The 62,312-nt window shown below is 40.4% G+C and overlaps 1 protein-coding gene and 1 pseudogene across 5 annotated transcripts; both read right to left on the bottom strand.

Moving 5' to 3' along the window:
* Positions 1-2,185: 2,185 nt before the first annotated feature.
* On the bottom strand, positions 2,186-61,930 carry Yaf2 (YY1 associated factor 2). Of its 5 annotated transcripts, none has more exons than XM_060388777.1 (4): positions 61,772-61,930; positions 61,371-61,496; positions 4,094-4,246; positions 2,186-3,130 (listed from the first exon to the last, which is right to left on the bottom strand). In XM_060388777.1, exons 1-4 carry the CDS (start codon positions 61,795-61,797, stop codon positions 2,893-2,895), a joined length of 543 nt encoding a protein of 180 aa, XP_060244760.1. In that variant the 5' UTR covers positions 61,798-61,930; the 3' UTR covers positions 2,186-2,892. The 5 variants fall into 5 exon arrangements, with proteins under 5 accessions (XP_060244760.1, XP_060244764.1, XP_060244761.1 ...); XM_060388781.1 differs by lacking the exon at positions 61,371-61,496 and adding an exon at positions 39,090-39,158 and having other exon boundaries at positions 61,772-61,858; XM_060388778.1 differs by lacking the exon at positions 61,772-61,930 and adding an exon at positions 39,090-39,158.
* LOC132656116 (U2 spliceosomal RNA) lies at positions 45,111-45,204 on the bottom strand (annotated as a pseudogene).
* Positions 61,931-62,312: the final 382 nt, after the last annotated feature.

Here is a 62,312-nt window from a genome sequence, read left to right as displayed (position 1 = left end):
CTATCACTATACTTTTAGGAAAGCATTTAGTGAAATCTTTAATTAAAACCTTTAAGTCATTAAGTCATCCATTGCTGCTGTGTAATACAAAGGGTTTTAAGAGTATATATTCTTAGGTGTTTCAGAGTACATCTTCATTTTTGCTTGTCTTATCTTTACTTTTACTCTAAAAAAAAAAAAAAAAAAAACAAACAGAAGATCCAAATTCTTTTAGTGTGGAATGTGGTTAAAAGAACCCACTGCCGATGGGGCTGGAGAGATGACTCAGTGCTTAAAAGCACCTGCTGCTCTTGCAGAGGACCAGACTTCGATTAACAGCACCCACACAGGAGCACACAATGGTCTGTAACTACAGATACAGGGACTCCAAACCCTCTTTTGACCTCTGCAGCACCAGGCATGCACATGGTGCACACACACGCACAATGACTCATGCAAACAAGATACTCACACACATAAAATAATAATAATAAAAAAAACCTGAAGGAGTCCACCACTAATACTATATTACAGATTTACAAAACAGCTACAAATATACCCTAAGCCCTGGCTCTGCATAGTCTTTTGCATATTTTAACATTAAGTGCATGTACTAATGGAACTTGCATGTCTTCCTGATATGAAAGTTATTTGAGGTAGAGTGAAATAAAGGGAGATGAAAGGAAAACAAAATACCATGCTAGATAGCATAGTTCGTTACTCCCAGTCTCATGGTATATGGGATTAGGTTCTCCAGTCTTAGAAAGGTGGTCTTTCTGGGACGAGAGCAAACACTGACAACACTGTTCTCTTAGGTTACATGAAAGGAGTAAAATAATTTGGTTATAAAAACATAATTTTAATATTTTACCTACGATTGTAAAAGCTCCCATTTACTAAAAAAAAGAGTGTGCTAGAGAAATGTTAAGATTTACATGGGCTAACATTTAATCCTCCCAAGAACCATATGCGTCAGATATGTCATCATGGCCTGTTTTACAGATGGGAAATAAGCTTGAGTGTACTCAAGTGTACACTCTATAGCAGAGACTCAAGCATCAGCATCACACTCTGAATCTCCATGCTACTGTGCCTTCCACCAGCACACAGATATGACTATAGCCTATTCAGGTAAAAATCTCACCTTCCCTCATGCTTTCCTTGTAGAAAAATTTAAAATATATTATGAAAATATATGATTGTTGTAACACATATTGCCTTTACTTATTTTGTCTTAGGAACTAGAGGATTTCCTCATTACAAGTATTTAAAATCAAATACACTGAACATTTATACATGAAAAACAATGTAAAAATAATACGTTTGAAAAGAAGATGGCCAGTTAGTATTCCATTAGAGTATCCTAGAATAAAACAAATGTTACGCCTTCATTTAACAACACTCAGGTGTCTGTTTCCGTCGCAGACTTTTACTATCTGCAGTCAAGGGCACTCATAACTAGCATGTTACAGGAGCACCACTGTGCTCGTGAAAGTACTGCACCAAACAGAACCCCACCCTGAGAAACCAGTGTCAGGGGTGTCAGGGGCCACAGTTCTTCCTTCAAATGCTGTCATGATGTCTTCTATGTGGTAAATTATATTCAAGTTAGGTCTTGTCTTGAGGCTAATTTACATTTCAGAAGCCCCCTATAGGTAGGTATCTATCAGGCGAATGGCTAGAGAAAACAAGAGGCCTGAGGAGAATTTAAGATATGGCATGTGGTCTCTAAGGTGGGTTTTCAAATACAACATAACACACTTCATTTAGTTGTAAACAAAAATGCAAAATCTTAAGTCATAAAAAATATTTTATTGGTAATTGTACATAAGTGAGTGGGGCTGTAAATACTTTTTATTTCAAGATACTGATAAATGCATAAATTGAAGGCTGTATCTGGAAATAGAGTACTATGATTTTCATACGAATTATTATATTTAGTAAAGGCCAATTGAACTGACTTAGGATTAACTTCCCAGCTCTGCATAATAGTTACCATGCTTATATTAACTAGATTCACGTCTATGACCCTGGATAGGTTTGGAACAAGGAAACAGTGATAAAACTATCATTAAAGCTAAAGTTAAAGCTTTTCCAAGTACAGCAAGTTCTTTTCTGCTCCTGCCAGAGCTTCTATTTCTTTAACTTTAATGTCTTAGAGAGGACAGGAAATACCAGTGTTCAATGACAACAGCACTGACCTGAATTAGAAAGCTAAACAGTCCATGTTTTATTGTTCACTATTCAGCTAGTAAATAGTACAATAAAATGATGCTTTGAAAAGTAAGCAAACTAACAAACATAAACTGCAAAAAATGGATAAAACATAACTCAGAAACAATAATTTAGTAAAAACATGTCAAAACCTTGGCAAAGGTCAATACAAATTCTTTATTTAATAACAACTTCCTGTTTAACCACACCAAGTACCAGCAGGTGCATTAAGAGGATACCCATTAAGAAGATCCTGTTGCAGCAATAGTTGATTAAGTTGATCTTTGACTTGCATACATATAACTATTTGTTTCACAATTCTCAAATAATACATATTTAGGCAGCTTGCACTATGTAATAAAAAATTTAAACTCATTACATGCCAATAGTAGAGAATTCAATAATTATGTGTTAGAATTCACTAAACTATAAGTGAAAATAGACTTACCAATAACACTGCATAATGAATAATTCAACCACATTTTCATGGCATTTAACAGCAGAGACCAAAATGTTAAGTCTGGAAATGTTCAGTAGCTTACACTCCAGTAAAATCTAATAAATTCTGGAAAATTTGTATTTCATGAAAAACTCAAATTTTAGGTTAGGCATGGATGCGTCTGTCATGAAAATGTGGTAGTTCTTGGCATAATCTGTGTTTCCATGGAGGACAGGCATGACTACGTGGAGCAAGAATGTTCAGTGAGACTCTCCATTCAGGGACGAGGCTTCTCCGTGGGGCGAGGAGGACCCGGACACGGCCCGCTCTGCGTTGTCAGAGCTGCAGCTGCTCTGGCTGTGCTGATCCCCAGCAGCAGCACTGGACGCAGGCGCTGACTTTGCTTTCTCCTTAAAGTCTGTAATAATGACTGTTAGATCTCCAACAGTGACTTCCAAATGCTGAGCACTACTCCGATCCACATTTTTTAATCTTGGTCTAAACACACACAAAAAAAGAGTTTTTTAAGCTAGCTTTTCTCACTACAAAATTTCTGAGTACATACTAAATAACCAAGCAAAAGTAATGGAATCAATGTATTTCTGTTTAAACCACCAAAGTATCATGAAATATTTCAACTCATTAACATAAAACAAACAAAATAATCCGTGAACCTTCAACATGAAAGAAGACTGGCAGCCTGTGTGTAGTGCTTTAAAGTCACACTGAAGTTTGCAGGCAGCTTAGTAATTTTATTCCAGTAGACGTTTTAGGGTAACAAGGACATGACTGCACCACAAAGGCAACTGATAAAAGCTAAGGATGCGGACTGGAAAGACGGCTCAACGGGTAAGAGCACTGGCTGTTCTACAGCAGACCCAGGTTTTATTTCCTCCCGCCCACACGGCAGCTCACCACATCCTTAAGTCCAGTCCCAGCAGATGTGACACCCTCCTCGGACTTTTGCAGGCACCACTGCAGTGCACATACATACATGCAGGCATAACACTTGTGCACACGCACGCGCACACACGCACGCGCACACACACACAACAAAATAAATAAATAAATAAATCTTTTAAATAAATAAATAAAGCAAAGGCTAAACTCTCGCCCCACTGCTGCACAATTGACTTATGACAATATCCAGAACCATGATCACTGGTCAAAGCTCACAACTTTGAATGCCCATCTCCTGTATTTCAAGTGTCTATTTTTATTAATGAAGTAAAAAGAACAGACATACATGTCTTCTAAATATCTACTAAGAAAGAAAAGCCTCTTTACATTTAAGCTTTTGACCTTTTCTGATTTCAAACATAGCTTTCAAGCTCAGAAAACCTGTGATATTTTATATTGAGATAGAAGTTTACTTCCAGTTTGCTTATAGAGTATGATCAAAGTTAAAACAGAATACTGAGTGGTTATTTTTATTATTTCAACCACAAAACACTTTTTTACCTGGTTTTCTTATGACAGTTCTTTTTGCTAGTTGTTTCCTTTTCACTTTTTTCTTTTTCTGCTTTATCTTTCCTCTCTTTCTTTGACTGGGGAGGGGGCACAAACTGCTGAGGGACCTGCTGTGCGACAAGCTGTGAGACGGGGCGAGGTTTCCTGTATGCACAATAAAGAGAAGGCTTATTATAACTCAAAGATACACCCTGTTATGAAAGAACAGTGCATGTTATGAGAATGTATTTATGATGATTTCAAGAATAAAGTTTCTCAAGTAAAATATAAATTGTCATTCATGCTCAACAAAATAGAACAATCCTTAACAGTTAAAATGTAAGTCCAAGATACATGATCAAATCATTAGAATGTAACTGTACATAAAGAAATATGTGACATTATTTAAAATGTATATCCAAGAAATAAGAAGGCACACATTATCAAAGCAGATTCTGAGACTCATAGCCAAACCTTCGGCACAGTGCAGGGAATCATATGAGAGAAGGGGGGAGTTAGTATGACCTAGAGGGGACAGGAGCTCCACAAGGACCAAATATATCAGGACACAGGGGTCTTCTATGAGACTGTTTCTCCAACCAAGGACCATGGATGGATATAACCTAAAACCCCTGCTCAGATGTAGCCCATGGTAGCTCAGTATCCAAGTAGGTTCCCTAGTAAGGGGGACAAGAACTATTTCTGACTTGAACTCAATGACTGGCTCATTGAGCTTCCCCCCTCCCCCGAGAGAGGAGCAGCCTTGCTAGGCCACAGATAAGGACATTGCAGCCAGTCCTGAAGATACCTGATAAGCTAAGATCAGATGGAAGGGGAGGAAGACCTCCCCTATCAATGGACTTGGAAGGGGGCAGGAAGGAGATAAGGGAGGAAGGGTGGGGTTTGGAGGGAAAGAGGGAAGGGCTACGGCTGGGATACAAGTGAATGACCTGTGATTAAAATAAAAAAAAAAACTAAAAATTAAAAAGGCACACATGATAATAAAAATGACTTTTAAGGATTTAACACAACCTTTACACTAAGTTGTTTGTACTGTATCAGTGCTGTGGGTGAAGAACACCGCCTCGCACGTGCAAAGAATAAGCTAAGGCACACTCCAGGCCGAGGAATGTTAACGCCTCCCTCCCTCCTCCTGAGTTAAAGAGCTAAATATCTGCAGTAACATCAACTTGTATTCACTCACTGATTGTTTACTGTCAAAACTTAGTCACTGAAATCATTGAGACTCCTTCTGTCCCTGACTATAATCTTGCAATGCATTTATTTCTGATACTGGAGTACACTCAATTCTCTGAGATTTTCCAACTTCCACATTTTAATAGTATTTATTTAAAACCTACTACAAGACTTATTTCAGGTACCTGCCTGCTTTCGCCTTTGGTTGTTAGCATGAGCAAGTACCCTATCACCCCAGATCAAGGACTCCTCCAGCTTTGAGAGAGCTTGGGCAATTGGGGCAAGCTTCAGATAAAACAATCTCTAAGTTCCAAAGAGAGAAAGGAAAGTAAAAGAGGAGGAGGGCAAGAGCGCAGAAAGAAGGGTATTTAACCCATGTTTTATAAACGATGATTTTATTGCCTAGAAAATCCTATTGTGAAAAAAAAAAATCAAAAGGAAGAACTTAGAATGTATAGTATCAGACAAGATCACACAACCTCAGAAAGAAAAAAAACAAACATACATGTTTTCCTTCATCTGTAGATCCTAGCCCATAGCGTGCGTGCATGTGTGTGTGTGTGTGTGTGTGTGTGTGTGTGTGTGTGTTTGCGTGCGCGCGCACGGGCACGGGCACGGGACATAACATGTAGAAAGGATAATAAAAAACACAGGGAAGGCGCATTTGAGTAATGAAAGAAGATATAAAGCTAATGGTTATCCTAGTTTCAACTCTGTCAAGGACCCCCACCTTGGTGGAGGATAAGTGAATACAAATATATTTGTTAATAAAGTGTAAAATATGATGTAAAGTTTTACAGCTTCAGAATGGCTATTCTTACTGTACAGAAATTCAATGAGATGTTCAGACCTAATTTCAGTGTGTAAATTTTATTTGAGTGTTTTTCCGCCTTTAGTTTTTTCAGACAGGATTTCACTTTGATACTTGAGCTGGCCTGGAACTAATTACACAGACCACACTAGCCTCAAACTCACAGATCTGTAACTGTTTCTGCCTCCCAAGTGCCGGGATTAATGTGTAAATTTTGTCTTTTTTTAATCGTAATTTAATTTAATTAAAAAAATTAAATCGTAGTTTAGAAATCCTATCCTATTTTGGATACAGCATTTTAAAAATCTTTTTTTTTTTTTATTACAGCAGGATACAAGCAGGAAATAATATTGCACAATCAAACATTCAAAGTTTGAAGGCTAGCAGGCAGGGTACAAGGAAGCAGCCTACTTAGTGCGAAATACTGGAAAGTTGCCAAAGATAGACCTACACTAATTTTAAAAACAGGACTGACAGAAACCAGGCCTAGCAGTCCACACCAACAGTTACGTTAATGTGCTTGAGGAGATAGCTCCGGGAGTCAAATGCTTGCTGAACACCTGAGTTTGGATCGCCAGCACTCAGGTAAAAAGCTGGGCAGGTCTCCTGACACACCTGTAAACAAGGAGGGATATGGGTAACAGCTAGGGTTGTTGAACACCAGGCAAGCAAGTTCCAGGTTCAGTGAGAGATCCTGATTCAAGGGCTGTAAGGCTGGAGGTAAGGGGAGAGGAATGTTAAAGGATACTAGACATCCTCTTGTGATCTCCATGGGCAGACCTGTATGTGCCTTCACACACACATGCACATCCATACACACAATACATGCAAAAAAAAAAAAAAAAAAAAAAAAACCTACACATATGAAAGCGGTCTGAAGGCAATGGTTGCTCTATTAAGGATAAGAACACACCAGCAACAACAAGAGTTGGGGCATTGGTTCATGTATCCAAGCAGCATCAGAACTGCCCTGAGGCTTCTTTGGCCAATTCCTACCTCCGCAGTTTCTAATCCAGTGACTTCAGGGTGAAGACCAAGAATTTGTATTTCTGGCTAATTTTCAAGTAACGCTAACCACTCTGACATAGGAATGCTCTGTGAGATAACTTTTCCTGGGGAAATTCAACACACACATCTACTCACTCAAATAGGGAACTCACAACAGAACAATGTATGGATATGACCAGAGTCCAATTTAGTGAACCAATGAGTTTCATTGAAGTTACTTATTCCTGTAAGGGTAAGGAGTGAGGGGTTACTTACAGGAGCAAAAATTACTTAAAAGACAACTCTATCACCAAAGCCACCCCAGCATGGTTAACAGTTCACAAAGCTAGGAATCAGAAGCACACTGCAATCTGCAGACAACTCAACAGGTTGGAGAGCATCCTTTAAAGCTGCCTCAGTTGCTTCAAAAACTCTCCCAGGCAGCTCCACTGACTTCTCCTCCTTTTGGGAAGCTGGTCTGGCTTCAGAGTCTTCTTTGCAGAGTTTCTAGACTAGACTCATAGGTTTTATTGCTTATTCTGGCAGGGAGGGGCCTAGTGAATCTAGTCAGTTTCAGGGATTTCCTGAAGCTCAACCTTCTTGTTTAAGGAACTTCCCTGCAGACAGAATATTTCAATCTCAGAGGAAACCGTTACACAACAAGAGATCTTTCTGAAAAGCAGCTTCAAGAAATATAAGACATTTTATGAATACTGTGACTACTGCAGCAGAAAGCTCCAGACAATGCAAAGCAGCAGAGGGATGAAAAACGCTGCACAGACAGCATCAGGAAGTCTTTAAGGAATAGGAGTTTCCTGTGAGTAACAGAGTCTCTGAAGAAACTCAAACAAACCTAACCAAGAGTATGGACATCAGTATGAAGCAAAAGTTGTGTAAGAAAAGGAAGTTGTTTGGAAGGTTTTTAATAGACCAGGAAAAGAAAAAAATTTTTTTAATGCCACAGAAAAATAAGCAGAAAAAGAGAAAAAAAAAAAAAAGTAAAAATGCCTAAAATAAAGAAGCAGCAATAGACTTCAGACTACTTGGAGAATAAAGTCAAGGGTGAGCAGTAATTGGTTAGCTGTGCCCTCATCATTTTTAATAGATACTCCTTAAGCAAGAAATAAAAATCCTTGACTTTAACATAGCCAACATTCTGTCTGAATGTTCATGTCCCCTCAAATTTTTATACTGAGACATAATCCCAAATAAGATTATAATCAGGAAGTTAGGTGGTTAGGCCCTAAAAACAGAACCCTTGATAAGAATTAATGCCCTGACAAAGGTTCCAGAGAGCCATTATGGCCCTTCTACAACCACATAAAGATACCCCTCATCAGATACCCCTCACTACCAGCTAAGTCTCTTGGCTTGTGACTCTCAAACCTTAAAAGGTGGGAGAAACAAATCTGTTATTCATAAAGTACCCACCCTATGGCATTCCTATGGTATATTGTTATAGCAACAAAAGTAGACTAAAAGAGTGAAATCAAAGATAAAACAAAAACAAAAAAATAGACTCTTAAATACTAGCAAGTACTATGCGCAACATTTAGGAACCACGCTTTGTTAGGAAGAGTGCAACGTCAATGCTATGTGCACTCATCTACACAGGAAACCCAGCACTAAGAAAGCTAAGGGTGTTGACAGGCACTTTGTACTGCATCGCCCAGTTCACCCTGGACACCAAGAGCTAACGCTGGGGAATGAATAAGAGTTCAGTTTTATTTTCTTACTAACACATAATAGTATACCTGCGGTGCAGCATAACATATAACTATCTAGAAGTAATGAATACTACCAGATCAGTATAGCCTGCATATCCTTTTCTGAGAAACATCCTTAAGGAACAGGGTACTGGCTCTAAGCTTACTGGCCAGGATCAACTACCTGCTACACACGCGTAAAGACACAGTGTGTAAGTCAGAGTAACCAGTAGTTCATTTCTTTTCTCAGTTATACCACATTATGGAAAAAGGAAGCTGAAAGGTCTGGCATGGTTAAGAATATATTTAATCAGGCTAATGCTTAGTAAATAGTGAGTCATTTAAAACTAAGTCTTCTAAAACAGAAACTGTAGCTATGAAACTGTCACTGCAAAACATAAATCACTGGGTCTTTCCATTAAATTTTAGCTTTGTCACATTCATATACTATGCCTTGATTGTCAGTCCTTTTACCTCAAAATTCTATAAAATATTACTGACATAAAATTTATAAAAGAAGTGGAAATCCTAGAGCTGGGGAAATGGCTCATCAGTTAAGAGTATTGCTCTTGCAGAGGACCTAGATTCAGTTCTGAGCACACACTTGGCAGCTCAAAATCATCTCTAATCCTAGGTTCCAATGTCCTCTTCTGGCCTTCTCAGGTACTGTACACACACACACAACAAATACACATGAAATAAAAATAGATAAATCTTTAAAAAGTGGAAATACTGAAGTGCCTTATTATTGTCACTATAGTGTATAGCACTAATGTTCACTGTGTTTAGTTACCTTTAGAGAAAAAGTTGCCTAGCTTTCCCACGTTCGTCTAAGATCACAGTACATGCATGAACATTTAACCATGATGCTGCACTGAGACGCTTGAGTATTTGTAAGATGCTCCTCACCCTCCATGCACAGTCCTCACCCTCCATGCACAGGAGTCTCCAAGCTAGCACCATCAGCTAGATGGTACTGTTTCACTGTATCACAGTCCCACGTTCATGAAAGAAAACAATCCTTACTTTCCAACTCATAAATCATACAATATAGTTGCTACTCTGTCCTTATTCTTTTAATTATTATTTATTCTTAACATGTATTCTCTCCCTAGAACAATGACTCCTTGTGGAGGCAGGGATGACAGGCAGGCTAACTACTGTAAAAGTAAACATCTATTACTAAGAAATAATTTACAGCATAAGGTCCATAAAGCTGAATTAGATCTTTTATTTTAAATGGATTATCAATCTAGAATATTTCTAAAGTGCTATACTCTCAATGGTAAAAATAAAACACCTGAGAATATTATAGTCCAGGAGGCAAAACTAACAGAACTAGCTGAATTTATCAGAGAAGAAACAGAATATATCAGGCTACAAACGAGTAATGCTAGGTCTATACTACAGTCCTGGAGGATAGAGTGGAGGTGAAACAATGCACTCTAATGTATACCTAGACATACAGGGATAAGGAGCCTCCAATCATATAAGGAATAGAAATGGTAGACTTAAGGACAACAACGGCCTTCTCTAAGTAAGAGAACCAATAATCTCTATATGAGGCATGCAAAGTGTTATGTCTCTCATTGTTTCGTCACCTGTTTGAACAGTTGATCTCCAGCTGGCAGTGTTGTTTTGGGAGACTATGATACCTTTAAAAGAAGCAGACTGAACCACTGGGGAAGGCCTTCAAGGTGACATCGTTTCCGGTTCTAACAGGATTTCTGCTCCCTTGTCTGCCAGATGTGAAGACCAGACTATAGGACGTGCTTTCCCTATGGTGATGGATTGGACTATAAAGCCATGGTCAAAGAAGCCTCTTCTGCCTTAAGTTGCTCTATCAGCTGTTGTGTCGGTGGAAACGCTAACAAATACACTGAGTCTGCAGGTTTGTGAACTGTGACTGAACTGCAGCAAGCAGAACTATAGAACTAGCACTCTGGTAAGCAATCACAAATCATCTCTGCACCTTGTATCCTTTATTGAATTTTCTATAGTGTTCCTTGCCTTTAAAAAATGTTATTCCTTAAAGATACAGCTTTCAAAGTGCTGGTAAAAAAGCGACACTTGACTGCCTGGCCCTAATCAGACATTGATATCATCATCCAACGGAAGGCTCAGGGAGAACCTCAGAAGAGCCAGAGGGCAGAGAGAAAGCTGAGTTATACTGTTTTGTAGGCATGAAACGGCCACTGCAATCATGATCCCAAAGCAGCTGAGCGTACCTACACTACACCTGTATCAGAATGGGCCTCCACGTCAGTCATGGATGGTAAAGGGGCTATTGGAACCCTATCCATCATTGCAGAACTACTGGTTATCAGTGGCTCCTGTGGGAGGGAGAGTCATTGCCTTCAGTTGTTTACCCATTAGAGAGCCTACCGGCTCCAATAGACAGTACAAACACAGAAGGCCCTGGTTAAGCTCACTGTGTCAAAAAAGAAAAAGACAAGAATGTAGAAAAGAGGTTTTCAGGAAGAAGGGTTAAACAGGATAAGAGGGACCTAAGAGAGGATACAGGGTAACAGTAACCAGAATGCATTAACATCTATCAAATGGTCATAAAATAAAATTATTTTTAGAAAGATTCGGAATAATTGAACCTATTTTTATTGTAGGCTTTTCTAAACGTGTATTATATAATACTCCATTGTTTTATTGTTGTTCAAATAAAAAGGATTACATTTCATGTGAAAATTGTAACTGTACTCACAATTATAGGATTATTTAATCTGATTCAACTTTGAGTGAAAAGGATAAAGTGAAATTGAATTCTCCACTGCTCTTTAGGGGCTCAATAAGCTTTTAAAATCCTTCACTGACAGCAGCAGGGACACAGTTATCACAGTCCTTTACACTGTCTAGAGGGCTCAGGGATCAAAACGAAGTGTGGCCTTTGTTCCACCTGAGAGCAACCTGCTGAATGGGAGAGTAGGGTCCTTTAGTGGTAGAAGCAGATGATTCCAGTGAAAGGTGGGCATTAAGAAGTAAACTTTTTCTTTTCTTTCCATGCACTCCAGGATGGCCTCAAACTTACTATGTAGTCAAGGATAACCTAGAACATCTCATCCTCCGGAGTACTGGCATCATAGGCATATGCCATCATGCCAAGTCTATGTGGTACTGGGGATCAAACTAGGGCTTTGTGCATACTACACACTTTCCCATGAGATACATCCCTAGACTTAAATACATTTTTACAAATCCGTATGTTCAGGTGTATGAACACAACATGTAAGATAGGGATGCAGGTCTGCTGGTTTACCATAATATAATGAAGGGAATTATGCTGGTCTGTACATGTTCAGTATACAAGCAACTTTTTCTCTTGGAAACTGACTATGATTGGTTTTAATCCATGCATGTGGAAACTTTGAATGGAGGCCAAACAGATTTTAAATCGCCAAAGGTTTTATTTATTTTGTTTGGTCTATTGGTACTAGAGATCAAATGCAGAACTAGCTCATATATGCTAAATGCTCTTCTGAGCTACATCCCCCAGTTCAAGATCCTCTCCCCACCACCTAGGAAGGCATTCCAACACTGAGCTATAGCTCTATCCCTCTTTGCACTTTTATTTTGAAACACAGTCTCACAAAATGGCCTAGGCAGACCTTAAACTCACTCTGTGGCCCATATGGGCCTTGAGTTTGGATTACAGTGTAGCCAGGATTAACAGGACTATGCAGTCAGGCAAGATTTCTTTCGTTCTTTCCCTTCTTTTATATAACTAGCAAATTATAATCTACAAGAAATATACTCATCTTGTAAAGGCTGATGTTTTTATTTTAAATACATTTATTATAAATTTCTAACTTATCTTTACTTCTAATCCTTCCTACACTTATATCACCAAATGCTTTCTTTTCAAAATTCTTTTTAAATTTTAAAAACAGAACAGCCATTCTCTGTGCTTCAAAATAACCAAACACTGTTTTGTTGTTGTTGTTCTTCATTTTTATTATAGGTGTAGCAATGCCAGAATATGATTTTAAATATTTTTTTTAAATTTTGTGCGAAACAAAAACACTCCCTATTACTCTCCATCTCCCATGGCCCTCCCCCAAGATCCTCCTCCCTGCCTCAGGCTTCCCTTCTGCCCAGAGTGTAATTTGTGCTACCTATATGCATGTGGTATGAAGCGAGGCTCCACAGGTAATCAACTCTGGAGTCAGGAAAGAAGCTAGAAAGATAACTGCCTTTTTACTTTTAACCTTGACATAGATTTTCATTTTTTGGTTGTAAATGAGACATAAAAATACATTTGAGCCAGGTATGATGGTGCATGACTGTAATTCTAGCACTGCGAAGGCAGAGGCAGGTGGATCTCGGAGTTCGAGGCCAGCCTGGTCTATAAAATGAGTCCAGGAAAGCCAGGGCTACACAGAGAAACCCTGTCTCAAAAAACAAAACAACAATCAAAACAACAAGCTACATTTGAAGTGAAAATGTAAAAACAATGTGAAGTCCCAGCCCCTCAGAATGACTGCTCCAATTATATAGAAGTTCACTGAGATGCACATACTATGCAGCTGATGTCTGATATTTTTTTTCTGACAGTTTCAATAAAAATTTAAAAAGAAACATTGTTCACTTAGAAATTCATGAGTTTGAGCAAAATAGTCTAGGATACTGTCATTTAAAGACTTGCAGTCTGAGAGCTCCCACCACGGTTTATTATAGCATCATTAACATTGCAGGCCTAAATCTCTGCATCTACCTCTAGACTCAAGGAGTAACTATGAAATGCCTTTATTTGTCCATTTTTCTCTTTATCTCTATGGAAAGATAATATTCTAACTTTCATCATACTCAAGAAACCTAAAGGGTAGAGAGAACAAAGACTACAAAAATGACTCTAGCCAGTCATGGTGTCACACCTCTCTACTCCCAGGGGCAAGTAGATCTCTTTGAATTCAAGGCCATCTGGTCTATACAATTAGAACAGCCAGCCTAAAAAAGTCTCTGTCTCTCCCCAATCCCCTGCCAAAAAAGATTACTCTTCTTTATTCCTCTTTTCTATTCCCTTGAAATTGATATAATAGCTTTGATTTGTACATTGCCTTGCGTTTTTAAAATATAGTTGGGAAAATTGATAAGCAAAGATGGTATTATTCCTAGGAAAATAAAATAGCAAACCATTCAAGATATAAGTGAAACCAAAAGCCCACATGTTTTATATACTAGACAGTAAGAATCCAAAAAGACATATGATGATGTTTTAAAAGTAAGTACTCTTGTTTGGAAACCTTAAGGAACGCACAAAACATAAAACGTCATTCTTACAAATGGAGCTGTTGAAAAGACTCAAAACACTACAACCGAATCCAACGTATGGACAAAACAATCATTAGCACACCTGTGTGCTACAAGGACACTAACTAAAGGAACATCAGCATTCCAGGGAGATCATTTTTACTCAGCTCAGTGATGAAGATTCACAAATGACACAGAGCAGATGTCTGGTGAATACTTACTGGAAATTTCTAGCTTCTCTTCTTGTTGTCATCATTTTATCCAGTAATTTAAAATTTTCTGATATAAGAAAACTACTCAGTAAGAAAGAAAAAAGTCTCCAGAACTACCAAGAAAACTATCTTGACTAAGAATTCATTCCTGGGCTGGAGAGATAGCTTAAGAGCACTGGCTGCTCTTCCAGAGGACCTGAGTTTGATTCCCAGCAACCCCATGGTGGCTCACAACCATCTATAATGAGATCTGGTGCCCTCTTCTGGTATGCAGGTTTACATGGAGACAGAACATTGAATAAGTAAATAAATAAATATTTAAAAAAAATTTTTCATTCCTGGGGGGTGGGGATTTCATGCTCAGTGCAAGATTTAGTATCATTTCAGCTACTCACAGAAGAGTGTGTGAAGAAATTATTATTGAGGCATGTGACATCAAACAGGACAAACTAAAATGGACTCCTGTAACTTACCTACAGGAGAGAAAGTAGTTCTCCCACAAGTGTCCTTTGACTTGCACATGCTTGCATTTCTTGTGCATGCAAGCACACAAAGACACAAATATAAAAATTTGTTTCCAACTTTTTTTTTTTTCCTAAAAATTGAACCCAGGGGCTTTGTGCATGATGGGAAACACTGCACTGAGCTACACCCAGACACTGTTAGTATTTCCAAGGTTATAAGGCAATTATCTCTCATTGTAACTCTCATATTTCAACCTTTATGTGCCTGTTACTTATTTTAGCGGCCCCCAAGACTCAACCTACAGCCTACATACCCTAGCCAAATGCTAGACCCCAACAATACATTTCAGCTGCTCAGTTAACTGCATGTTTTTAGATTTTAATTCTATCACAAAAAATTATACATACTAAGGTCATCAATCATGCCAAAAGAAAATCACATCTTTTAACCTTTTACATATTAGTTTTCTGTGATTCTTGACGCTATAGTAGTCCCTCATAGTCCATGGTTAAATTTAAGCAAAGCTCTAAAAAGTTACATAAAAAATTCCAAAACTGGGCTGGAGAATGGCTCAGAGGTTAAGAGCACTGGCTGTTCTTGTAGAGGTCCAAGTTCGATTCCCAGCAACCACATGGTGGCTGGCTCACAACTATCTATGAGATCTGTTGCCCTCTTCTGACGTGGCTGTACATGCACACAGAACATTATATACATAATAAATAAATTTTTTTAATTCCAGAAACAAAGTATTTTTGAGACCATATTCATATTACTTTTATTTTACCACATAAAAACTGATCTATTTTATTATTACTGTTAACCTCTTATTGTGCTTAATTATAAATTAAACTTTATCATAATCTCTCTCATTCTGTGTGTGTATGTGTGTGAGAACATACGTGCGCGCACACACTTATAGGAAACAGTACAAAGTTTGGTACTATCCAGAATTTTAGGCATCCAGTAGGAGGGAATCTTGGGATGTATATGTTATAGACAAAGAGTATGAATGCAGTCATTAACACTCTTTTACCATTACTACAGTGACCCATATTCTTTTAAAAAGTAGATTGATTTTATGTGTGTGAATGTTTAGTGTGCATGCATGTACATGAACCAAGTACACACCTGCTGAATTCCCTGGAAATGGAGTTACAAAATGAAATGTCACACACATAAAAGTAATGTGTTAAATTTTATATAGTTCCATCTAATAAGACAAGCATGCTAGCACATGCCAATAATCCTAGTACACAATGTGCTGAAGTGAGCTACATAATAAATCAGACACCTATCTAGTTTACACAGGAGAAACCCCACTGTTATGATGCTAAAGAAACATAGCAACAAAATGATTCTTAATGACACACAGCTACAGCCATAGATCAGGCCTCACCCAATCCACATCAGAGAAGCTTCTTCCTGCAGCAGATGAAGATGAACACAGAGACCCACAACTGGACAATGTCCAGGGTAAGAGACTTTGTAGCACTCAGTCCTAAATGGAATGGCTATATCAATACTCCTCCTCTCAAGGCTCAGAGATCAGGAGGGAAACAGAGGGCTGAAAGACTGTAAGAGTCAGAGGTGATGGATGACCCCAAGGACGAAGTCTTGCAGACACAATGGAACTGATGCCCAAGTGAGCTCACAGAGACTGACTGCATGACCTACCCAGACCTAAATAGGTTCAAGCCAGACACCTAAATAGGTTCCAGTGAAAGGGTTAGGCTAACTTTGTAACCTATATGTCTTCTAAAGCCTATAGTTTTGAGTTTTAGGTCCAGGTTAAGCTAAAGCCTCTTGGTACCTTTCCAGAGAGTGAAGGAATATGACCCTATCTGTGAGGACAGATATAAAAAAAGGGCAAGCAAGCAATGACCTTCACTCAGCAAAAGAAGGACCAGACCCTTGTCCTTGAGATAGCGTTTCTTAGCAACGAACCTAGACTTCTTCTAAGTAGCTTTTGACCTCCAGCCAAAAGTCTGTAGCTACTAATCTTCAAGGATGAGCTAACCACCCCCACCTTAAATTACAGCTGCATCCACACTTGGCAGGACTGGCCAAGCTTGAACACCTAAGACTAACCAATTATCTTACTTTATAACTTTCTCATCCAATCCTAAATTGCCAAAACTGCAACTTCAAATTCCCCGCAATTTTTCTTTTAAAAACCTAAAGGCCTTTGTCTCCCAGTGCCACTCTTTGCTGACCGGCAGGGGTGACCCCGTTGTACAATGGTTAATAAACCTCTTGCTTTTGCAACGAGTCTTGGTCTGGGGGAGTTTCTGGGAAGGGTGAGATTGAACTCCTGAGCTGTGAGACCCCAGGTCTTACACCAGCACTGAGAAGTGGACACAGTATCCCACTTCTAACCAAGGGGCTATGTATAGCTGATAGATGTTGGCAAAGGGAAAACCAGCTTTTTCCAATGGAGTGTCAGTGGCTCTATCAACCACACCAGATCAGACCCCCCCCCCCACACACACACAGAAATAGTTGACCAAGGGGCAGTGAAGGTGACACTTTTTGTCTCATTTTGCCATTTTTTTGTTTTACTGGTTTTTTGTTTATTTGTTCTTGGTGTATGTGTTAAACAAGAGAGAGAAAGAAGATAATGAGTAGGGAGGTGGAAAGGATCTACAAAGAGTTAGGGAAGGGGAAGACATGACCAAAATATACTGTATGAAAAATTTAAATATAAAATTATGTGCAGTAGGTGTTAGGCAACTGCTGCTTTTATTTTTCACTTCATTCCCTGTTGGTATAATGTTCTTCTGAAATGTATACACCTTACCCTTGTTCATTCAAATGCTGATTTCTCCCCTTCCCACACACATACACACACACACACACACACACACACACACACACATACACTCTGGTTTCAATCCAGATATTGCATTGTGATATTCATTCTAAGCATCCTGTCTCAACTCTTGTGTAAACAGGCCAAAATAAAGAGACTAGACACAATGTTGAGCTGAGAGGAGCCAGAGGACAGGAAAGAGGGGAGAAGCTAGAGAGCAGGAAATAAGTGGGAGGAGAAGGGGCGAGAGGAGAGCTTGAAGGCAGAGCCTGAGGATAGATCTTGGAGGACTTGGAGCATGAACCAGACCTAAAATTTCACAAAAAGCAAGTATAATGTGGGAAATCTAAATGTTAGGAAACTATGAGTGCCTGGAAGTTTAGGAGGGAGTAGCTATTACCCAGCATTGTGTTCCGGGTTAACTAAGTAAACCCGGTCTCTGTGTGGTGATTTGGTTATACAGCTGTTTAAGAGAACAGCAAGCTTTACTAAAAGATAATTATTAGTAAATACTGTCTTCCACAGCAATTCCCCTTGTGACTAGCCCCTCCAAAACTGTGGCCAGTGAGCCTAGGCATTCCCACCATTGTACAGTATCCCCACTTTTAAACAGCTCAAATTGTCAAATTTCTAAAGAAATTTGAAACATAAACATAATAATAAACATCACAATGCAACGTCCGGATTGAAACCATAGAGTGAGGTAGAGGAATCAGCATTTGAATGAACAAGGGTAAATTGTATGCATTCCACAAGAACATTGAACCAACAACATGGGTTCCCTAGTAAGGGGAGAAGAGACAGAGTGGGACTTCTAAGCCTTCTGTCTTAGTCATGGGATCACTTGCTCTGGGAGCCAGCCTTATGGAGATGTGCACAGGCAAAGGATTAGGCAGTCCTGTCAACAACACCCAGTGTGCGCCAGCTTTGGAAGGAGGTGCCCAGAGGTCAAGCCACCTGATGAGCACAGCCTCAGTTAGCATCTTCTTCCCTCCTTTCTCCACCCCGTCCTTCCTCCCCAGTCTGACTAAACTAACTAACCTGGAACTAGCAAGCTTCCTGCCTGTTTCCTACTAGTGTGGGCTACAGGCACAGACCAGCATGACTGGCCTTAGCAGACGTTAACTACAACCTGATAGTAATCTAGAGCCTGAAATATCCCCCTAAAAACTGAGGCAAACTTATGACTTACCAAAATTGAGAAAATAAATGTTCTAAGGCAATTTGTTACAAAAATATAATTATAAATCTGTTAACTAAAGACATTTGAATAAAAAAGCAGTCATTCCTAGTGTGGGAGAGGGGGACACAGCAGAAAGAGAAAAGCAGAGCAAGGAGAACACAGCTCATCAAGACACTTGGGTTGTTTGCTCTGGGGAGCCAGATGCAGTGTGGAGACGGTAGAAGAAACCCACAATGCTCAAAAGTAGTTTAGGATGCAACTGATCCTAAGACACAGTTCTCAACATGTGGGTCACCGCCCCTCTGAGTGTCAAATGACACTTCTACAGGGGTCACAGACCAGATATCCTGTATATCAGAGATTTACATTACAATTTGTAACAGTAGCAAAATTGACAGTTATGAAGTAGCAACAAAAATAACTTTATGGTTGGATCAACACAACAAGAAGAACTGCAGCATTAAGAAGGTTGAGAACCATAGGTCTAAAAGTCATTTATTTTTCAAATCTGTCTTTGGTATCTTATAAATATTTATTACATTATTACATTTATTTGTTTGTGTGTATGTATATGTATGCCATGGTGTCTGTGGCTGCAGAAGAACATTCACTTCTATCAACCAGCCTCAGATTATCAGGGCTTGGAAGCAAGCACCCTTACCTGCTCACTGACCCTATTTTATAAGTGAATAACATATTTTACTTTTAGAATTAAAAGCATGGCACAAGTATAGTTTTATCATGCAATAGTCTATTTGAAAACAATGAGGCTCAACTGTTGAGATCATGATTCAATTTAAGATTTCTACATGCAAAATACTATGTTAAACTGAAGAGGGACTAATGAAGACAGTGTGGTTTCTGGCATTGATGCTCTGCAGTTTAGTAGAAGAAACAGAAGGAATCCAGCAAAGACCTCTAACATAATTTCTAAATGTCCAAGTATTTGCTGAAAAAAAAAAAAATGAAAGGCAAGAAACATAAATAACCTCAACTCCTGAAAGTCAAAGGAGTGTTTCTGAAAAGAGGACTTTAAAGCTAGGCCCTGGGCAGAGTTTCAACAGGCAAAGCTGAAAAGCAGGGGAGTTAAAGCAGAGGACACATGAAGAGCAAAGCTACCATGTCCAAAGATACATGGATTTCCAAAGCACTTTCAGGAAAATCTGTAAGCAGCTAGTTGAGAAAAAAAGGAGAAAATTTTCAAGAGGGCAGCTGGAGCGAGCATGGACCCAGGCTGTGGGAGGCTCTACCTGACAGAGAGAGGGGTCTGCAGCCTGGATTGGATTCTGAAGGACTAAGGAGTTATTTTTAATTTTTAATTATTTGTAACACAAATTTAATCTATATTAAGATTTTCAACTGATATATTTTGCATCTAATTTTAAATGTTGTATAATGAGTAATTTGAAAATCATCCGCTTCAGCTACTAACTACTGTCAAAGCAGACACTGGGGATGGGATGGAAACTCTACGTGCTAACACTAAGAACGGTGCCCACAGCAGAAACATCCAGCTTGGCTGTGCTGGGCTGGACATGCACATGTCTGTATGTGTACACAGGTGCTCACAACTCACAACGCGGCTGCAGAAGACATACTTATAACATGTCAATAAATTGTTAAGCCAAGCCATTGCAATGTAAGGTCTATCTGTGTATTTGCATCTACATATAATTTAAATACGGTGGCATATAAGTTATTACATAACAAAAATTATATATAGTATATAACATTTTTACATCAGCTGCAAAAGCTTTAGATTTTTTAAAATATTTTTTTAAAGATTTTATTTTTATTTACAAGTATGTGGCTGTATATCTATGTATGCCCAGCTCAAGCAAACTCTGGCTTCTCTTTTTAAAGCTAGTGAAAAATCACCAGGACTTTTATCAAGTTAAGCCACTTCCAGATCAGAAGACAAAAAGGAAGTTGTGGTTTTAAGTGAATTTCTTGCTTCCTATGTATATTGTGCTAAACAAAAATTATTTTAGCACAGAGAGCTAAAATATAAGTGCTTGGTTTAAACTAACAAATGTATAAATATAAAATAGCAATGAGCTCACAAGCCAGCAGGCACAAGTAACATTAACACCTTTGGTAGAAGATTAGAATTAGGCTAGCCAGAATACATAAAGAAACCTGAGACAAATTTCACTATCTTACACAAAGCAACTATCATTATGTACAGAGGCAGGGGGACTATATGAGGATATTTTTGCATGTAAGGATTATACCCTCAAATAGTACATTATCTAATTACATACAATGTGCTTTTGCTAACAATTGAAAGTTAAATGTAACTAAAATCATAAATGTACAGATGACATAAAAGAAAAGGCAAGCTGTCAAGAGAACCAAAGGAGGCTGATGGAGATGGCTGAAGTGAGAAGGGGAAGGGAAGGGGCAGAATACAGAGGAGAAATGCTCCACGTAAACTCTGTATCTGCACAGAAAGGACCGTATGTAATAACATTTCAGTTAACAGATAAAAGAAGTATTTGGATACAATTGATTGAGGCTGACTAACTTACTGCTTCACTGACTTAATGACACAAGTTGTAAGTCTTAAGGCTGCCTTAAGTTATGCCACAGATTATACGAAGCTTTCTATCATTATTTATCCACTTCACTTTAAACTGTTTTGTGTGAAGAAACTTGCCCTGCTCACTTTCCAAGTCTCAGCTCCAGGTCTGCAAGTTCTAAAGTCCTTCCCTCCATACACACAGCACTGAGCTTCTAATCACTCACAACCACCATTTGGAACCTCACACAAGTCTCTTTGGACTCACTAAGACATTCTGGGCCGTCTGCCCACACTTGAAATAGCACTTCCAGAAGGCTGTGTCATTCTAGCTGGTGATTCTCCTGTCTCTTCTCAGCGTATCTGCTTCTGGCAACTTTAGTCACCCATTAACAACTTCAACCCTTCAAGCTGCTTGTAACTTAATGTCTGTCATAATCTGAAAGAATTAATGGGCAGGGATACAGCTCAGTGGGTGAAGTGCTTGCCATAAAAATATAAAGACAAAATATGTGTCCTCAGAACCCACACAAAAGCCAGGCAGGTGAGGCAAGTGCCTGTAATCCCAGCACTTAGGAGGCAGAGAAAGGACAAGCTGACTGCCTACACCAGCCAATGTCAGAGAGCTCGAGGTTCAGCAGGGATCCCATCTGTGAACTGTGCGGCCCCAATAATGTAGAGAGCAACTGAGGAAGACACTCAATGTCAACTTCATGCCTCCATACACGTGCACACCCACACAGAGACACCTTTTATATGCAAATACACATACTCACATACAAGCACACCAAGAATGTACGTTAAAAAATGAAAATTGCCAAAATTATTTTTAAAAAATCTCCTCATACTGGTACCTGTTATTTCGTGAGGCAATTCTTGTATACTAAAGCTACAAACTGACAGGGAAAACTAGACAGCAAAGTACAGTGGCTTCTAAAGCTGCCTGGAACATTCTGATGCTTGGCAGGCAGGCAGAAGGGAAGGCACAGTGCCCAACAAGTTCCCCAACCCCTTATAACCACAGCAGCTGGGTCTTGGCTTCACTATTAGGCTAACTGAAGAGGCTCCATGACACCACCAAATGGGAGTTACCAAAATGAGTACAACGTCAACAAGGTTAAATTATTCTTAAACATAAGTTACTTAATGTCACATCAGAGCCTGGGTGTTGCAGTAAGGTGTCAAGCTTCTTTCTGTATCACACTTATCTGGCTTCTGTGACTTTCAGTACATTCATCATAGTTAAAATAATGTGCTAAGAGCATTTCCTTCGTTTAATCTCCACTATATCCCTCATGAGCACATTCTTGGCTGTGGTTCTGAAGTAGGTATTTAATTTTGCTAACATATTATTAATTTTTTCCAGAATGAATGTTCAACTAAATCATTTCAAAACCTGTAATTTTCCCTTACTAAAATACAAACCGTATTTAAAACATTTTAGCATACGTTGGCAGTTCTAGAATATTCTGCTTAGACACAGCACAAAGTACATGTACCGTGTTATCTGTGCACCCTCCCTGTCCAGTGTTCTCACTGCATCCGCTCTGGTGCCGTTATTTATGTGGCATTAGTAGTTACTGAGCTGTTTCTGCACATCAGGTACTATTCAAAGTGGTATATTAGCTTGTTTAGTCTCATGGCAACTTCAACTTAGAGGAAATTAATGCTTTACAAAAACAGTCAGAAATTTCAGCTTTGTCCTCAGTCAAATTTATCAAATCGTTCTGTAAAAAGAAATCCCTCGCAAAACCATCTGGACCTGGTAGGTTCCGAGTCTCAGTCTCTTGTAGGATCATTTTTATTCATATTTTCCTACCCCCCCCCCCCAAAAAAAAAAAAAAAAAAACCTATTCTCCTTGCCTCCCTTTCTTCTGGGAGACAGGGTATATGGCTGACCCTGAGCTCACAATCTTTCTTACCCAGCCTCTGAGTACTGGGATTTAGATATGTACCACCACAACAAGTTTATATTCTTTCTGTCTGTCTGTCTTTCTTTCTCCACCTCCTCCTTCGTTTTTGTTGTTTTGTTTTTTGAGACAGGATTTCTCTGTTTAACAGCCCTGGCTGTCTGGAACTCTCTGTAGACCAGGTTGGCCTCGAATTCAGAGAGCTCTACCTACATCTGCCTTCCGGGTCCCAGGTGTGTGCCACCAAGCCCAGCTGGGCTTATGTTTTCTAATTTACCAGCTAGGCCAACTGTTCCCTGTTAAACATTAGTATCATTTATACTGCTGTCACTTCCCTTCTGGAGCCCTAGCTCTGCTTAGATCACCTTCATACTCTGGGAACACTTGGCTGGTGGTGCACATGTGCAGGTGTGCACACGTGCTATGTACATGTGGATGCACATATGTGTGTTTGTGTGGAAGGCAGGTCAATCTCAGGTGTTGCTCCTCAGGAGTTGTCAACCTTGGTCAACCCTGATTTTTTTGGAGAAGGACTCTCAGGCAAGCTAGAATATACCATTTCGGCTAGACTGGCTGTCCAGGAAGCCCCAGAGAGTCACTTGGCCATTTCTCCACACAGGGACGACAAGTATGCAACAGAATGCTTGGCTCTTATGTGAGTGCTAGGAACTGAACTCAGGTCCTCTTATTTTTGTTGCAAGCACTTTACTGACTGAGCCATCTCCCAGTCCCATTAAATTTCTTCTAATGAAAGAAAGGGCTTTAGTTTTACTGAACGACACTTGTTGTTTTCTGCTTTGTTATTTGTTACTTTTACCGATTACTTTTCCTATCTCAGCTTAGGTTTACCTTGCCATTCTGTATTCCATGGGTTATTTACATATTTAACTACTGGATTTTCTATACAAACCACAGCTGCCAGTTTGCTACAAATTTCTGAACTGAGACACCTTTAGGACTCCCTTCGAGTAGGAGTGTTGGCACAGCAGGTGTAAGTGCAGGAGCACACATGTCATGGCCCCTGTGTGAAGGTCAGGGAGCAGCTCCAAAAGCAGGGTTTCTTTCCATCGTGGGATCACCCAGGATCAAACTCAGGTGGTCACGCCTGCGCAGCAAGCGCCTTCACCCACTGAATCATCTCATGGACCCACCTTTCCTAATTCCAGAATGTGAGGTTGTGGTTTTAAGGTTTGGAAAAGTGTTAAGGTTTGCTTTCTAGTTCTTGCATTGTTAATAACATAAAATCTTATTGCAGAGTATATAGTTAATAACACACCTCCTTAAAACCTGTTTATCGGGGCTGGGAGGCAAGTCATCTCGTAGCACAATGACCTGTATTTCCATCCCCAGAATCTATGTGACAGTGCCAGGCATGGTAATGCATACAGTGATCTCAGTCCTGGGATGTTAAAGACAAGTAAGTTTCTAAGGCCTGCTGCAGTTATCCTAGTGTATCTGATGAGTTCTAGGCTACTGAAAGACCCTTTCTCAAAAAATAAAATAAAATAAAATAAAATAAAATAAAAAAAGTAGGTAAACAATACTCAAGGAATGAGATACCCAAGGTTGTCCTCTTCTACGTGAATGAACACGAATACACACGAACACACACACACAACACACACTTTTTCATTGTCTTTCTAATAACAATGTGCACCCTATTTTCCAAAAATGCTCCATGGGTAAACATTGAAGTGACATTATTTTTCCTCTTTTACCATAGCATATTCTATTTATCATCCCTGCTAAACTTTATGATTCAGAGCCTTCAAATCTTACTTTTTATGTCTTTGATATGCCATGGACTAAAAGAATATTTGTCTTTCATCACTGCTGATATTAAAGCACTCTATCGCTGTATCTGTTTGTCCCTCAAGTTCTACCGTTGACACACTGCATACTTTCACGCACCATCATGAAAATTTTAATTTTTTTAATATTTCTCTCTTTATTGGTGGCGTATACACACGGCACACTGCAGTGGCTGGAGCACAGCGTGGAGCAGTTGGTGTTCCTCTTCCACCATGGGGAATCCAGCTCAAGTCACTGTGTTTGCCAACAAGTGATTTACCCACAGAAATAACACACATTTCATCCTATAAAAAAAGATTTGGGGCTAGAGAGACTCCTGCCAGGCATGAGTTGTTGACACACGTACACGCAGGTCAGACATTCAATCGTATCTGAGTAATCTAAGACTAACTGAATAACAGAGAACAGCGTGTCTGCAGAGTGTGACGTGTGAGCGCAGTGCAGCACCGGGGAGGCCGAGCTGAGGGAGCCCTCGCACTCACAGGGCCAACGCCAGACTAGAGAACCTTTGAGAGCCTGCTTCAAAGACAGACAGAGCCTTAAACATAAAACCCTCGCACTCACAGGGCCAACGCCAGACTAGAGAACCTTTGAGAGCCTGCTTCAAAGACAGACAGAGCCTTAAACATAAAACCCTCGCACTCACAGGGCCAACGCCAGACTAGAGAACCTTTGAGAGCCTGCTTCAAAGACAGACAGAGCCTTAAACATAAAACCCTCGCACTCACAGGGCCAACGCCAGACTAGAGAACCTTTGAGAGCCTGCTTCAAAGAAAGACAGAACCTTAAACATAAAAATAAGCATGAGTAGTTCTATTATAAAGGAAACGCCTGATTACTAAAAAGCACTTCTTTTTCTCACCTCATCTTTAATGCTTTAATTTTCAAGTCCCTCAGCAATTGTATTCTAGAGTTTTTCTATTCTAAACATCAAGTACAAAGTTGCATTTAGTATTTAAATTAATCTTGAGTTAATAGCTAAGCTTGTATGATGGGCATTGGTAGTTTTAAAAAGCACATTTGGTCTGGTTTTTATGTTTTAATTTTTCCCTTTCATACTTTTTCTCTTTTGTTTTCCTTCTTCTATGATACAATTAATTCACAGATTAAGCAAATATTTATGGAGTACTTACTACTTGAGAAACAACATTCTTAAGAGAAATATAATGTTAAACAAAGCACTAGCAGCATGCACATAATTGGTGCTGCTCTTTTCCCCCATCTCATCTGAATACTATAAGAGGTTTACTAGAAGTGGAGTGAGTAAGGCTGAACAAAGAATTTGTCTAAAATACGACATACCAAAAGTTAAATATGCCAGATGTGGTGGCACACCTTTAATCCCAGCATCTGGGAGGCAAGGCAGGCACATCTTTATGAGTCTGAGCTCAGCCTGATCTACAGAGCAGTTCCAGGCCAGCAAGCACTACATAGAAAGACCTTGTCTCAAAAAACAAAAACAAACACCCCAATGAGAGACTGGGAGAAAGACTACTTCAAGCAAAAACTGAGACCATATATTAAAAAAGGAGAGAAAGAAGTGTTACAGAGCTAAAGGAAATCAGCAGGGTGAGTGCTGGATGAGGGGAGAATGGTGAGAGATGAAGCCTGAGAAGTACCAGGACTTATAAGGTAGACTTATAAGGTAGAACCTGGACTTTATTCTATGTAAATACTAAAAGTACATCTAAGAAAGAAAATGATTTCCATCATACCAAGTGCTGTATAGAAATGACATAAGGAACTGGCCAAGGCCAAAGGGTAGGTGTATGCAGCCTGATATGGCAAACAGTGAAGATGGCCAGATGGAAATAGACGCCAATGTCTTAACTATAGTCTTCTCTCCCCAAGCCAAACTTGAAGGTATGTGTTTACTACTAGTTCTGGTATAGTTAGTTTTACATAAAGCATAACATGGACTTTTAAAAATTCTTCTTTTTCATTTTATTTATTTCCTGTTTTTGAGTATTTTGCCTGCATGTGTGTCTTTATATCACATGCATCCTACAGCCCTTAGAAGCCAGACAAGGATGTCAGATTCTACAGTACTAGAGTTGTAAGTGGTTGTGAGCTGTCATGTGGGTGCTTGAAACTGAACCCAGGTCCTCAGAAGAGTAGCAGTGATCTTAACTCATGAGCCACCTCTCAGTTACAAAAACATCATTTAGTATGGATGTTTTAACAATAAACACCTTTCTATGAGTTTATATAACTTCATTCTTTCAATAACTGTTTACTGAATATGTATCACTAAGTCTAAGGATGTATATAGCTCAGTGGAAAATGGCATACCTGGCATATGCGAATCCCAAAAATAAGCAACTAAGTAAGGCATATTAATGACAGGTAACAACAATGTGGGCATGGGAATATGGCCAAAAACCAACTCTAGTCTTACAAAGCTTACAATTTATGAAGTATATTAAAACTATACACACAAACACTATTATGTCCTACAACAGTACTTTAAAGCAGTTTAAAGGTAAAGCAGTTAAACCATCACATTTTGGTGTTGGTCATCCATTCAGTCATTCCATCTCCTTCACTAAAACAGTTTCCAGTCCCTTTAGATACAAAGAATATTTCCTCCGAGCCTACATATTCTGATTAACACAGGGAAACAAGTATATTTACACATAAAACTATTATACTGATTGCATATGGTTGTGGCAGAAGAAAAACATAAAATGTGAGGTGGGACTAGAGTGTTACTCAGAAATGCCACCTTCTGTAGAGAGAAAAATGAAAGTCTCTTGGCTTGTTTTCAGCAGAATCTTCAGAGAGGTGAGCCGCACAGGGATCTGATGTGGGACGTTCATGAGAGGCAATACAATGGGCAGAAATCCTGGGCGGGCCTAGAGATGGCTCAGTGGGTAATGGCATCTGCCAGCAAGCCTGATAACCTGAGTTTCACCACCAAGACTCACAGAGAGGAAGGAGAGACTGAACTACACCTGCACCCTGGCACATGTGTACCCCCGCCCCACACACAAATGCATTCACAAAAAATAAAAATATAATGAATTTGCTTTTAGTTGTGGGCAAACAGCTGGCATATTCAAACAGCAACAGGAAGCAAATTCAAGTGCAATGAGTGCAAAGGAAATGGTAAAAGTCACTTGAGGACACAGGAAAGAGCAGATTACACATTGTCTTTCAATCAGACACTGAAAAAACTTACAATATTATTCAAATTAGGAAGAAATTAAGAGGAATGGGAAGAATCTATTCAGGAAAATAACATGGTATGATATTAAAATAAAATTACCTAGCTCCAAACTGAGGACAGACGGGGAGAGGAACAGAGTAAGATCAGGAAATGACTAGAGGATTTACGGCACTAAGCAAGCAGAAATGACCACTCCTCATCCTAGGACGGCAACAATAGAGGGGTGTGAGGTGATGGAATTGCACAATACTGTAAGAGATACGGGCCACATGAGTCTCAGGGGAATGGAAATAGGAGAATGGAAAGAGAGGATCCAGAAAGGAGGAGGAGATGGGCTCAGGAATCTATGCTGAACTGTGTGTTCAGCACAAGCAGAGTGCCCAAACAATGGCCCAGCAGTCCACAGGCAAAGAGCCTTGCTTGTGAAAAACATTATTTTACAGTCACACTTTCAATGTGTATGCTGACTAGCAAGATCTTCTAACAATGATTTACCTCATCAGTACACAAACAGGTGTTTTTAACGTAACAGACAAGGTTTGGGCCTTTAGAGTTTTATTGTGAAAAGCAGAAAAAATATACCAGTAATTAAAACATAGGCTCTTGGGGCTAGAAAGATGGCTCAGTGGTTCAGAGCACAGAATCCTCTTCCTCAGGGCCTGCTTGACACCCAGCACCCCTACATTAGGCAACTGAACAGTGCCCATAAACCCAGCTCCACAGGAGTCAAACACCTCTGACCTCTGTGGGCACCTGAATTTATGTGCATATATGCCCCCACACACATATACATAATTAATATAATAAAAATAAAGCTTAAATAAAGTAAAATATAGGCTCTTAAGTCCTACTACAGGTGAAATAAAAAACAGAAGAAACTTAGGCACAGAATAACTTGTGGCTAGATAACAGTTCTCAGTAAATGAGGGAGAAAAACCAGGTAAGTAACTAGAGGTTTCATCCATGAAAACATATATTCTGGAGAAATTATTTTAGCTAGCATCATACAATTAAGTAACATGTTAGTTACTGACAAACTAGCATCTTATGAATGAAACTGTGACATTAAATGTTGCTTCAATTTAAAGAAACATACACAAAACAATGCCAAATACAAAAGAGAAGTCTCTGAAGTGAAAGGTGAATGGGTACTGAAGCAGGAGTGACACCAGTGTGTGTATTAGATTTAGCCCCAAAGCATAAAGGGGGAGGGCACAAGAGCCCCACCTCTGCCTAAGGTGCTCTTGGCAGTTGACAGCCACAAGGGAATGGCAGTCAGTTTTCTTTAGGACTCTGTGAGGTTGCCTCTCCTCCAGTGGATGGCCTCCTACTTGGGTTATCAGATGACACAGACAGAAAAACAGGGTGTGAAGGAGAAGCTGGAGAAGAGAGGAGGGGGTAGAATAATACACCATATGCATATATGAAATTCTGAAGGAATAAACTTTGTAAAATGCATTGGCCACATTCCAGTAATATGTTACTTTCAAAAAACTTTTCAATTGATTTTGTGATTTTAAAAAAGGACAGGAAAATAAGTATGAATCCAAAAGCTCAACGGAACACTGTCACCTGAACTTGAATATGTAGAAATTCAGTGGCTCAGGCCTCCATTCCAAGTAGCTCTGGTAAACAGGTTGCAGCATGGTTAAGGGCAGCCTAGTCGACACTCTGAGAAATCCTTAAGTTGTTCTCTCAGGAATGTTTGCAAGGTAAGAAGGTACCTAACACAGCTAGCCTATCAATCTGCACAGCCCACACAAATCCACTGAACACCAAAGGCAACATGGGTCTGCTCCCAGCCAGCCAGGGACCTTTAATTTTGCTTTATGATGTCTTTGTTTTCTCTTCTGAGGGGGCAAAATCACTTATCCTAGGTGGTTCAATTCTTCTTTTGACTTGCTAAAGAACCTTTCCATATCTTATAATGACCTATTCTTTCTTTTTGCGTCTTGCTAAAAATGTCTGGGGTGGAGGTCTGGGGAGATAGATCAATTGGTAAAGTGAGGATCTGACTTAAGGTCCAAAAGGCTGAGCACAGACAAGTGCAGCTGTAACCCCAGAGTTAGAGGCAGGTAGAGAGATAGGGAGCTCACTGCCCAGCCAGCCTTGCAGAACCAGTCAGCTTCCAGTTCAGAAAGAAACTGTCAAAAGCTGAGGTGAGGAGTGACCAAAGAACCTGTCCAGTGCACACACGCGCACACACACACACGTGTACACACTAGATTCTCATCCAGAAATGATGGCATACACCTGTAAACCAGGAGGATGAGGGTCAGTCATGGCTACCAGCAGGTCTATGGCGCCTGAGAAATCTAGTAAGAAACTGTTTCAAATTAAGAAGAGAAAGAAAAACATCGCTTTTGGTAATTACTGACGTCAACCGGAATGTAGTCTAAAGTACAAATCTGGTCTCCTTCCATATGTAAAGATAATTTAATAGTCTACTTTTTTTTTCTCATTAGCAGGAAATACCACTTCTGTCATCTGCCAACTTTTTAATATTCAGGGAAGCATTTCTGACCTCGATTCTGACTTTAATTTTATTAACTACTTCAAATGCTGTAATTATCTTAATTAACGCATACCTTACCTAAATATACAAACTGTAAAGCCTGATTTTTTTAAATTATTTATTTATTTTATTTTCTGCACACTGGTGTTTTGACTGCATTTATATGTCTGTGACGGTGTCAGATCTCCTGAAGCTGATGTTACAGATAACTGTGAGCTGCCATGCGGATGCTAAGAATTGAACCTAAGTCCTCTGGAAGAGCAGCCAGTGCTCTTAAACTCTGAGCCATCTTTCCAGCCCATAAGCTTGATTTTTAAACACACACACACCCCCTACATGACATATTCAGATCAGGGTACTGACATTTCTCATATACCAGAAGGTTCCCTGGTGATCTTTCCTCATCAGTAGCATGCTTTCAATATAAGTATTGTTAGGAAATCTTATCATGGGGGATGATGGAGAGATGGCTCAGGAGTTAAGAGCAGTGGCTGTTCTTCCAAAGGTCCTGAATTCAATTCCCAGCAATCACATGGTGGCTCAAAACCATCTACAGTGAGATCTGGTGCCCTCTTCTGACATGCAGGCCCAAATGCAGGCAGAATGCTGTATAAATAAATAAAAAATAAAAAAATAAATCTTTTTTTAAAAAAACTCTTATCATTCATATATCCATAAACTTCCTAAGAATGAAATCATTCAATTTATGCTTTTGTTTCTCACTTCTTTTATTCAACATTATCTAAAATAGTCACATGTTGCATTATTTATTTTTATTGCATGTAGCAATTCAGCCTAAAAGCCATAATTTTAGATACTATCTCAGTAGACTTGAGAATACTCTCAAACTCCTGCTCCTTGGATCCTCTTAGGCACTGGACCACAGGATATGGATGGAGTGTATATATGAACTCCACCACGTATGACTTAAACTGACTGTGAGGCCTGTCTCGTTTCCTAAACTGTAATGATCATTTCTGTACTTGTATTTTCCACAGAAAGGTCATATCAAGAAAAAAAAGCCAAATGATTACTTGTCTAATGCCCTCTTTGAAGTATCTTTTATATATTAATTTTTAGTATGAAAGAGTATTAAATCTTTAGAATTTGCTTTTACTAAACTTAGAATTTTTGTTAAGATTTCTCACAAATTAAGTAATATCCAAATGTTAAACTATCCTTACATTCTTATTACATCTAAAATTTTCAAGTCTGTGTCCAAATGAGTATGGACACCATGTATTTCCCTTTGTATATTCTTTTTACCCTAGATTTCAAGGTTAACATTTGCCTTAGTAAGCAAAGGCTGCTTCCCCCTTCTTAAACTCTTGTCTGGATCAATCCGTACAAAATTGGACTTTGCTCTTTTAAAGTACTGAAATTATGTTTCCTGATCCCACTCAGTACACGGACATTTCATGCTCTTCTCCAGGGTCTACACACCATAGCCAAGCAACACCCCACTAAGTCCCATCTGCTCAGCTTCCAATCCCTCCAGATAAGTTCTCCTGACCTCCCACCTACTCCTTTTCCCCAAAGCCACCAGATCTAGCACGGGTCCCACAACCAGTGCTCCAGTCTAGCCTGCCCTTCCTCGTCTACACCAAAAAGGAATTCTAGGCTTAGACCAGGATCCTCCCTGTCTCTGAAACCACAGGAATCTCCCACAGCGCCACATCCAACCTTTCCACCTAACCAGATCTACACCACACTCTGGGCATGGAACAAAAACACACCCTGTACACCAGCCCAGTCCCCTCAGTACACCTGACTTCATGCCACCCAAGCCACCCAAGCCACCCCAGCCTCTAGATCCAGCACAATCTCTCTTCTACCCCAACCTGCTGTGTCCATATCATATTCAGAACTAACAAAAGCCCACTTGCCTAGATCCAATCATTAAATACCAACAATATGAAAGATCAAGACAGGATCTTCTCTCCAAAACCTACCAGCTCTGTTGAAAGAGCTGCCAATGAGATTTACCTAGATAACTCCAGGACACAATACAAACACCACCATCAAAACTATTCTTTATGTACCCGGCATGGTGGCACATGCCTCTAGTCTCAGCAATCGGGAGGCAAAAGAAGACAGGTCTCTGTGAGTTTGAGACCTGTCTGTTCCACAAATTGAGTTCCAAGCCAACCAGGTTACGTAGTGAGATTTTATCTAAAACAAACAACCACCACCAAAACAAAAGAAAACAAACAAACAAACTTATTCATGCATGGGACTGTAAAGCTAGCCCACTACCTGTGAGGTATTCCTAACTGCATCTACTTCATCCTTACCTCTTCAGGTAAGCATAGCCCTCACCTCATCCCTCATCAAACAGCTTCTTTTTCCAGAAAAGGAAGACCATTACAGAAAGCCACAGCTGATCAAAGTGCCAGAATAACTGACAGTGGAGCACTCAGCTCCATGCTAAGTCTCCAACATAACCCTGTTGGTAAGGCTGGTGGAACATAATAGAAAATGGGGCGAAGAGGTCTAACAGACAAAGAATGCCTGCTAAGGATAGTGTCTTCTATGACAGGGAAACTGCACCAATGAAATCTCAACAATACATAACACGGTTACCTAAACAAGACCTGAAAAACGACACCACCAGTTGACATGCCAGTGTGAACGGCGAAATCTTACAAGGCCTGACTCCCAGACAGAGAACTGCAAGCAATTAATGGTTGCTCAGGAAGAATTAGAGTTCTCCACGGGTGAGCCTCCTGATAGGTTATTTCATCCCAAGTGATCACCATTAGACACATAGACACTGAGCATAATAAAGAGACTCAACAGGGTGTTGTTATAAATTTGTGTTTATAACAAAGAGGCCATGAATGTGAGAGGAGATGGGAGGATACAGGAGGAATCCCAGAAAGGAGACAGAGGGAAGAAATATGTTAGAACAGTACCCTGTGATCTACTGTTTAACTTATCAACAGTAATCCTATTAGGTGCTCCTCATTTTGGTTCCCTTGGCAGATAAGCGTCAAAGCCCACCAAAATAACATATGATCACTGTAAGGACAGCAAAGCACAGCTCCTCAGAAGACCATACCTTTCACTGTCTCACTTTACATCATGCTTTCACTCTCACTTTTCTTAGCACCCCTTTTCTATTAACTGTTAGTAACTAACCCATTTGTAAAATACCTAATAAATTCCAACTCTGCTTTGTTAAAAACAACAACAATCACATAAATTGGCTCTCACTCATTATTGGTAGGAAGCAAAATAGAGTTGCTACTTTGGAAAATAGCCAAACAATTCCTTAAAAGGTAAAAGTTGGAGCTGTTAGTACTGCCCAGCAATTCTGTTCCAAGAAAATGTTCAAAAATTAACATACAAGGTCTGAGATGACATTCACTAACTGCATGGTAACTCAGCAAACACGAGGTTCCAGATTTGATCGACAGTAACACAAACAAACAAACAAACAAACAAACAACCCAAAGCCAGACACAGCAGCACATGCCCAAAATCTCAGCACTAAGGATGTGGGGCAGCAGGTTAAGGAGTTACAGACTAGCCTGCACAACATGAGACTCACACACACTCACACACAAAACATAACCTCTTCAATCAAAACTTTTAAATACAATATTCCTAGCAGGACTATTTACAATAGGTACAAAGTGAGAACAATCAAAATATCTGTCATCAGATAAATAAACAAAACATGGTATTATCTACATATAACTGGTAGTATTATTTGGTGGGGAAAAATAAGCATGAATTCATGATTCAAAAGGCTGAGAGAGGAAGGTTCCATGTCTTTTTCCATATAACATCTAATTTGAAAAGGTTTTTCCCACGATATGGATTTGTCTTCACCTTAAAATTTACAATCAGTCTGGGTGCAGAGGTCTACCATGGAAGCACTCAAATTCCAGGTGTGAGCTACTATGCCCAGCAAGACTCACTTTTTTGTTTGTTGTTTTTTTCAGACAGGGTCAACCCAGGCTGACCTCAAACTCCCCATATGCGAAGGGGTGACCTCCTACTCCTGATGGGATTTCAGGTCTGTGCCACCTTTCACAGTTAAAACGCTTTCTTGATGTAATTCTTGCCAAATGTGGCACTGATGTGTTTGAATGGGTAAAGCTTGCTTAATCTGTAATCCCTTTTTAAATGGGATTCAAAATTAACATGTGTTCTCTCTTCGCTCTTTCTCTCCCTCCCTGGCCATTACATATGTCCTACCCAAACATCTACTTTTTCTGAAGCTATTCCTGAACTCCAGATGCTTCCCACTGAAGTATTTTGACATATGTCTTCAAAGAAGAAAGGCAGTGTCAGTAGAGCTGTTCTAACTATGCCATTCCCATGCATGCTGAGAGTAAACAGGATTTCACAATGATGTGCTGCAGCAGATTCAAAGTCACAACCAGGTTATCTGACTAACTCTTTTTCATCTTGTCTCATCTAATGATTGGATCTGAACTGGTTTTCTCATGATCATTTAGGAAAGACTCAATCTGCCAAAGAACATTTTGTCATTTAATGTCCTTAAAATTAAACTTTATTTACTCCTTAATTGAACAGGTATTCTTAAAAATAAGTGTTTCTCTAATCAAAAGGAGGACCCTGACTAAAATGCTCAATCCCTATCCCGAAAGGCAAAGAAGATGGACATCAGAAGAAGGAGAAAACAGGAAACAAGTCAGGAACCTGCCACAGAGGGCCTCTGAAAGGCTCTGCCCTGCTGATTATCAAAGCAGATGCTGAGACTTATGGTCATCTGTTGGGCAGAGTGTATGGAATCTTATGAAAGAAGATGGAAATAGTAAGATCTGGAGAGGAGAGGAACTCCACAAGGAGAGCAACAGAACAAGAAAATTTGAACACAGGGGTCTTTCCAGAGACTCATACTCCAACCAAGTACCATGCATGGAGATAACCTAGAACCCCTGCACAGATGTAGTCCATGGCAGTTTAGTGTCTAAGTGGGTTCCATAGTAATGGGAAGAGGGACTGCCTCTGACATAATCTGATTGGCCTGCTCTTTGATCACCTCCCCCTGAGGGCAGAGCAGCCTTACCAAGCCACAGAAGATGACAATACAGCCACTCCTGATGAGATCTGATAGACTAAGATCAGAAGGAAGGAGAGGAGGACCTCCCCTATCAGTGGACTTGGGGAAGGGCATGCGTGAAGAAGGGGGAGGGAAGGTGGAATTAGGAGGGGAGGAAAGAGGGGTTTATGGGGGGATACAAAGTGAATAAAATGTAATTAATGAAAAGTAAAAAAAAAAGAGAAAAAAAGTAAGTGTTTCTGCAAATCAAGCAATAATCTTCTAAGGTACGCAACCTCAAAAATGAAGTATACTACCTTTGCAGATTATTTCATAAAGACTGTACAACAGTCATAAAGTGAACATATTATGAATAAATATTCTCAAAATTACACATTCTCTTTTTCTTATTTTGAGACAGGGTCTCACTGTATAGCCCTAGATACCCTAGAAATTGCCATGAAGACCAGGCTGTCCTCCTCTCAGAGATCCACCTGCCTCTGCTTCCAGAGTGCTGGGTTTAAAGATATGCCATCATGCCTGGCCCTTATCTCTTTCTCTACCCCTCTCTCTTTTGTAGCATAACTGTTTTGAGTGAGGGGACCAGTCCTTCTTGGCAGCAGCTTTCCTCTTGGCTGCCGGAAGTTGCTCAGCTCCTCCATCTTCCTCTGGTATAGGTGTGCATACCCATCTGCCTTGTGTGCTCACTCATCACTGGACACTGTTAGCAGCTCTTTGCTGTGCAGCTCATATGCATACTCCCAAACCATGTCCACACAAATTTACTCTGCGGGGTAAGATGGCACCATCTGTGTGCCTCGACTTGCTAGTGTTTTCCATTACCTTGTGTCCTTTGTTAAGATCCCCATCATGGAGTATCACAAAACCATGGCCTATTGTTAGCCAATAAAGCCACATTCTCTTTCTCTCTCTCTGTCTCTATCTCTGTGTGGTTCTCTCTATCTCTGACTCTCTCTCTCTTTGGTTTTTAGAGATAGAATTTCTCTGTGTAACAGAGCCCTGGCTGTCTTGAACTTACTCTGTAGATGAGGCTTGCCTCAAACTCACAGAGATCTGCCTGCCTCTGCCTCCTGAGTCCTGGGATTAAAGGTGTGCACCACCAAACCCAGCTAAGCACATTCTCCTTTTTTAATGTGCCACAGAAGTTAGTATTATACTGGCTAGAATTTCAATATGCCAGTTTTTAAAGGCAAAAATGTTATTTTTTCCAGAGAAAAATATTGTTCACATAGGATTTATATGGCCATAAATGAATGTTTCATACACACACACACACACAAAATGGTAAATATACTCATGCATTTATGTAGAAAACTAACTTTTCAGTGAGCATTTTCTTATTAGTCACTAACTTTAGAAATCATAAGAGGTAATGGTAAAATCTTGTCCTTGCTCTCAAAAAGCATTCAACAGTTTTAAGTATTTAAAAATGTGTTGCACATGATGGCATACAACTATAATCCCGGCATTAAGGAGGCTGAAGTTTCAAGATCAGCCTAGGCTACACAGAATTATAATAATCAATAATAAAGAGTTAACTTTTTTAAGGGCTAAACAGTGTAGAACAGGTATAATTCAGAAATAATTCAGCTAAGTTCATTCCATAAATTAAGACAACAGCACCAAATTTCTACTCTGCCACAGAAAAAAAACAGATGCTACAAGGGACTTGGGAGGATAGCTCAATTGGTAAATTGCTTGCCATGAAAACATGAGGACCTGAGTTCAATCCCTGACCCCCACAGAAAAAGCCAGGTAGGCAGTTATCAGCCTACTACTGGGAAGACTGGAAGAGACACGAGGATTCCTGGTGCCTGCTGTCATCCTAACCTGTGTCCCCCAGGACCTAGTGAAAGGCCATCCCTTTAAACAGGCTGTATTAACAGTTGGAAATGACTGACAGACACTGCTCTCTGGCCTCCTCTGGTATACACATGAACAATGCCAGCCAAAAGACTGATAAGCAGGTAGAAGGGCTTCAGCTTTCAAGTACAAAAAGGATGGTGAAGTCATTCCAAGAGAATGGAAAAGTACCAGCCAAATCCTTAAACTATCCAAAGGAGAACAAAAGCAAAGTTTCTAACTGAAGACAGTAAGGGTAAATGAAGAGAATGAAATGGAATTATGGCAGGCTTTACATACCCAGAAATAAAGAAAATTTTACAAACCAGCTCTATGTACTAAAAATGCCCTTGAAGAATAGTTAGCTGGTAATAGCACAAAACAAAAGAGAAACCAAAAGTAAGAAAGTAAATTTGTAGGTGACATAACTCAGTAGTGGGTTTGAGCCCCAGTGTGTGTGTGTGTGTGTGTGTGTGTGTGTCTGTAGATAATACAGACAGACAGCCACAGAGAATTCTAACCTGTAACTTACAGAATCAGAGGGTTTCATAATAGCAGAGATCTCAATTACAAACAGTGACATGGAAAAGTAACTGTAGCATTCCCAAGATCATGTTTCAGGTACACCTTCAGTGACACTGAAAACTGTGTCTCTTAATGCATGCTGGTCAGCCAGGCCTGGTGGTGCACCTCTGCAATCCTCATACTCTGGAGTTGGAAGCAGAGGGCTCGGGAATTCCAGGCAGCTTCAGCTCCCCAGGAGTAGTTTGAAACCAGCCTGGTCTAAGAGCCAGTTTCAACAACAAAGTTAAAAACCTCTTTTTTAAAAGTGCTAGTCAGACCGGAAACAGCTCCATGGTTCAGAGTATGTGGGTGTATTCAAAATTAAGAAAAAAAGAAAAGGGAACAAGTGCTAGCTGATTAAAACCAACTGCCAGCCATGGTGGCACAAATTTGTACTCTCCACACTTGACAGACACAGACAGGTCGATCTCTGTGAGTTCAAGGTCAGCCTGGTCAAATAGTAAGTACCCATCTCCAACAAACAAAGCCACTCTTACTGTTCAGAACACTGTGCCAATTTACTCTGATCAAATCTGGTATGTGAAAAGTTTACAGTTGAAGTATTTCACTAAAAGCAATAACGTAAATAAATCCATATAAGAATTCAACATGTAGCCTTTCTACCTAAAACATATTTGTGGATGTAAATAACACTTCATTAGAACCATTGTTATCCTATGCATATATCTATTAGTAGTTTGCTATCGTATCATAATAGCTTTCATAACATATAAAAAAAAGTTATTCAAAATAACTCCTTTCTATTACTCTCCTAAAGAGAAGAAAGTTGAGAGAAAGCCATCTCGTCTGTGAGAACCAGATTACTCACCAGTGACTTGAGCTCTCCTATTGGGTCTTTTCCCTCACAGATCCACCCCTTCCTCCTGTCCATCTCGAGGATCCTCATGAAGCGCATCCACGGGAACTGAGGCATGCAGCACAGATGCACACAGAAGAAAGCTGGGGTGGGCTTAGGAGGCTAGAGACATGCTGCAGGCACTCACTTACCTTCCTGAAATGGGATTGCAACGGTCCCTTGGTCCTCGAGGCATTCACATAGCTTCAAAGAGTGTGGATCTGTGGAGATTACCCAATAGGAGAACTCCAGTTACTGGTAAGTGATCCAGTTTTTTCTTCTCTATCAGAATAAGAAGATTATTTAATTTCACTTGAGATTATTAACTCATGTAGAGCTACAGGAGAAACAGATGTGAACACATACATTTACATGAACAGAGCTAAACATGTACTCACCAAAGTAAAAATAGATAAATATAAGGTGACTGTTTGATGTAGTCAGAAATACAAAGGAAATACATACAAAGATATGAATGATTTCATTTGTAAATGTCCACTATGATGGCAGCTGTATTTTAATAAGAGCAATCAGCTATGAAACTTGCATTTCACTGAAACACCACCATCGTTCTGTAATATTAATATAGCAATAACACTGTTGATCAAAATATGCCATTTCTTAGGATTATCAGGCCACTGTGGTAAATTTTATACTAAAATTTACACAGCTGTCATGTTTGGCTAGCAATAATTAGACTTTAGATTAAAATCACTAAGTCTTTAAAATTACTATTGGTACCTATTAGCAAGCATAAAAGTACTCCAATCACTAAAAAATAACAATATTAGGTTTTCTTTTCTACTTGTACAAACATGTCTGTCATTTAAAGAAAAATTCTAATCAAAAGGAAAAAAAGAAAAAAAAGAGAGTCCTGGAGAGATGGCTTAGTGAGTAACATCTCACCCTACAGGAATAAGGGCCCTAGTTCAATCTGCATAAGCCATGGAAAGGCTGTTGCTATAGGGTGGTGTGCACACCTTTAATCCCAGGGCTGGGGGACAGCATCAAGTGGACCTCTGTGTGTTTAAGGGCAGCCTGGTTACACAGCCAGTTCCAGGACACCAGGGATATAAAGAGGGCTAGCTGTGGTGGTACACACTTGTAGTCCTGGTGACAGAAAAGCAACGACAGGTAGAGTCCTGAGGTTTGATGGCTAGCCACCCTAGCTTTCTCGGAAAGCACAAGGCCAGTGAGAGACCCAGCCTCAAAAAGAAAAAGATTAGGGTTGGGGATTTAGCTCAGTGCTTGCCCTGAGTTGGTCCTCAGCTCCAGAAAGAAAAGGAAAACAGGAAGGAATTGGCGGGGGGGGGGGGGGAAGAAGGGGGGGCTGAGGGAGACAAAAATGACACATGTACACCTGCAATTAAAGAGAAAAAAGACCCCAGGCAGAATTTTACCTTGTCCTCAAATGTACGTAAGGGCATCCTATTGCCTTTAACTCCACACATTCATTCTGTAGACTGCTTGATGGCTTCAAGCCCTAAACTAGATAGAGATGCACTTCAGAACTTTTACCATTATATGTTGAAAATCCATCCCCTAGCTTCCAGAACTTTCTAAAATTTCTTTTGAAACAAGGTTTCATACAGCCCAGGCTAGACCTGAACTTCTGATACTCCTGCCTTCACCTCCTAAATGTTGGAATTATGGGTATGTGTCACTACTCCCAGTTTATGCCATGTGGGGATTGAACACAGGGCTTCATGAATGCTAAGCAAGCATTCTAGCAACTGAGCTAGCTACAGCAGCCCACCTTCTAGATCCTTGTGTCTTCACTATTCTTCCATGGAAATAAAGAAACTGTAAATTTTCCTGTTTCATCTGTAAAATTAAATAACACTAAAATAATATGAAATCATTTCTCCACAGAAACAAATCTGGAATATGAAAATCTTACATTTCAATACCATTATGCAGTACTTAGCACATGGCAAGTCTGTTAGTAGCTTGTTAAAATTTTTGCTAGATTCACATTTAATTCTATCATACACATTTTCCTAAGTAACTTATATCCATTCTCTAAGTCTAAAGTATAATAATTATGAATGACTTTGTTTTTAAATGACTAATTCATTCACACTGGGTATTCTAGCCATGGGTATACTACATTGCCACAGGTCAATTGTGGCTGGAGTGTCTCGCCACGTGGCTATCTTCAGTGTAGTGACACTGAGTGCCATGGAAGCTATACGAATCAGAGGCCAGGGAACCAGATATTAAGGTTCCTGGAGGCACAACCCTTAGAGAGGGTGCTCACAAGGACAAGCTGTCAGCAAAGCAGGAAGTCTGAGCTTGCTGTGCTTTCTTGCCTGCTTTGCCATGTGACCTGCTCTGTGCCTGCTCCATCACAGGAGCTGGGCTCTATACAGAGCTGCATATAGACAGCTAGTCTACAAAACTGTGAACTCAACGAGAGTCTTTCCTCGTACACACCTTCATATATTTTGTTATTCGAATAGACAGCAGATCTCCATTTTGAACTGTAACATAAATATTAGGGTTGTTGTTTGGTTTGTTTAAAGACAGAGTTTCTCTGTGTAGCCTTGGCTATCCTGGAACACTGTACACCAGCAGGCTGGCCTTGAACTCAAGAAATCTACCTATGTCTCCTAGAGTGCTGGGATTAAAAGCATAAGACACAATGCCCAGCTCAGTTTAACATCTTTAGGGGTCATCTAAATCAACATTTTTAATTACACACTCTGCCTTCACTGAAGGCAGAGTTACTGAAGAATGGGCAGCACACCACAGAAAGAATGTGCATGTACCTATTTGAACTACAGGAACAATTATCTAAATAGTTTTCCTTAATGCAATGAGCTAAAAGACATCATTCCACATCAAATAATAACCAATTTTTATTTAAAACAAATACTGTCTCCATTTAGACTTGTCTTCTGAACTTATAATTGAATACATTTTAAAAATAACAGCATTAAGGTACATTCAAAATATTTTAATATGGCCAATAGGGTAACCTGCATATTGGCAGTGAAAGCTATGCATTGTTGTTGCATAAACTCAACTAAAATGGTTAGTTCTGTGTTTGTGGCAATGGGACTTAAACCAGAACCTCACACCTTAGCCAAGTGTTCTACCACTGAGCTGTAAGCTATCTAGCAGATTTTATATTTAATTCCTGAGGTCAGGATGCTCTGCTCAAAACTGCATTTTGGAATTCTAGTGAATATAATGTGCATCAACTAAAAGTTACTCCTTAATATTTAAAACAGAACCAAAGTTAGCTCACAGTCTCAATTTAAAAAAAAAAAAAAGTCTAAATTAGAACATGGTAGCTAAAACTAGGTGTAGTGGTACACACTTTTAATCCCAGCACTCAGAGGCATAGGCAGGCCAACCTCTGTGAGTTCAAGGACATCCTAGTCTACATAGGAAATTTCAGTACAGCCCCAGCTTCGTAGAAAGACACTGTCTTAAAAAAGCAAAACAAACAAAAAAGAATATGATAGCTAGCTGGACATGAAGGAGCATACTGTAATCCTAATAATCAAAAGGTAGGAGGATCCTGATTTGAGGCCACTGGGGCTGCATAAATAAATTGTCTCAACATGTGGCGTTTTGTACCTGGAATCCCAGCAGCACTCTTGAGGCTGAGGCATAAGGATCACCATTAGTTCGAGGCTACCCTGAGCTATGCAATGAGTTTAAAGTTATTCTGGGCTACACAGTAAGATGCTATCTGAAAAAGAAAACTGGGAGGGGGGATAAGTAGTTCTGGTGTTGAGACTTGCCTAACATGCACAAAATCCTAGGTTCAAAACCCAGCAGTCATAATAAGAGGCTGTGCTGGGTAAGGACAGCAGGAGACAGGCCACTGTTGGAGCACCTGTCCACTATGTTTGAGGCCTTAGATTCCATCTCAAGCTCTGTGTCTGTCTGTCTCTGTCCCATCTCTGAATGTCTGTCTCTCCCTCTGTCTATCAAACACATACACACAATCTGAATATTTGTATTTTAACTACATAAGCCACTATCAATATCATTCCAATGCATAATTTTAAGACATTATATTAGATTTGCCATAGTAATGAAAGCTATTCAGACATTAAAAGTTACCAGAAACATTGTTGTGAGTTGTTTCCATATTCCAATGTCTAATTTATAAGACAGGATCTTATAATGGCAGTTGCCAACAAATTCTGAAGTGAAAATATGAGGTCAGTGTATGTCCATTTTCTTGAGCGACATTTCACAGCTAACTCATATGCAACTTCCTGTTAAGAGTGCAGGTGAGCTCCAGTCTCCCTGAATTTCTGCTCTACCCTGAGCAACTTGCTTTAATTACATTCCGGGCTTCCACAATAAGCTTCCTTTTCAATAGATAATCCTGCTAACAATAAAAAAAGTTTAACTGTAAACTGTTGTGGGCCCTGAAACGACTGCAACTCTAGCTCACAACTGATTGAATCTTTGTAACAAAAAAAGGAGACAAATAATAGTCATAGTTAAAATTATTTGACCAGATCTTACAGTGCTACAATATTTTTCAATCAATTCTTTTTTAATGATTTGTTTTATTTTATGTGCATTGGTGCTTTGCCTGCACCAAAGCTGAGTGTGTGCCTGGTATCTGTGGTAGTAAAAAGAGCCCCTGAGACTGGAGTTACAGACAAGCATGAGCTGCCATGTGGGTGCTAGAAATAAAACCCTTATCCTCCCTAAGAGCAGCAAGTGCTCCCAGCCACTAAGTCATCTCTCCAGCCCCTTCAAATCAGTTCTTAATAACAACCTCTAAAATACAACTGCATATTTTATGTGTAAAACTGACTTTATAAAACGATGCCAAATGTTTTCTAACATGAATTCAATATAGTCTAAGTTTACAGTACTAGTTACTATGACAACTAACAAGTGGTTCTGAGCACCTTTTTCCTTCCTTTGAAAGGGAAGTTAGTCCTTTATTACCAGTGACTAATGTTTAAGTAATAATTCCTCTTTTATATTACAGGCTTAATTCCAATCATTCAAGTTTAAAGTAATCCCACTCTCACTTTAAAAATGCATATGAAACTGCAGAGGTGGATCAATAAAGGCTGCTAAGCCTGATGATTTGAATTCCATCCCAAGAACCCACATAATGAAAGAAACCACCTCTAGAACTTTGTCCTCTAAACCCCACAGAGAGACAAATAAACACACAAATGCAGTAAAGGTGCACAGAAGACTGAGAGTTTAATTCCTTTGAAGGGAATCTGTTTTGTTCAAGGCCTGGTTAAATACCCAGCACTTTAAAAAGCCATCTTCACAAAAGATGGCTCCTCCCCTTGTCTTTATATTTCAAACACTGCCTCTGTCATCACATGTCTCATCTATGACTATTTTAGCTTAGAGCCATCAGAGTAAGAATTCTCCTTTCCAACTCTGCCACTACAAACAGCAGCAGCCTCACAACAGCATTTTGAAACTTAAGCATGTTCAGACATCTACGGATCTAAAATCTTGGCTGTTTTTGTACTGCTCGTCCTCTAGGTAACTGTTACTCAGCACTCCTCTAGGTAACTGTTACTCAGCACTCACAGAACCTGAATCTAACCCAAAATCCTTCAGAGACAGCTGGAGCTCTATAGATGAGACACACTGATAGCCAGTGTGGTCATCTATTTGGTGAGCTGATAAAGAGTCCTATGCGTCCTCCTCCTAAAAAGAGAAAAGAGGAGTGTCCTCAAGCCATATATGCTCGCTCACAATTAGCTATGCAACTGTCCACTTTTTCCAAGTTACCATACATTTCTTTACAATTAAAAAGATTTTGACACCAGAATCCACCCAAAGTTTTGAAGATTTTAATAACATTATATTCTGTAACTTCAAATAAGAATTACATAAAGGGGCTGGAGAGGTGGCTCAGAGGTTAAGAGCACTAGCTGCTCTTGTAGAGGTGATGAGTTCAATTCCCAGCAACCACATGGTGGCTCACAACCATCTATAATGAGATCTGGTGCCCTCTTCTGGCATGCATACATGCAGACAGAACATTGCTTACATAATAAATAAATAAATCTTAAAAAAAAAAAGAATTACATAAGTATAGATCTATGCCTCCTCCAAAAAAGCATACTTTTAAAAATAAATATTGCTAAATAATTATAGAATTCTCCTTTGGACATCAAAGCTAGCTAATAACACAATTTTATTCATCTTTCTACCTATTAATGTGATTCTCTTTTATTTAACCTATAGATACAATTCAACTGATAAGAACAGATAATACACTTGATCTTAGCCAAAAGGCAGAGAAGCGATAGATACAATTCAAAATTGCTGTAACGATTGTGAAAAGCTGAAGACAAGCAAAATGCAGTGTTATCTATCATCCTTTACAACTTAAAATAAAAATTTCAAACCCGTGAAAACAAATGTTACCCTGGATGTGGTAAATGGGTGATACATATGAATTAATTACACGGAACTTCATAGGGAAAAGCACTTTATCCTGCTTCTACAACACTACATTTTCAGTGCTTCTACTTGTTTTTTCTTCCTCCAATTCTTTCGAGCTTCTTTGTTCTTGAATGCTCATTTTCTGCACTGGAGAGAGGACTGCTGACATTTCTTCATGGTCTTCCTACATCTCTTTTCTCATCTATGCGGGCTACTCTCTCTCTCTCTCTCTCTCGTTTTCCTCACCCAATTCCCTGGCTTCCACTTAGTCATGCATGCCAATGATGAACAAATATGTATGATAGCGTCTCTTTCCTAAGCTTTTCTCCACACACCATACTGCACTGGAGAGCTACCTCTGAGGCTTCTCTGGGCACCTAAAGTTTAAGGAAGCTGAAAGTAAGCTATCACCTTCCCGACACTTATCATCAAAAAGTCTACTTATCCAATCACACAGATGAGCCAGATCCATTTGAGTGCTCCTTCCCTGTAGCCCAATTTTCTACCCCATCACCATATCCAATTAACAATCAAGTCCTACAAATTTTCCCCTAAACATACTTAAAATTCACTCACTTCCCTCTGCATAGCAGTGCCTTTGTTCACCACACCACTGCTAACTCTTGCCCAGCTTGCTGCAATTGCTTCTCCTACACAGTCCTCTGTAGTTAGGATTCAACAAACAAGTGTGATGAAGTCAAAATAAAACATTACTGGCTGTGCTTTTAATCATACATGGTACTGATGGTGAAAAAAGATTTTTTTTAAATGCTTAAAAATAAAATCACAGAAAATTAAGTTCTCTTATCTAGTAAAATGGGAGAAATAAAATGTACCCCATGTAACTAAAAATGAAATAAAATAAATGTTCCTTAGAAAATAAGTTGAAAGCAGGCAATGCCATAATCAGATACATAATAGAGGCCTCTGCAATTCAGTTCCTATGTTAAGATGCAGCCAGGCAATGAAAGTTCCTATCAATGCACTGCAATCACTAGTGACCAATACATACTAAATTCACTGCACTATACCGGTTACTACTTTTACATATCACCAAAATATTTTATCGGATAAATGGCAAGGTGTGGATTTAGGCCAAAATGTGAACCACTGATTCCCTTAAGAAAATAGTTTAGAGAGATCAGGGATACAAGACACTTATATAAACACAGTAAAGGCAATATACAGCAAGCCTATAGCCAACATCAAACTAAACAGAGAGAAACTAAAATCAATTCCACTGAAATCAGGGACAGGCAAGGCTGCCCACTCTCTCCATATTTCTTCAACATAGTTCTGGAAGTCCTTGCTAGAGCAGTAAGACAGTTGAAGGAGATCAAGGGGATACAAATTGGAAAGGAAGAAGTCAAATTATCACTATTTGCAGATGATATGATAGTATACCTGACTGACCCCAAAAATTCTACCAGGGAACTCCTACAGCTGATAAACACCTTCAGCAAAGTGGCTGGATACAAAATTAACTCAAAAAAATCAGTAGCCCTCCTGTATTCAAAAGACAAATGGGCTGAGAAATTAGGGAAACAACACCCTTCACAATAGCCACAAAGAACATAAAGTACCTTGGTGTGACTCTAACCAAGCAAGTCAAAGATTAGTATGAAAAAAACTTCAAGTCTCTGAAGAAAGAAATAAAAGAAGATATCAGAAGATGGAAAGACCTCCCATGTTCATGGCACAGCTTGGCAGGATTAACAGTAAAATGGCCATCTTACCAAAAGCAATCTACAAATTCAATGCAATTCCCATCAAATTACCAACACAATTCTCTACAGACCTTCAAAGAAAAATTCTCAACTTCATACATAATAACAAGAAACCCAGATTTGCTAAAACAATCCTCTACAATAAAAGATCTTCTGGAGGTATCTCCATCCCCTGATCTCAAGCTGTACTATAGAGCAACAGTAATAAAAACTGCATGGTACTGACATAGAAACAGAATGGTGGATCAATGGAATCAAATAGAAAACCCAGAAATAAACCCACACACTTAAGGACACCTGATTTTTGACAAAGATGCCAAAACCATATAATGGAAAAAGATAGCATCTTCAATAAATGGTGCTACATGTAGAAAAATGCAAATAGATCCATACTTATCACCCTGCACAAAACTAAAGTCCAAGTGGATCAAAGACCTCAACATAAAACCAGACACACTAAACCTCTTAGAAGAGAAAGTGGGGAAGAGCCTTGAACTAGGCAACCTCCTGAACAGAACACCAACAGCACAGGCTCTAAGATCAACAATCAATAAATGGGACCTCATGAAACTGAAAAGCTTCTGTAAAGCAAAGGACACTGTCATCAGAACAAAATGACAGCCTACAAACTGGGAAAGAATCTTCACCAACCCTGTATCTGACAGAGGGCTGATATCCAGAATATATAAAGAACTCAAGAAGTTAAACAGCAACAAACCAAGTAATCCAACTTAAAAATGGAGTACAGCGGTAAAGAGAGAATTCTCATTAGAGGAGTATCACTTGGAGAAATGGCAGAGAAACATTTAAAGAAATGTTCAACATCCTTACTCATCAGGGAAATGCAAATCAAAACGACCCTGAGATTTCACCTTACACACATCAGAATGGCTAAGACTAAACTCAAGTGACAACACATGTTAGAGAGGATGTGGAGAAAGGGGAACCCTCCTCCATTGCTGCTGGGAATGTAAACTTGTACAACCTCTTTGTAAATCAATTTGGCACTTTCTCAGACAAGTAGGAATAGTGCTACCTCAAGATCCAGCTATACCACTCCTAGGCATATATCCAAAAGATGCTCAAGTATACAACAAGGACATTTGTTCAACCATGTTCGTAGCAGCTTTATTCATAATAGCCAGAATCTGGAAACAACCAGATGTCCCTCAGTTGAGGGATGGATACAGAAATTGTGGTACATTTACACAATGGTATACTACTCAGCAATTAAAAACAAGGAAATCATGAAATTTGCAGGCAAATGGTGGGAACTAGAAAAGATTATCCTAAGTGAGGTATCCAGGGGCTGAAAGGCACACATGGTATATACTCATTTATTAGTGGTTATTAGACAAATAATATAGGATAAACATACTAAAATCTGTGCACCTAAAGAAACTAAGCAAGAAGGAGGACCCTGGGTAAGATGCTCAATCCTCATTCAGAAAAGCAAACAGGACAGACCTCAGAAGATGGAGGAAACAGGGAAAAGGAAAAGAGCATACCACAGAGGGCTTCTGAAAGACTCTACCCAGCAGGGTATTAAAGCAGATGTTGAGACTCATAGCCAAACTTTGGATAGAGTGCAAGGAATCTTATGAAAGAAGGGGGAGATAGAAAGACCTGGAGAGGACAAGAGCTCCACAAGGAGAGCAACAGAACCAAAAATTCTGGGCACAGAGGTCTTTTCTGACACTGATACTCCAACCAAGGACCATGCATGGAGATAACCTAGAACAGATGTAGCCCACAGCAGTTCAGTGTCCAAGTGGGTTCCCTAGTAAGAGGAACAGGGACTGTCTCTGACATGAACTCTGTGGCTGGCTCTTTGATCACTTCCCCATGAGCTGGGAGGACAGCCTTACCAGGCCACAGAGGAAGACAAGGCAGACAGTCCTGATGAGACCTGATAGGCTAGGGTAAGATGGATGGGGAGGAGGATCTCTCCTATCAGTGTACTGGGGGAGAGACATGGGAGAAGAGGAAGAGAGGGAAGGCGGGAACTGGAGAGGTTGAGGAAGATGGCTATAGCTGGGATACAAAGTGAAAAAAATTATAATAAATAAAAAAACAAATTAAACACTTTTTAAAGCCTAGGGAAAAAAAAAGTTTAGGAAAGTACAGTGAGACAAAACCAAAATCCTTCCAAAACATAATCGTCACTTTCTGCCTAGAATGCTTTCAGATTAGCTGCTTAATACTTCATCACATACTGCTTATCGTCATTCACTACTGGAATACTTCCTAGATAGTAAAATGTTACACTTACTGTCCTGTTCAAGACACACATGTGACAATGGATATCAATATTCTACAAAACTTATTTATTCACATATTTTTTAATTTGTTCATTATCATCCCTCCCCTAAGACACTTATGTATGCAGTAAAGGAGGAGGGTAGGCTGAAAAAGAACACTTCAGCAATTGGTGGGCGATGACTTTATTAGAAAGTACTTACCCTTATGCTCTGACAGTGGGAGCTAACACGCTGATATCCAAATGCTCTACAATCAGGACTATTGCCATATCAGCACTGTGCATTTGATTTCTTTAGCTAACACTTTTTAGAACAGGCTCTGTGCTAAAAACTTTACAGTCATTCCTTTCATTTAAAACTGTAAGGAGAATGTATAAAATTATTTAAAAATAAAAAATATTAAAAAAAAAGAGGAGCAGCCTTGTAGGAAAATAAATAAATAAAATACTTAATCTAATGTCACTGAAATTAAAAAAATAACGGTAAAGTATTTTTATAATCTCCATTTTAATAATAAGAAAAAACTAATATTCAAAAAGACAGAAAATGATAAAATAAAAACAACCAAATCAAAAAGCTCACAACACAAAGAAACAAAACCATTGTTAGTTAAGGGTTTCTATTGCTATGACAAAATCATGAGCAAAAAGCTAGTTGGGAAGAAAAGGATTTATTCAACTTATACTTCCCTTCCACATCGCCAAAGAAAGTCAGGACAGGAACTACAACAAAGCAGAACCTGGAAGCAGGAGCTAATGCAGAGGTCATGAAGGGGTGCTGCTTACTGGCTTGCTTCACATGGCTTGCTCAGCCTGCTTTCTTATAGAATCCAGGGCCACCAGCCCAGTGATGGACCCACCGGCACAGGGGCAACACTCCCCCATTGATTTCTAATTGAGGAAATGCCTTAGAGCTGGATCTCATGGAGGCATTTCCTCAGCTGAGGCTCCTTTCTCTTTGATGACTCTAGCTTGTGTCAAGCTGACACACAAAACCAGCCAGTACACATTCAAATGCAAGAGTAAGTAGAACTCCAGAGTCCACTACTTAAACACCTTGCTGCTAACTACAGGGAACGCTTAAAATTCAAGTTCTCTGTATTTTGGATTGTTGTTAGTTATTGGAGACATGTAAAAATTAAAAACAAGTATGCATGCTACCACAAGACTCAAGCCCTCTGCAGAGCCTGCAACCATTTTCACCTTGGCCAGAGTTGGAGTGTTCCCCTGCTCGTTTAGAACTTCTGCTAAGTGGTAAGAATTTCCTATGTGAGCCGGCCATTGGGGCACAGGCCTTTAATCCCAGCAATTGAGAGGTCGGGGCAGGCAGATCCCTTAGATTGAGGCCAGCCTGGTCACAGGTCTACTCTGTAAGAGCCAGGACTACACAGAAAAACAAACAAACAAACAAAAATCAGTATGTGTTAGGCAGACGTAGCCCAAACAAGTGTTCCTGTTTTATCTAAAACATGGCTGTGTTTGGTCCCAACAATCTTCCTCCCTCAGCTTTCCACAAGCTCATTTTACAAGCATGCACCTTCTCCATGTCCTGCCCATCCGTTCCTATTTATACAAAGTATGTTTTATGTTAGAAGTTATCAAGAGGTACGGCTTCATCTAGATATGAGGAAAATTACAGGAAGAAAAACTTAAGATGCTTGACAGGGAGTTTAAATTCTACCTCATCTAGACAAAAAAAGATCCTGGAGCTCTAGAACTTTAATCTCAAATTAACTAATTATTGGCCTGGCCTATCTCCCCACCATCACCTTTACCACCAATATATTAGGCAAAGACAAAACAGCACAACAAAACAGGAACAGTAAAGACCTCATTCTAGCAGATTCCAAACATTGCCTCTTAGTTCTTTAGAACAATGCTATAAAAGTCTTCCAAATGTACTGAAAATCCCACAATGGGCCTGCAAAAAACAGTGGCTCAACTCATTTAAGAAATTAAACGCAAAAGGTCTACCACAAATTTCTGACAGTCTTCACTCTGCAGACTGCCTGAGCCCTCTTACGGTATCAAAGCAAATGTAACTAGTCTGTCTCGGGAAATGAGGATGCATTCTGGAGGCTCTTGAAAGATTCCTTTCAACTCTAATTCTAGTTCTACCAGTTCCTAAAGCAAATGATATTATCAAATGTCTACAGAATCTCTTAAAGCACGTAGCTGTCAATCACTGAACAGCCTATGTAACAACAGAAAGAGTGAAAATCTAATAATCTAACACTGTAAATGTTCAACAAATATTTGGTGAAGTGAATACTTTATTTAAAAATTACAATGACATATTTCATTACAGGCTTTAAAAGGAATAATTCAAGAGAAATATGATTTTTAAACAAAGGTTTCATTCACAGATTTAGATGGAATCTTTGGTTTAAAACCCTTGAATGAAAGCTTCACACTCTGAGGTTAGAATTCCCACTACATGTAATGGCACTCTAGCTAACCCTGAGGAAAAAGAGAAAAGCAAAGTCTCACTCAGCAAGCTAGGTTTAGCCATGCACTAAAGAAGAAAGAAGGGAAGATCAAGCAGCAGTCAACCTGGTTGAGCTCTGACTCTAATACCAGGCGGTGACTCCAAAATTACGCCTCCTTCCCAGCCACACAGGGTAGACTGAGGCAAACGGAAGGCTATATAGAAACAGACTGTGACTACAGTACAGTACAGATTAACAGGAGAAATGCTTTGACTGCCTGAACCATGAATGGTCACTAAAACCTAACAAGAGGCTGCGCAACTCTCCCTGAACAGGAAGAGCCAGAACTTCCTGCATATGCTGTGTTTTGACTGTGTGCATGTATGTGCAGCACACGAGGGCTTAGTGTCACAAAGGTCAGAAAGGACATCAGATTCCCTAGAACTGGAGCTATGAATGCTCATGAACCACCATGTGGATGCCACTCAAAATCATATACGGCACAATTTGTGTTGTGCTAGTTTCTAGGGGAAATGCCAATAAGCAAATTGTGTGCTTGTGAACCTCTGGAAAGCCTTAATGCATACAGCAGATTTATCTACCAGATAGATTTAACTCGTCCCAGGAGTGGGCAAATATCCCCAGAGTGTTATATTTACCCCACCCCCAGGGAGCACAAACTAATCTTCCAGCTTGGGCCCTTTCACCAGTGAGGTGTAGCCAATGAGGAAGCAAGTGGCAGCACTGCCTGCTTAGAGCCTTTTTGGCAAGCAAAAGCACAACTCCTGAGGCATAGAGCTAGCTCCGCCTCGCCCCTGGGGATAGGAAATGGAAGGTGTCAGCTTCAGTAGCCAACCAGACACACCTGGAAGGAGGGATCCTCAAGGAATTGTCTCCAGACTGGCCTGTGGGCATGTCTGTGGCATTTTCTTAACTGCTGATATTAGCGGGCCCGGCTCACTGTGGGCAGTGCCAGTCCTGGGCAGAGGTCTTGGGTCATATAAGGTAACTAGCAGAGCAAATCTGAAGGAGCCAGGCTACAAGCAGCTGTCTGCCATGCCCAGATTCCTCAAAGATAAGACTATGGTATGTGAGACATAATAATCCCTTTCCTCCCCAGCTGCTTTTGGTCAGTTTTACCTCAGCAACAGTACAGCAGACGAGGACAAGGGTTGAGGAGGCACAAGACATAGGCAGCTCATTCATGACTGTGGGTTACAGACAAATACGCAGTGTTACCCGTGGAGCTGCTTGAGCCGGAACAACTGAGAAGTGATGGGTCGCTCGCGGTGCTCTGGAGCCTGCGGCTAATGCTTTCTTTCTGAGTATTCTTACCTGAGCACTAACACTTGCCTCACTTCAATCACACAGAGCTAACTTCTGACTGTCACACTGATTTAGAAAAGCATCTTGAAAACCTGTAAAAGCAACTAAAAGCACAAATGAGAAAATCAATTCACATAAGGTGCACAGACCAGGGACACTGTGAAATTCTTTAGTTTATGGCTGGGTCAGGTCCCAGTAACAGCCAACAAAATGACTGGAAAAAATCGTACAACTGCCTGTGACTACAAATGTTTAAAATAAAGAATTTGCATGAAGTTACTCTGCATGGATGGGGATGGGGTGAAACACTTCTAGAAACCATGAAAACTGTAGTGCCTAGAGTGGGTTGCCTCTTCAAAAGTTGGCTAGGAAAATCACTGAGGCTCCACAAACCAAAAAGGCTACTGCCAGTGCTACAGTTTTCTAATACACTAAAATTAGATACTGCAGACATCATGAACTTAGGTTGCAGAACATGGAGAAATCATGAGAGGCTGAGTTCAAAACCTGCCCTCTACTAGCTAGGATTCGTAGTACAGAAAGGTACCACAAGGCTGATGAAGAATTGTTGCCAATGGTCTTACTCAACGATGCACCTTCATGTTAAAACCGTCAGTACGCCAGGCAAGATGTGCACGCTGGTGGTGCAACAGTGCCATGACGGATCTGAGTGCACTCAACTACCTTCCAAGACCTGCTCCACTGGAAGAAACTAAGGTCTGCAAGTACATGGTAGCCAGGCCAAGAGCCCATGGCTGAGGAGGTCACACAGCCTACCGGAGAAGTTAACTGCTGTCAGTTTTTGCAAAATGGATATGTTGCTGGCTGGCTGGCTGGATGGATGGATGGGTGGATGGATGGATGGATGGATGGGTGGATGGATGGGTGGATGGATGGGTGGATGGATGGATGGATGGATGGGTGGATGGATGGATGGGAGAATGTTGAGGAACTCTGTTCTCTACGCCATCATATCCATTTAGCAAAATCCATCAAACTGCCTGCTAAGTTTATACCCATGGATTATTACTGCTGTTGCTTTTAGCCGAAGAAACTTTACTTTGTAGGTCAATGATTACTTGCAGAGGCTCATAACCAATCAAGGCACTAAGGGGATAAAGTATGCCTCTTACTGTGGATAACAGCACAATGTTCTAAATAAGAGAAAACAAGCTTACATCAAGGTTCAGGGATCATGTGGAAAGGGGAACACAAGGAGTAAGAAAGAGGCAGAGAACAGAGTGGAATGTTGATGAGCTTTGTTCTCTAGCCACTGCCATGTTGAAATCAGTGTGACTACACAAGACATTTCCTAACAGGAAGGAGGGAAAGCACAGGCTTAGTCTAAGAAGGTACACGAGTTCCCCCTTCTCTATGAAAATATAGTAAGCACCAGTAGAGGAGAGATTCTTCTTGGGTGGTGATGGTCCTCTTGGAAATAACTGCAATTAAACTTACTGGTTCACCAAGCTGGTGTGTGAAGAATTGTGTCTTGGTCTGTCGCTGCCTCTCTATCTGAGGCAACTAGAAATAGGACTGCCCAGGAATAGCACAGAACACCTGAGCACCATGCTCTGTTGTGCATCATTTACTCAGTAGCCACTTTTTTAAACATACAAAGACTAGCATTATGGAGGTTGTTTAAAGAGATGTCTGCAGCATTTTGAGAAAAAGATCAATTAGTCTAATATCTCATGAAAGAAATGGCACAGGATTCTGAACTGTAACTACAGAAATGGGAAGAGGATCTGAGAGACAACCCAGGGAAGACTATATGTGAAGTAAGTTAGCGTCAAAGCTCAGGCAATGATGGCTTCTAGCTTAGTAATAGAAAAGATTCATGCCACATACAAGGGAAGAAATACGGAAAAGTCAGACATGACTAGACAAAAAATTAATTTCAGAAACTTACTAGGAAAAAAGGAGTGTTGGTGACATCACAGAAAGAATATTTTAATTCAAAAACAAAAGCCACCAGCAAAGGGCAAAAGGGTGGCACTGAAAGAAGATTGAGAGCATGCCAATAGGCCTTAGAGTTGGGGTGGGCCCAACTGTCAGCCCCGGAAGGAGGAGAGAGAGTCTGCTCAGGTCAGCCTACTTTGTGCAGAGAAACCCAGGCCTGTAATACTAAGCCAGCAGTTCACAGAGGTTTTGGTCTCAGGATATCTTCATGCTCTTAAAAGCTATGTTTATGAGGTTTTTGTGAAGATTGTATTTACTTTATGTGTATGAGTGTTTGCAAGCATGTATGTGCACCACATACATGCAATGCCCAAGGAAATCAGAAGAGATCATGAGATCTCCCTGGGACTGGAGTTATGAACAGTTGTAAGTAGCCATGTAGGTGCTGGGAATTGAGCCATGATCCTCTGGAAAAGCTGCTAGTACTCTTAACCAAGCCATTTCTTCACTCTATATTTATGTGTTCTCATCTATGAGATCATAGTTCAGTGACACAGCATGAGCTTTAGCACTCATGAGGCCTTGCATTCCATGTCCAGAAACCATACAAATATATAATATACATTTGTTAGTTCATTTAAAAAAGCATATCACAATTTAATTAAATGATATATTCCCTATAAGGAGAAAGAACCTCTGCATTTTCCAAAATAAAGATAACTTTGTATACAGTGCTTCTTTTTGCAAGCTTCCCACACCTGCTTAATCAAAGCATAGTCTGTCATACCTATTTATGCATTTAATTTCTTAAACTATGTTATCTTCGTCCTAGAGTATGAAATATATTTAGACTCCAATGGGTATGTAAAAAAAAAAAGAAAGAAAGATTTTTGTTTTCTTTTTAAAAAGACAATGTCTTACTTTGTAGTTCAAGCTTGTGATTTTCCTGCGTCTACTTCCAAGGCACCAGAATTACAAGCACGCAACACCACACCCAGCCTTAACTGCTTATTCACATAACTGTGGGTATTCTTCTTTCCAAGTAGCTGTTTCTTAAAGTTTAGTTGCAATGCAAAAGCTAAAGCCACATCAATTAAATTTTTAAGCTATTTCCTTAAAAACCTTTCTGTTTTATACCTTGATTGTCCATGCCTGGCTCCTTAACACCACATGCTGCACTGATTATCAGAAATAGCAGCTCACTAAATGATACAGAGCTTCCAAATGTGGAGACATTTCAAGAAAATGTCAGAAATGATACTCACTGATACCACCACCGATCTTAGCGGAAAGTAAAAAGGGTACATACAAAAATAATATAAGTACTCAGAAGCACCAAAGCTCATTATTGTGATTACAGGTTTTCAAAAACTATAGTTTTCATTTGATTTATATCACTGACAAAAAAAAAAATCAAATTTTCTCTTGAAAATGACAGACTCAACTGCATTTACTTTCAGAAAGTATCTGTGAAAGGTTCACATCTGAAGAAGTATGGTTTTCCAGGTAGCCTTTCAAGTGAAACTGTTGTTACATGAAAATGAAGGCAGCACAAGTATCTTCCCTTTGTACGTGGCCTTCAGCAAAAGTGCTCTATCTGTACGTCCCATTTTGTTAGACTACTAAGAACAAAGACTTAACAAGCTAGCCTTTTATCGTGCTTCCCAAAGATACTCTCAGGTGGCACTGGGGTGGGCTGTCACTAGCTGGTGGGGAAGGGCACACTGAAAATAATGGCATGCAGTGCCCTGTCTTGATTCACACTAAATGGACACTTTTACCTGGCACTGCCTCTGCACTGGTCACAATGGTTAGCAGTGAAGAGAATACCAAACACATCAGTGCTGTTATGAGCGCAGCTTGGACGTCACAGATTAACTATTACAAAAGGGCTCAGAAGGCCCACGGCTCCTCCTTTGACACTTTGAAAATCATTACTAGATACCATCCAAACACTAATTCCCTCTCAGTTTCCCTGTAAACAATGAACGTGTATGAGTTCTTTAACCCAAGATAAACAGAGGATAAACCCTTGAGAATAAGGCCCTAAATAACAAGCAGAAGTGATCTTCAAGTAGTGTCAGGAACTGCATTTCTAAAGAAAACCCAAACAATCAGATACCTTGTTTTGCCTCTCTTATTTCTATACCAACTATCTAGAAGAATTGGTACCATTCCTCAAACTAACAAACAGAAAGCCTTTGTGACAGACAACAGGTATACTGCAAAGATTTTCACCTGGTAATAGTTGGTAGCTTTATGGTTTCTTCAAAATTTGTACTTTACAATTTATCCCTACTGCATAGAAGCTGAAATAACTTTTTACAATTAATCAGCTCCTAACTACAAACCTATGTTAGCTATAAACTGTGCATACAGTTTAATTAGGTAACTGTCATCTCTCCAGCTCACACTAAAGATATAATACCCCCTCACATAAAGAATTTACTTTTATTGATTCATTTATTCTATGTGTTTGAGTATATTTTGCCTGCATTCATGTCTATTTACTAGGTATGTGCCTGTTACTGACAAAGGCCAGAAGAAGCCATCAGAGCCCCTAGAACTGGAGTTATAGACGGTTGTGAGCTGCCACATGAATGCTGGGAATGATACCCAGGTCCTCTGGAAGAGCACCTGGTGCTCTTAACCTCTCCAGCCCTTCACTTACACAACTGTACACAGACCAAACTGTTTCTCATCCACAAAAACACTACCAAAAGCCGGGCAGTAGTGGTGCATACTTTTAAGTGCCTGAGAGGCAGAGGCAGGCAGATATCTGTAAAAGTTAAGACCACCCTGGTCTACAGAGTGCAGTCCAGGACAGCCAAGGCTACACAGAAAAACAAACAGAAAACCCACAAAACAAGAAACACTGCCAAAAACAAAGAAACACAAACTTTCCTCACTATAGTGAGTACCTAACTCAGATTTTGTATAACCGAAGACACTACAGAAACTTTGCTGATGGTGATATGGTTCAAATGAGCCATAAACATGTTACCAGACGCCTATCTACCACAAAAACTGGCACGTTTTCTACTGACCTATTTTCCATATATCCCCAAAATGACACAAGGAGAGACCCATCCTGAAAAACTACATTACTTGTTATGCTTGAATGCCTGCCTGACTAGGAAGACTTACCAGCTCTCATTAAGAACACAGTTCAAAACCAAAGCAAACAACCTTGTCACCTTTACTTCTAACTATCTGCTATCCAAATTAAGGAAGAACATAATTGTCTATTCTTACATGAACATAAATTGTCTTAATTCAGTCGTCAACAATTAATCCCTTCACAGACAATGCTAACCACTTCCCTTATGATGACACCGTACAGTCTATTGACTAAGGTCTTACATGCTTTTATTTACTTACTGACTTTAAAGAGAAGCCAGCTATGAAGAAGACTGGGCAGAACCTCTAACAATGTTACAACAGTGCTTGTTTTGTTTTGGTTGTTGCTGTTGTTTTGGGGTTCGTGGGAGGCTTTGAGGGGATTGTTTAGGGGGTTCTGTTTTGTTTTGGGGTTTTGTTTTGGTTTGTTTTTGTTTTTACAATGCTCCCTATCTGGAGTGGCTCATATCTGTAATCCCAACACTCAGAAGGCAAAGGCAAGAGGAATTCTATGTTCAAGGTTAGCCTGAAAAACAGGGCAACGCTGACTCAGAAGAACCCTGTTGGGTGTTTTTGTTTTTGTTTTTAATCTACCACTGTTTCTATAAAAGCACAATACAGCAATTTAAAATCCTTGATCTTAATAAAGGATTAAACAAATTTACACTAAGGCCATCAAGTACAAAATGAAATTCAATGATATAAATGGCATAAATTTATAGGATGTAATTTATTAACGGAGGAATTGAAGCTATGTCCAGTGAATTTTTACTGTGACATACATGGTATGAATATAACTTCATTTTCTGAAGGACACAACCAACCAAAGATGCTGCCAGAGAAAGTAATCATCTGTTCCAATATAAAGTATCTGAATCAGGTGTCTTAATTAAAATTTTTATATATGTGTATGTGTATATGTACACATATATAAAGATATATCCATTCCAGTAAAATGAAAGAAACACCATGAACCCATTTTCTATAAAGACTTAAATAAAAGGTTTCAGACATCTAGAACAGCTTAGGCTTGGCCTCACACTTGGCAACTAACATTCGGATTCAGTTCAGAGGTCATCCTGACCCAAGGGATCCAAATGCTGGCACCACACAAACAAGGAACTTGCAAGCTGCATCCCTATGCTCTGCAGCTACTCTCCCTGCTTTGGTTCTTGCCAGCCTTATTCCTTAAATTACTCTAACTGCTAATAAATTCTCCCAACTACTGAACTTTTACTTTGCATCTGTATTCCGTAGTCCTATAACCCTATTTTCCTATCATTCCTACAAGAAAATATTCTGCATGTAACCAGCATCTACTTTTAACAATTCCCTGTTCTCTTCTATCCAAACATGGATTTCACTCTCAATTTCAGAAAAAGCAGAAGAAAAGGTAACAGATAAGAGAAGTTTTAGAGCTCCTATAGTTAACTTAGGGCCAAAGTCAAAAGACAAGAGCAATTCAGAGAGAAAGAAGAAGCTGACAGGGTCACAGTGCAGAACACTTACTTTTAGGAACAGAGTGTCCCTTAGACTGCTGGTGAGTTGCCCAGAGCCTCTTCAGTTTCAATCCAAATGACAATGTTTCTCTGAGTCCTCCTCAAGTAATGTTTCCACCACTAAAAATTGGATCTACAAGAGCTCAGATATACCAGTGTAAAAAAAAAAAAAAAAAAGTCAGGGGCCTCCAGGTAGGCTCCAGGCCGCTTTTAAAGTAGGCCCACTTCTCTGTCCTGGCCACCTCCCTGTGTACTAGACTCCTTCTTCCTCCAGGTATTCAGCCTGTTGCTTCTCTTGTGGGTGCCACCACCTACTCTACCCTCAGGGCTCCTCTAACCCCAAGCCTGGCTGTGGAGTAGGACAACAGCTTCCCCCATCCTTGCTGTCCATGCGAATAAACAGACAGGCTCTTCTAGTTCCAGGATTTTTCTAAGAGTACGAGAGACTAGACGGGTAGACAGGGAAACAAAACAAAAAGCAGCAATACAGTGGCAGAGATTAGGGTTATAGTAATTGCTTCTACTTCAAAATGCCCGCCTCCTAAAAAGTAAACGATCCACACATTGCTCATTTACAAATACACAAATAAATATTATAAGCTAAGCCATTTCCATCTTCATACAGAAATATACACCTTGCTTTTCAAAACTCTTAAAACATAAGTCCAAAAATAGCAAGTGGTTTCTCTTTTTCGAATCTTTCCTTGAACTTGGAAGGCATTTAAAAACTTGCTTTTTAATAGACATCAAGAAATGCTGAAAATATTGTACTTAATGTGAATGAGAATTCACAGTAAAAGCCTACTGAAATTTACAAGACAGGTACCTCAAAAACAACCACTGTTGCAGAGACAATACAATTTTGACATGTTTCTACCCTTAAATTTTTAATAAGCTTCTATAAATTGCATTTAAAAACCAGGATACCTCATTTTTTTAGAAATAACTTGAACTATTTAAAATATGTCAAAATTATATAGGATATCTTTTTCAAGCAAGAAGAAACTTTCCAGTATTCTTACTATGGTAATTTTATTTTAATAGGCTTCACAGTATTAAAATAAGTATCTTATTTAAACATTGCTTACAAATCAGAGGACGCTAAGAAGTGAATTCAAAGGCTGCCTTCCTGCAAAGGAATTATGATCAAGTGGAGACAGATCAAGATTGCCACTGACTTTGAATTTACTAGACTTAATTCTTCTAAGTGTTTTTTTAAGGACAATTATAGAACCGCACGACTATTATACAACATGTTTAGGGGCTGGAAACGGTCAAAGATCCTGTAATCTCGTTTGTGTCTACATATTCAGATACTCGAGTGAAAATGTGTTCCTTGGGCTGGCCTCCCAACTACTTAATTGTAAAATATCACAGAAACGGAGAAACGGAACAAAAAAAAAAACAAAAAACCAAACGCAAAGCCTCGGCCTGACCTTTCCGGACACGCATTACCAAGAAAGTTTAATCTACAACGATCCTTCAGCGAGGTACTCCCTCCCACCCACGCAGGGTCGAACCACACCGCGGCCTTCCCTCCACCCCCTCCCCGCACACAAACACAACAATGCGGCCAGCGTCTCCGTGCCCGGCCGGGGAGGGGGCACCGCCGGGGCCACGCAGCGGATGGCAGCAGCCCGCGACCCCCCTGAATAACCCATCCTCCTCCTCCGCCGCCGCCGCCCCCTCGCCCGGACCGGGTCGCGCCCCACCGCCGGGCCGTCCGCCCCGCGTCGCGCGGGGGCCGCGGGCGCGCGGGACTCACCGGGTGGAGGTGCCCTTCCGCACATCGCACATCATGCACTTGAAGGCCTCGGCGCTGTTCCGGAAGGTGCAGACGCTGCAGTCCCAGTAGCCCTCATCCGAGGCGGGCTTCGGCTGCCGCTTCGGCCTGCAGGACACGACCGGACACGACGCAGCGCGGGGTCAGCGGCAGGCCGCGCCCGGCCCCGCGCCCCGCCCCGGCCGGCCCGCGACCCCCGCCGCCCCCGCCCCCCGGCCCCCGCCCGGCGCCGCGCGGGGGAGGGGAGCGAGCGCGGCCGCTGACCCCGGCCGCCATCGCGGCCCATTGTGGGCAGCCGCGCGCGCCGCCCTCCCCGCGCGCTCACACACACACACACACTCACACACACGCGGCCGCGCCGCCCCGGCCGCCGGGCGCCGTACCTGGTGGGGCTCTTCTTGTCGCCCATGCTGGCGGGCGGCGACGCGCGCGGAGCTGCGATCGCTCTGTCAGCGCCTCGGGGGAAGCGGCCGGCGGAAGCGCGGAGGCGAGGGGGGCGGGGAAGGCCGCGCCGCCGCCGCCGCCGCCGCCGCCGCCGCCGCTACCGCCGCCGCCGCTGCCGCCGCCGCCGCCGCCGCCGGATCCCACGCAGCCTCCAGCTGTCGGGGAAACTCCTGCCCGCGCGCACGTGACCCGCGCCGGCCAACCAGCGGCCGCGCCGGAGACTTCAAACGCGGGGAGCGCGGCCCAGCACCCGCGGCGAGTTCGCGGCGGCGCCGCCTCCCTCCCGCCCGGCCCGCCGCCCCGGGCTCCTGGGCCGCGGCCCCCAGTCCCGGAGGGGCGCGACGGCGGGCGCCTGCGGACGCGCGTGCGCTCGGCGGGGACCGTCACCCTTCGTCTGGGCTGGCGAGACGGAACCACCTGGACGGGTCGGTGCCCTGCTCTAGCTTACGTAATTGAGACGTGACGGAGCCCGGGTCTGAT

The sequence above is a fragment of the Meriones unguiculatus genome, chromosome 8, assembly GCF_030254825.1.
Source record: "Meriones unguiculatus strain TT.TT164.6M chromosome 8, Bangor_MerUng_6.1, whole genome shotgun sequence".
Lineage (NCBI taxonomy): Eukaryota > Metazoa > Chordata > Mammalia > Rodentia > Muridae > Meriones > Meriones unguiculatus.
The sequence above is the reverse complement of the archived record's forward strand: the minus strand, read 5'-3'. Positions and strand labels throughout refer to the sequence as shown.

Coding starts and splice junctions, on each gene's coding strand:
- Yaf2 (XM_060388777.1), bottom strand. CDS start 61,797: ATGGGCGACAAGAAGAGCCCCACCAG. Junction 61,497..61,771: donor GACAAGAAGAGCCCCACCAG/GTACGGCGCCCG, acceptor CGTGTCCTGCAG/GCCGAAGCGGCAGCCGAAGC. Junction 3,131..4,093: donor AACTGTCATAAGAAAACCAG/GTAAAAAAGTGT, acceptor GTGTGTGTTTAG/ACCAAGATTAAAAAATGTGG.